This window comes from Eleutherodactylus coqui, chromosome 13 (genome assembly GCF_035609145.1).
Source record: "Eleutherodactylus coqui strain aEleCoq1 chromosome 13, aEleCoq1.hap1, whole genome shotgun sequence".
NCBI classification, from domain to species: Eukaryota; Metazoa; Chordata; class Amphibia; order Anura; family Eleutherodactylidae; genus Eleutherodactylus; species Eleutherodactylus coqui.
This window is the reverse complement of record NC_089849.1, coordinates 3397469-3468261: the sequence shown is the minus strand read 5'-3', so window position 1 is coordinate 3468261 and position 70793 is coordinate 3397469. Positions and strand designations below refer to the sequence as shown.

Here is a 70793-nt window from a genome sequence, read left to right as displayed (position 1 = left end):
ACACAGTGACTCCACCAGCAGAATAGTGAGTGCAGCTCTGCAGTATAATACAGGATGTAACTCAGGAGCAGTACAGGATAAGTAATGTATGTACACAGTGACTCCACCAGCAGAATAGTGAGTGCAGCTCTGCAGTATAATACAGGATGTAACTCAGGAGCAGTACAGGATAAGTAATGTATGTACACAGTGACTCCACCAGCAGAATAGTGAGTGCAGCTCTGGAGTATAATACAGCATGTAACTCAGGATCAGTACAGGATAAGTAATGTATGTACACAGTGACTCCAGCAGCAGAATAGTGAGTGCAGCTCTGGAGTATAATACAGGATGTAACTCAGGAGCAGTACAGGATAAGTAATGTATGTACACAGTGACTCCACCAGCAGAATAGTGAGTGCAGCTCTGGGGTATAATACATGATGTAACTCAGGATCAGTACAGGATAAGTAATGTATGTACACAGTGACTCCACCAGCAGAATAGTGAGTGCAGCTCTGGAGTATAATACAGGATGTAACTGAGGAGCAGTACAGGATAAGTAATGTATGTACACAGTGACTCCACCAGCAGAATAGTGAGTGCAGCTCTGGGGTATAATACAGGATGTAACTGAGGAGCAGTACAGGATAAGTAATGTATGTACACAGTGACTCCACCAGCAGAATAGTGAGTGCAGCTCTGGGGCATAATACAGGATGTAACTCAGGAGCAGTACAGGATAAGTAATGTATGTACACAGTGACTCCACCAGCAGAATAGTGAGTGCAGCTCTGGGGTATAATACAGGATGTAACTCAGGAGCAGTACAGGATAAGTAATGTATGTACACAGTGACTCCACCAGCAGAATAGTGAGTGCAGCTCTGCAGTATAATACAGGATGTAACTCAGGAGCAGTACAGGATAAGTAATGTATGTACACAGTGACTCCACCAGCAGAATAGTGAGTGCAGCTCTGGAGTATAATACAGGATGTAACTCAGGAGCAGTACAGGATAAGTAATGTATGTACACAGTGACTCCACCAGCAGAATAGTGAGTGCAGCTCTGGGGTATAATACAGGATGTAACTCAGGGTCAGTACTGGGTAACTAATGTATGTACACAGCGACTCCACCAGCAGAATAGTGAGTGCAGCTCTGGAGTATAATACAGGATGTAACTCAGGATTGGTACAGGATAAGTAATGTATGTACACAGTGACTGCACCAGCAGAATAGTGAGTGCAGCTCTGGAGTATAATACAGGATGTAAAGTCCCTTTTATACGGGCCGACAGTCTTTTCAGCGACTGCACAAGCGTTGACGTCAGTCATGCGCAGTACAGTTTTTTTTTCTCAATGATTGTAATTCTTACGCTGTCGCTAATGATGACGCAGGTAGCCGCCAGCCAAAACGCAATGTTAATTGCGTACGGGCCGTGGGTCAGACGGCCTCCACTGACTTCAATAGAGGCTGTCAGCAGCAAAATAGAGCATGCTGTGGTTTTTCCTTTGCTCACAGAATCGCAATTCATATCCGTGTTTGAGCAAAAAACGAAAGTAAATGCCTTTCAATATGTGCAATTAGTCTCAGATCCTCCGCGCAGATACCGATCGCAGACTCCACAGTGTGAAGCCGGCCTTATGGAAGACGACTACACAATGCACACCTTATTCAAGGTCTGTGAAAGAGGAGGCGACAGTAACGGGGGCCACGAGCGGCCGTCGCTCCGGACAGTAACGGAGGCCACGAGCGGCCGTCGCTCCGGACAGTAACGGAGGCCACGAGCGGCCGTCGCTCCGGACAGTAACGGAGGCCACGAGCGGCCGTCGCTCCGGACAGTAACGGAGGCCACGAGCGGCCGTCGCTCCGGACAGTAACGGAGGCCACGAGCGGCCGTCGCTCCGGACAGTAACGGAGGCCACGAGCGGCCGTCGCTCCGGACAGTAACGGAGGCCACGAGCGGCCGTCGCTCCGGACAGTAACGGAGGCCACGAGCGGTCGTCGCTCTGGTACCACAGGTCCTCACCTTAATACTCTTGTACTCTTTTTTCCAGGGGTAGAGGAAGAGGTTAATGCCGATTGTTTCCAGCATAGCTGCTGCATTGTGAAGGGAGCGCAGACTGGACATCCGCAGGGACTTCAGGGAGTTCTCACAGACTTCGTAGAACCGGATCAGCCGGAATCTATAAATGGGATCAATTTTGGGCAGACTGAGTAAGGCCGAGGCCGCGGTGCGGAGGTACTCATCGCTGATGGCGCGCTGCTTACTATCGGAAGCTTCCAGTTTGGATTCATGGAACTGTACATATTTTCTGAAGAGATCTTCCTTGTACTTTGTATCCATTGAAATGTGGTTCTGTTGGCGGTCCGCAGTTACCTCATCCCATCCATGGCTTCTCTGTGGCGTGCGGATTGTTGCGGTGATGATCAATCATTCCGCTGAACGCGAGGTCTCTGCAACGGGAGCAGCAAATATTAGTGTCAGTAATGGCGGTCGTTACAAGCTTTCTGTCCGGGACAGAAGACGCTTCAGATGCATCCTGCAATGTGCAAAAACACAAAAGCCATGGCGTAAATAAACCCAACCGATTGTCTACAGCCCATTCACAGAGCCGCACGTTAACCCCTAACATTACGTTAAAATCAGAAACCGCCTCCCAGGAATGTCATTTTTTATAGTAGATTTGGAATTTATGTATCATGTAAGCAGATACAGAATGGGAGGAATTGGGCTAAGCAGCAGCACATGTGAAAAAGACTTGGGTATACTAATAGATCATAGACTGAACATGAGTCAACAATGTGATGCAGCAGCCAAAAAGGCAAACACAATTCTGGGATGTATTAGAGAAGCACAGAGTCTGGATCACGTGAGGTCATTATCCCCTCTACTCTTCCTTAGTCAGACCTCATCTGGAATACTGGGTCCAGTTCTGGGCGCCCCACTTTATAACAGACATAGACAAACTGGAGCAAGTTCAGAGAAGAGTTACCAAGATGGTGAGCAGTCTGCAAATCATGTCCTATGAGGAACGGGTAAAGGATCTGGGAATGTTTAGCAGAAGAGAAGGCTGAGAGGAGACTTAATAGCGGTCTACAAATATCTGAAGGGCTGTCACAGTGCAGAGGGATCAGCCCTATTCTCATCTGCACAAGGAAAGACTAGAAACAATGCGATGAAACTGAAAGGGAGGAGACACAGATTAGATATTAGACAGTGAGGGGGATCAATGAGTGGAACAGGTTGCCACAGGAGGTGGGGAGTTCTCCTTCAATGGAAGTCTTCAGAGGCCGGACAGACATCTGACTGGGATGATTTAGTGATCCTGCACTGAGCTCGGAGGACCCGATGACCCCCGGAGGACCCGATGACCCCCGGAGGACCCGATGACCCTTCCATCCACCATTCTAGGATTCTACATTTGGCACAGAACAGTCACTAAAAGTACATTTTTAAGCCTTCATTAACTAATTTCAGCCTTAAGAACCAGTAGATAACAATAACTTTGTGCGCTCTATTTTACCGTGGATTCCGCGTGTATGGGCGCCATTGATCTCCATGGATACGTTTGATCCGCAGTGCATACACAATAACTTTGTGCGCACGTTGCTGGGAGACCAGATACAAATGGAATAGAGAAAGCAGGAGTTTGTGGGCAGACGATGCAGGACGGAGTCCGGGGAGCAACAACCCATCCGACTGTCTGCGGCCGCCGCTTGTTCTTCTGGGCTCCTCCACAAGAAGTATAAAGCCAGCCGAGAGCAGCATCCTGTCCTGAAGGCCCCCAGAGCAGCGCTCACCACGGCAGCACAAGAGAATGTCGCCAGGGTGATAGAAGGGGGTGGGGCTACTTTCTGATGTCATTCCCTGCTTCCGCGCAGACAACTGTCCTTAAATGTACATCCGCGTGGAAAACCGCACAAATGCGCCACCATACGCAATCCACGATCAAAGGCAGGTCTTCCGCTGCGGATCTCCGACCTGCTCATATGAGGTCGGCATAAAGGGAAAAAGGGGTTTTAAACTTTCTGTCAAACTTTTTAGATTCCACGGTCAGTAATGACTGCAATATCTGCAAGGTTAACCCTTTCCAGTCCAAATTTGTATCCTGGTTTTCCTGGGGGGGGGGGCTTACTCTTTTTCTGCCATTATACAACAGCGCTATCTGCTGGCTAAAGCCAGTACTGCATGAGGTGACACGTTGGATAGACTGACAGCAGAGAGAACCCCAACGGACGTCTTCCAACATCGGAGCTGTACAGCCTTAAATCATAATGTCTTCAGAGGTCAGACAGTGGATTTGAAAGGGTTAATGGGGTAGAGGAGCACGTTCTCCCCTCTTCACTCCATAAGTGACAGATGGGAAAGATGTTCTCCGATTGATGGGGAGAGAACATGAAAAAGCATGTCACCTACTCCTCGGACAGAGACAGACAAGAGAATCACACATCTTCTCTGCTGCCCTTGGTCTCACCCCCCTCTCAGCTCTGAACACACTGACTGATAAGTGACAGCTATAAAGTCAGTATTCCCAGCCCCACTTCAAACGGCTGTAGCTCTAGTTAGTAAAGACCTACCAACCTTCATGGGAAGAATCTTCACTATAAAAGGACACTAAAAGCATGTTGGGAGCACTGAAAAACGGAGCTACAGCTGTTTAACCCCTTCCTGCTATAGGCTTGACAGTTATTTTCCGCAGCGTCAGGGTTTGTATCGAGGGGGATCGCATGGTGATCACCCTCCATACCATGCAGGTTACAGCTGTTTCTTACAGCCGACACCTGCCCGCAACAGCTCCGATAAGCCGTGCAGCTCATTGGAGCTGTTAACTCTTTAAATGCCGCTTTCAATTCTCACAGCAGCATTTAAATCCCCCAACCAATGTTCAGGGTCCCGTACAGCCCCCCGCGACTAGATCGCAGGTTGGCATCTGGTTGTCGTGGGCCTTCTGAAAGGCCCCAGCAGAATGCCCATCAAGCCGCTACCGTGGGGAGTAATACTGTGGCATTACATCATACTGCAGGAGCGATCAAAGCATCACAAGTTGTCCTCTTTTTTTTTTTTAAGGGGACAACAAAAGGAGTGGAAGGGGTAAACTGAAAATGGGGGGGAAAAAAAGGGGGGGGGGCGCGTCCTTCAGGGGTTGAAGTAGAACAAGTTCTGTTCTTCCAAAATCGTAATGTCCATTTCCTCCAGAGCGGACAGAGCTCCCCCTAAACAGTAGGGGCCATAATAGGTACACCGGCCCTGAGGTCCCTCTCCTCCACCTGTCGCTACTTCTTCCAACTATAAGTAACCAAGAAGTAAGCAACAGCTTAAAGGGAGTCCGGCGCCCGACACGTCAGATGCACTGCGGCTGGCAGGTCCTGTCCATTGTCCAAGGGCGGCTTGACGAGGACAACCATCAACCTAATAGTCACTAAAGGCAATGAGGGGGGAAAGGATTGCCAGGCAATACCTTGTGATTCTACATCAACCAGCAACGACTAGTAAGTGAACCCCCGGCCGTCCCCATGGAGGAGGTCTTCACATGGAACCAGCGTTGGCACTTGCTCCTTTGAGCGATTTGGACGGTTGTCTGGTGTAGAACCATCTTCATGTGTATGAGGGCCTCCGGGCAGATAAGGATCTGATAGTTGGGGCCCCTTTACCAGGGACCGCCGTCCCAGCGACCATCACACAGCGGCAATACTCTGCCGGATACCGGCGGCCGGAGACCCTTCCAGCGGCCGCGTTCGGAGGTTTACACGGAAAGAAAAGCCGCCCAGCAGTCGTTTCTTTTCAGTGAGCGACTAGTGACAACCAGGCGACTTGTGGCGCAGCACCCCATCGGGGACCCCGTGTGCTCGGGCCGGCAGTCACCACTAACCCCTTGTTTTAGGCCAATATTCGGGTGACTATGTAGAGGTACCTTTGGATTGCACAAGGCCTGATCCTTCCTACAGAATCAACCTACTCAGCGGGTGTAGTCTAGAACCATTGAAAGACCGGCCTGCATAGGAGCTGCAGACGAAAAACGGCAGATTCATAATGCCAGATGATTTGCAGAATTGCTTTATTCTCTTCAGACTGGACGGATCTGTAAGTCTGGGGATTGGATGCCCGGCGCAATGCCAGGGATCTCCGGCGCAACGACTGCAGCACCAGGCGGGACCCCCAACATGCAGCGTGTAGACCCTGAGCTCTCCGTAAAGACCCTGCGATTCACACCCATATCTCTAAGCACAAACCACGAACAATCGCCATTCCCCATTCCCACGCCTGTGTGAGAACCACCTGAAAATCCCCACCAGCGACTCTAAGAGGTCTGAGACCTACGAGACAGCGGCCGCATTCTAGGAGGATCCAGCTGCACTTTCCTACTATTCTGCCCCAGGAGCAGCAATCGTCTAGTCTTTAAGCCATATCACTTACTGCCCCGTGACTTCAGCGGTACGCTGCCTGCTTGACGCCAACATCCAGCATGGGCCCCAAAACATGAGAGCGCCGGGCGCTGCAAACCAACACAGACCAGCATGTATGAGCGCCTGCGCCCCGACACTATGTCCAACCCGCTGGATCATATACATGGGAAACCATCTAACACGTGCAGGTTAATAAGTCTGATATGAAGACGTCTCTCTGACGCCCCCTACAGCTGCGACTCTGAATCCACATACGACAATTACAATCCAAAGAGAAGCTGCACAATTATACAAACTAGGGGGCATGGAGGCTCTAGTACCCTGTTGTACCGCCTCCAGCTTGGATACAAGATGTGATACAGGCAGGCATGGAGGCTCTAATACCCTGTTGTACCGCCTCCAGCTTGGATACAAAATGTGATATGGGTGGGCATGGAGGCTCTAGTACCCTGTTGTACCGCCTCCAGCTTGGATACAAAATGTGATATGGGTGGGCATGGAGGCTCTAGTACCCTGTTGTACCGCCTCCAGCTTGGATACAAGATGTGATACAGGCAGGCATGGAGGCTCTAGTACCCTGTTGTATCACCTCTAGCTTGGATACAAGATGTGATACGTGTGGGCATGGAGGCTCTAGTACCCTGTTGTACCGCCTCTAGCTTGGATACCAGATGTGATACAGGCAGGCATGGAGGCTCTAGTACCCTGTTGTACCGCCTCTAGCTTGGTTACAAGATGTGATACGGGCGGGCATGGAGGCTCTAGTACGCTGTTGTACCGCCTCTAGCTTGGATACAAGATGTGATACGGGGGGCATGGAGGCTCTAGTACGCTGTTGTACCGCCTCTAGCTTGGATACAAGATGTGATACGTGTGGGCATGGAAGCTCTAGTACCCTGTTGTACCGCCTCTAGCTTGGATACAAGATGTGATATGGGTGGGCATGGAGGCTCTAGTACCCTGTTGTACCGCCTCTAGCTTGGATACAAGATGTGATATGGGCAGGCATGGAGGCTCTAGTACCCTGTTGTACCGCCTCTAGCTTGGATACAAGATGTGATACGGGCGGGCATGGAGGCTCTAGTACCCTGTTGTACCGCCTCTAGCTTGGATACAAGATGTAATACAGGAGGGCATGGAGGCTCTAGTACCCTGTTGTACCGCCTCTAGCTTGGATACAAGATGTGATACAGGCGGGCATGGAGGCTCTAGTGCCCTGTGGTACCGCTTCTAGCTTGGATACAAGATGTGATACAGGCAGGCATGGAGGCTCTAGTACCCTGTTGTACCGCCTCTAGCTTGGATACAAGATGTGATACGGGCGGGCATGGAGGCTCTAGTACTCTGTTGTACCGCCTCTAGCTTGGATACAAGATGTGATACAGGCGGGCATGGAGGCTCTAGTGCCCTGTGGTACCGCTTCTAGCTTGGATACAAGATGTGATACAGGCGGGCATGGAGGCTCTAGTGCCCTGTGGTACTGCCTCTAACTCAGATACAAGATGTGATACGGGCAGGCATGGAGGTATATAGATATTTGCTATAACTGAGCTGTGGAAGTTGATGTCCCAGATGGTATCCTACAGGTCCTATTGGTGATACGTCTTGTTACCTGGCGGCCACAGAAGTGTGACAATGTTGTGGGGGCTCCTGTGGCCCCCTTGTGTGTGCGGCTGAGCATTATCCTGCTGGGAGCCGCCATGAGAGGAACACATGTGGCTGCAGGATGTCCTGAACACATCGCTGAGCTGTCATTGTCCCTCGTACCACTACTAGGGGTGACCGACAGTCGTATGTGATGGGCCCCCAGACCATCACACCAGCAGGGGGCAGGATTGAGGCGCTCACCCCGAGGTCTGCAGACACGAACACGGCTATCGTACGCCCTTTGACCCCCACGGCTGTACTGGGGGCCAGGAGACCAAATGTCCTTCAGCCAAGCACCTGAAATGGTTCGAATAGACAGTGGGGTGTAACGATAGCGCCCCCTGTCTCTGGATGTAGGACAAAAAAAACAGTTGGAGCTGCTGGTGCTTGTTGGGCCATCAGACGCTCCTCTCCACTGGTGGCCTGCAGGGGGCATCCTGAGCCCGGTCACCTTGTGTGCCCCCATCCACTGGTCCCAACACCCCCTAACAGTCTGGTCAGACGCTCCTCTCTACTGGTGGTCTGTAGGGGGTCCTGAGCCCGGTCACCCTGTGTGCCCCATCCATTGGTCCCAACACCTCCTAACAGTCTGTACAGAACGGCCGGTGGGGGACAATTCATGGATATGACCATCCAGCTTCTCACATCCCAATAATGCGCCCCCCTCTGGTAACGGGGTGAAATCTCTTCTCTGCGTCATAGAGGCGTCTAGTGGCCAACAAGCTCTACAAGCAGAAGAAGAAGAGGTCACTACACACAAGGAGCCTCCGAGAGCCTCTTATAGGCCGGGGGGGGGGGGGGGGGGGCGACTGCTTTTAGGGCCTCCGGTGACAAGACCGTCCATCTAATCACCACAACTCATCATTACAGATCTGCCTGAGATGGGACCGCAGGACGGGGTCTGCAGCAGAACGACCACTTCTTCTGGGGCGCAGGAGGGTTACTGACAGAAGTGTTTTGCCCCTATATACCACAGCCGGGTCTTCAGGCTATATGGATTATGATTACTTATATGCCAGAGAATAGATCTACTCATATCACCTATATACAGCAGGGGGAGCTATAGAGTACAATGTACAGTACTGGAGTGTAATCATATATAGTACAGCAGGAAGATAAGCTGGATGATGTCTATAGGGTATCTAGTACTGCAGCATCATCCATATAACTCATATAGGGTACAGCATGTAGTGTCATCCCCCGGCCGGTCTATAGGGTACAACGTACAGCGCTGCAGTATCCATATATCATTATATATAGGGTCCAGTATACAAGGTGGAGCCCGGGAGTATAATCATCCATATCTCAGTATAAACTCCAACAGCTCTATGGGGTGTGATGTACAGTCCGAGAGTATAGTCATCACTACATATCAGGTGCAATATAGGACCATCCCCCCTCCACTGCGCGGTCCGGCGCGGGACGATCCCCCCTCCACTGCGCGGTCCGGCGCGGGACGATCCCCCCTCCACTGCGCGGTCCGGCGCGGGACGATCCCCCCTCCACTGCGCGGTCCGGCGCGGGACGATCCCCACAGCGGGATCCGGCGCGAGGACGACCCCCCCCCCCCCTCCACTGCGGGGTCCGGCACGAGGACGATCCCCCCCTCCACTGCGGGGTCCGGCGCGAGGACGATCCCCCCCTCCACTGCGGGGTCCGGCGCGAGGACGATCCCCCCCTCCACTGCGGGGACCGGCGCGGGGACGATCCCCCCCCCCCTCCACTGCGGGGTCCGGCGCGGGGACGATCCCCCCCCCCACTCCACTGCGGGGTCCGGCACGAGGACGATCCCCCCCTCCACTGCGGGGTCCGGCGCGGGGACGATCCCCCCCTCCACTGCGGGGTCCGGCGCGGGGACGACCCCCCCCTCCACTGCGGGGTCCGGCGCGGGGACGACCCCCCCCTCCACTGCGGGGTCCGGCGCGGGGACGATCCCCCCCTCCACTGCGGGGTCCGGCGCGGGGACGATCCCCCCCCCCTCCACTGCGGGGACAATCCCCCCCCCCCTCCACTGCGGGGACAATCCCCCCCCCCCTCCACTGCGGGGACAATCCCCCCCCCCCCCTCCACTGCGGGGACAATCCCCCCCCCCCCTCCACTGCGGGGACAATCCCCCCCCCCCTCCACTGCGGGGACAATCCCCCCCCCCCTCCACTGCGGGGACAATCCCCCCCCCCCTCCACTGCGGGGACAATCCCCCCCCCCCTCCACTGCGGGGACAATCCCCCCCCCCCTCCACTGCGGGGACAATTTCCCCCCCCCTCCACTGCGGGGACAATCCCCCCCCCCCCTCCACTGCGGGGACAATCCCCCCCCCCCTCCACTGCGGGGACAATCCCCCCCCCCCCTCCACTGCGGGGACAATCCCCCCCCCCTCCACTGCGGGGACAATCCCCCCCTCCACTGCGGGGACAATCCCCCCCCCCCCTCCACTGCGGGGTCTGGCGCGGGGACGACCCCCCTCCACTGCGTGGTCCGGCGCGGGACGATCCCCCCCTCCACTGAGGGGTCCGGCGCGGGACGATCCCCCCCTCCACTGAGGGGTCCGGCGCGGGACGATCCCCCCCTCCACTGCGGGGTCCGGCGCGGGACGATCCCCCCCTCCACTGCGGGGTCCGGCGCGGGACGATCCCCCCCTCCACTGCGGGGTCCGGCGCGGGACGATCCCCCCCTCCACTGCGGGGTCCGGCGCGGGACGATCCCCCCCTCCACTGCGGGGTCCGGCGCGGGACGATCCCCCCCTCCACTGCGGGGTCCGGCGCGGGACGATCCCCCCCTCCACTGCGGGGTCCGGCGCGGGACGATCCCCCCCTCCACTGCGGGGTCCGGCGCGGGACGATCCCCCCCCTACTACGGGGTCCGGCGCGGGACGATCCCCCCCTCTACTACGGGGTCCGGCGCGGGACGATCCCCCCCTCTACTACGGGGTCCGGCGCGGGACGATCCCCCCCTCTACTACGGGGTCCGGCGCGGGACGATCCCCCCCCTCTACTACGGGGTCCGGCGCGGAATGATTCCCCCCTCTACTACGGGGTCCGGCGTGGGATGATCCCCCCTCTACTACGGGTTCCGGCGTGGGACGATCCCCCCCTCTACTACGGGGTCCGGCACATGATGATCCCCCCCTCCACTACGGGGTCCAGCGTGGGATGATCCCCCCTCCACTACGGGGTCCGGCGCGGGACGATCCCCCCCTCCACTACGGGGTCCGGCGCGGGACGATCCCCCCCCTACTACGGGGTCCGGCGCGGGACGATCCCCCCCTCTACTACGGGGTCCGGCGCGGGACGATCCCCCCCTCTACTACGGGGTCCGGCGCGGGACGATCCCCCCCCCTCTACTACGGGGTCCGGCGCGGGACGATCCCCCCCCCTCTACTACGGGGTCCGGCGCGGAATGATTCCCCACTCTACTACGGGGTCCGGCGCGGGACGATCCCCCCCTCTACTACGGGGTCCGGCGCGGGACGATCCCCCCCTCTACTACGGGGTCCGGCGCGGAATGATTCCCCACTCTACTACGGGGTCCGGCGTGGGATGATCCCCCCCTCCACTACGGGGTCCGGCACATGATGATCCCCCCTACATTAGCACTATGGGGTATAATCGCAGGTTCATGTCTCCGGGTTCAGTCCTCACCTCCCGGGCAGGTGGAGGGTCTGGGGGAGAGGTGCTGCCCCCTGCCCGACCCATCACACACCCACAGGCGGCCTACGGGCGGGCCGCGCTCCAACACCCGCCTTAGCCCAGGCTGCGCGCCCCACAGCGCCCGTCATACACACCCGGACCGGGGAGAAGGGGCGCAGTGCGGGCGGCGCTCCTGTCACATCTCCAGCCGCGACTTCTCCCTCACCTCCGCCATTATGGAAGAACGCTTCACTTCCTCCTTCTTGTGACGTCAGCGCGTAGGCGGCCGTGTGCGCGCCCGGCCCTGCTGTCAGTAAGCACGCGCCCGAGAAGCCCCGAGTGCGCCTGCGCGGTGCTGCCAGCAGGAAGAGCGGGAATGTGGAGCTGTGGTGACCTGTGTGGACAACAGGGGCGCTGTGGAGGCGGCTAGCCCGTCAGGCTGACACGTGTCACAACAAGCTGCCATATATAAGGGACCATTCACACCGGCGCGGTTCTGTCATATACGGATTTAATAAAAGCTGCCCCCTTTAGGCCTCACAGGGCGTCTGCAAGAACGCTGCACATTCAATGGGAGACGCAGCTGGAAACGCCCGACAGTAGAACACGCAGCGTTGTGTGAGCGGGCCCACTGAAATGAATGGGAGCCTCGTACAGCACTGTGTGAGGCCTAAGGCTGCATTGGCACTGGCCACCATGTGGGGGCCCCGCGGGCGTGAGGGGCCTTCATGTGAGAAGAGCTGCAGGGACCCTCCGTCATGGCTGCCGGTCGCAGGGTTCTCCGGCACTGCAAGATCTCGCCGTAGATAGGACATGCCGTGATTTGCTCCGTGCCCCGTGGACGCCCCCGCTCATGGGCGTGGCTCCGCTCACACGTATCGGGGTCATATTTGAGCGTCTCACAAAAGACAAATGTGGCACGATTTTCACGCCAGCGTCCGTCGTTCTGCATTAAGGAATCGTCTCATGTCCTGTTTTGGCCTCTTTTCACATAAAAAAGCCCTTGGGGGTGTAATAACACGACCGCCGCACGCTCAGATGTGTCGCGCGAATACGCTGGGGTTTTAATGCTTCTTGCAAGGCAACAGTGAAAACCAAAACTGATTCCAATTGGGACTTCATGTGCGAAAACGGATATTGTGTGGACCCAAAATCAGCGCATTCGTGTGAGAGGAGCTGTAATGTCCCCCATCCTCCATCGTGTTCTCCATATCGCGGTCCTACAGGTATTCGGATACTTTGGTGCATGGCTGGAAAGCATCGCAGGTTTGTGCGTCCGTTTTCAGAGGTCTGATGAGAGACGTCCAGCCTCTGGCAGCCGTCACCGCGCCGAGCGCTCGTACCCGGTGATGATGAGCAGCAGTAAGCCGTCTCCAGCCTCGCTCTCAATGTCTAAAGCCTGATGAATATTCTGCTCGTTAACAAATAAAGCAGAATCGGTGGTGATTTACACAAAGTGCTGTGATTGCACGAACTGCTTGTACGTAACCTACAAGGCTGTACCTGCAGCTTACAAACTTGGCGCTCAACGTGGGGCGGATTGTATTTTTACCGCCTGCAGATCTCAGTGGTGAAGTTTTTGTCTCCAGAACTGACAGATTAATGGAGTTCCAATAAGGTAAACGTATTCTTACAATGGTGTCTGTTCCTGGGATGAGCGCTCTGCATCCGCTGCCGGGGAGAAGCTGAGTCCGCACCCAAGAACCGGTCACAGGCATAGTCTTGCTGTTATTTGTGTAAATACGCCCTGTGATGTCAGGCGGTGGAGGCTCGGCCCCGCTTGGTTTGCAGTACGATATTATCACGAAGGGGAAATAAGGCAACTGGAGGTGGAAATCGCAGTCAGAGTAATATTATCCATCCTGGTTGTTGCTTTTATCGTTTGCTTATTGTGGAAAGTTGTGACTGACTAAAGAAAAGAGTTCCCGGCCGGCCACCTCCTCTGAGACACGATATACGGGGCGCTGACCCAGACAGTTTCTGGGTTGCAGAGCAGCAACGCCTAGACCCATATAGTTTTATATAAGTAGTGTGGGGCACTTTATTTCACCCTCCCGGTCACAACCCAAATAGACACCCAAATGTACAGGATGCAGAGCAGCAATGCCCAGACCCATGTAGTTTAACCCCTTAGTGACGGCCCCAGTGCCTTTTATGTCCAAGCTAAGTGGGCTTTAATCCTCAGGGACGTAAAAACATGCTTCCCCATGAGGGAGGATGAAATGACATACCTAACGGCCCCGGATTTATCTGCGGACCTTACCCCGGGTTCAGATTGCCCGGGTAATTGAATTCGATGAAAATAATTTTATCTATTGTGTTACCATGCAGCGTGGCACGGGGTCCCGCGGTCGGCGCGCGTCGCTCTGGCGGCGGCTCCGGCGGCCTGGAGCCCTGTGTCGAGGTTATCCCAGCGGCTTGGGGCGGCCGGTGGGTGGCGGCGTGGGCGTGTCCGCCCGTAGGGTGCCGCCCGCACTCCTCCGTTCTTATACAGCAGTGGGTGAAGTTGCCTCCTCCCACTCTCCGCCCCTGGGCGGAACCTTGTGGTTAAAAGACTGGCAGTGAATTGAGCTCACTGCCAGTTATTGGTTCTGCTTGCACCTAGCCAGTCTGTCTGCAGTTATCTTCAGCCAGTCCCTAGTTGTCGGTCAGCTCCTATTTATCTATTGTCCAGTCTTTGTCTTGTTTGTTCTGTTAGCCTCTAGTCTAGTCTGTCCAGTCAGCACTAGTTGCTATCCAGTATCCTTCCAGTTTGCCTGTGAGCTCCATCTCCAGCCTGGTAGTTTTGTTGGTCGGTTCCATCTGCCTCCCCTGTCGGCACTCTGTTCCCCCCATTAGGTAGCTTTCTTCTTGTCAGTCGCCAGGTCCCTAGCCAGGGCAGGGACCGCCGTCCAGTTGTCCGCCTGGGGTTAGCCAGGGCCGCAGCAAGTAGGCAGGGACAGTGGGGTGCGGGAAGATCAGGGCACCCCATCTGGCGCTCGGGGGGCAGAGTGCTGTAACATAATAACTGGCCCTTAAAATACTGTTTTTCCTCCATGGCAGCGATCAGCGCCCTTGCAAACCAGCTGCAAGACCTGGTGCCGGTGATCAGGGATTTGTCAGCTCGCATGGTGGCCCAGGAGCAGTGGGCGTTGTCGCAGGGGCAGGACGCCTTTACCAGTCCCGAACCCAAGTGCCCTCTTCCCGAGGTGTTCTCTGGGGAGAGGAACAAGTTTTTCGTTTTTCAACAGGCGTGTAGCCTGTTTTTTCGGATGCGTCCCCGTTCTTCCGGCTCGGAGGCCCAGAGGGTCGGGCTTATAATGTCCCTGCTGCGGGGCTCTGCCCAGACTTGGGTCTTTTCCATTCCCGAGGGTTCCCCCTCCCTGCAGTCGGTGGACTCCTTTTTTCAGGAACTCGGGGTATCTTCGATGAACCAGACCGTGTGGGGTTGGCGGTTTCGCGGTTGTTGGCGCTGCATCAGGGGTCGCTTTGTGTGGAGGATTATTGCGCCAATTTCAGACGCTATGCGGGTGACACTGCATGGAACGATAGTGCCCTGAAGGACGTTTTTCTGCAAGGTCTCTCGGACGCGGTCAAAGAACTGTTGATCTCCCATCCCGTTCCCGGGTCCTTAAAGGAGGCTATGGAGCTAGCGGTGAAGGCAGATAGGAGGCTCAGGGCTGGGAAGCAGGACAGGCAGACCCGTAGAGTCAGGGAGGTCGTTTGTCCCGTTCCCTCCTCTTCCGTACCAGTCTCTGTTCCCGAACTTATGGAACTGGACCCGCTGGACCCCAAGGAGCAACGCCGAGTTCGGTTATTGCATCATCTCTGCCTCTACTGCGGGAAAGCTGGACATCGGGTGATAACCTGCCCCCTGAGGCCGCAGCGTCTGCAGTCTGAATCTGCAGAAAGACTCCAAGTCCTAGGCGATTGCAGGGAGGGTCGCCTAGGACCTCAGGTACGTCCTAGACTTCTGATACCCTGCCAGGTTAGATTCCGGAACTTCTCCTGCCCAGGGGAGGCGTTTATTGATTCCGGAGCAGCCGCTAACCTGATAAGCATGCGTCTCGTTGAGCCCCTGAGGGCTGAATTTGTGGCGCTGAAGACGCCAGTTCGTTTTGCTAGCATTGATGCTACTCCTCTTGCTTCGGGCTTGGTACGATGGAGGACCCCAGTGTTACAACTCACGGTGGGGGGTCGCCACTCGGAAGGTCTATCATTCCTGGTGATGGAGAAAATGTTGGTAGACATGGTACTAGGGATGCCGTGGCTGGCGTTGCACAACCCCCAATTCGATTGGACCACTGGGGAGCTAACTCAGTGGGGGCCGTCCTGCCATAGCCATCGTGCTCCCCCTCCTCCCTGCTCAGTCGATACCGCACTCAGTCCCCGAGGTCTCGCTTCCCTTCACACCCCGTCCGCCTGTCCTGTGGCTGATGTCGCCACCGATGCACTGCAGGGGGGATGCAAGAAAGTGGTGGGGTCTTGTATGCAGTTGCGTAGTGGGGAGAGTCTGTCGGTATCTGAGCCGTACAGGGTGGGACAGAAGGGGTACCGGTCCTCTGGAAATCGCAAAAGGAGGGGTCGCAGGGGGTTCCATAAGTCTTTGTTGAAACCTGCTGTCCCTTCGGTGAAGTAGATAGGAGAGCCCCTGAAGGAAAGGGGGCAGCCACAGGCTACCGAAGACATGGACCTGAGGATCAGTCCTGGGTGGCCGCTCGGGAGGGCCACACTCTCGGGTTGGTACAGTGTGTTCACAGCCGCTTTCTGGATAAGCCTGGTCGAGTTTCCGGGGGCCCGGAGGTCCCCCGTCAGAGGGGCGGTAATGTTACCATGCAGCGCGGCACGGGGTCCCGCGGTCGGCGCGTGTCGCTCCGGCGTCGGCTCCGGCGGCCTGGAGCCCTGTGTCGGGGTTATCCCAGCGGCTTGGGGCGGCCGGTGGGCGGCGGCGTGGGCGTGTCCGCCCGTAGGGTGCCGCCCGCACTCCTCCGTTCTTATACAGCAGTGGGTGGAGTTGCCTCCTCCCACTTTCCGCCCCTGGGCGGAACCTTGTGGTTAAAAGACTGGCAGTGAATTGAGCTCACTGCCAGTTATTGGTTCTGCTTGCACCTAGCCAGTCTGGCTGCAGTTATCTTCAGCCTGTCGCTAGTTGTCGGTCAGCTCCTTCTATTTATCTATTGTCCAGTCTTTGTCTTGTTTGTTCTGTTAGCCTCTAGTCTAGTCTGTCCAGTCAGCACTAGTTGCTATCCAGTATCCTTCCAGTTTGCCTGTGAGCTCCATCTCCAGCCTTGTAGTTTTGTTGGTCGGTTCCATCTGCCTCCCCTGTCGGCACTCTGTTCCCCCCATTAGGTAGCTTGCTTCTTGTCAGTCGCCAGGGCAGGGACCGCCGTCCAGTTGTCCGCCTGGGGTTAGCCAGGGCCGCAGCAAGTAGGCAGGGACAGTGGGGTGCGGGAAGATCAGGGCACCCCATCTGGCACTCGGGGGGCAGAGTGCCGTAACATATTGTCTTCGTTAAAAAGAAGGACTCTGCTCCTCAGCCGTGCATTGATTACTGGGAGCTAAACAAGATTACTGTAAGAATCGCTATCCTCTCCCGTCAATCCCAGAACTGCTGGAGAGGCTTCAGGCAGCCAAGGTGTTAAGGTGTTTACTAAACTGGACCTCAGAGGAGCAAATCATCTGGTAGGGATCCACCCTGGAGATTAATGGAACAAGATATAGACACTTTGAATCTCTAGTGATGCCGTTCGGTCTTTGCAACGCTCCCGCTACCTTCCAGCACTTCAATTGGATCAATTGGTAGTGGCATAGCTCAACGACATCCTCATTTTCTCTGATAACTTGAAGGAACATCGCAAGCACGTTCGGGTCGTCCTGGAGCAACTCCAAAGGAATAACCTGTACTTCAAGTTAGAGAAATGTGAGTTCAAACAGACCCAAATACAATTTCTGGGATACATTATCTCCCCACAGGGCTCAAGTATGGATTCCAGCTAGATTAAAGGTGTCCCAGATTGGCCCGTTCCAAATAATTTAAAGAAGTACAGCGCCTACATTCGCGAATTTCTACAGAAAATTTATCAAGGACTTCTTCATTAAGTCTTCTCTTCCATCCCCTCTCTAACAAAGAAACCACACACGTTTTCCTGGTCCCTGGAGGCACAAGCCACTTTGGAGAAACTAAAGACTCTGTTTACTTCAGCACCAATACTGATCCACCCAAACCCAGAGTTGCCTTTTGTCGTGGAGGTGGATGCCTCTGACTCCACGGTGGGAGCTATCCTGTCACAGCGAATGGGAGATAAGATGCAACTACATTCTTGTGCATTTCTATCCTGCACGTTATCACCCGCAGAGACAAACTACAATGTTGGGAGCAAGGAGCTTCTGGCCATCAAAGTGGATTTCACCGAGTGGAGACACCTCTTGGAAGGAGCCCACCATCCAGTGACGGTACTTACCATAAAAATTTAGAGTTCCTCCGCACTGCCAAGATGTTATCTGCGAGAAAAGCACGATGCGCCCTGTTTTTCTCCAGGTTTAATTTCATTGTGTCCTACCGCCCCAGTTCCCAAAATAGCAAGGCAGATGGATTGTCCAGGATAGATGCAGAGTCTGAAGAGAGGGCAAATACAAACGACACAATTCTGTCCCCCCAAATTTTTGGAGGCATCCTACTCTCTGAAGAACTCCAAAGCTTAAGGGAGGATACGAAAAAGACCCGATCTTCAGTAGTCATTCTAAGGATATGAAGCTTTTCTTTACAGAGGGGCTTTGGAGGCAAGAACACCAACTGTATGTTCCCTAGAATGGTCAACTCAGAGTCCTTAAATTAGTCCATGATTCCAAGCTGGCCGGTCACCTGGGGGTCACAAAGACTTCAGAACTTCTACTTCGTTCCTTCTGGTGGCCTGACTGCAGGAGGGATGTGAAGAAGTATGTCATCTCTTGCGAGGTATGTGCTCGGAACAAGACACCACGAGCTCGCCGACTGGGGTTGCTACAGCCCCATCCAGACCATGGGCATCTATATCCTTGGATTTAATAGTAGATCTGCTCCCATCTAAAGGGATGACTACTGTCCTTGTGATCGGGGATTGACTTACGAAGATGACCCACCTTATCCCCATAGAGAAGATTCCCATCACTGAGCACACTGCTACAGGATGACCAAGTGGATTATTTGTTAAGAGTTTAACTACAACAATGCTTAACACAGTTCAACCGCCCAGAGCGCGTTCTATTTTAATTACGATACACATCCTGTCTTTATTCCTGGCCTCCATATCAACACTCTGGTCCCAACGGTTAACCATAGACTGAAAGCGTTAGCAGAAACGCAGAAGCAGCTAAAAGAAACCTTACAGGAAGCCCAGAATACCTATAAGAAGGTGCCCGACCGTCATCGCCAAGCAGCTCCTACCTTCCAGGTTGGAGAAAAGGGGGGTTAGCCTCCAAGAACCTGAAGGCACACGTACCCTCTCCCAAGCTTGGGCAAAGATTCTTAGGACCTTTTTCAATTGCAGCAAGGGTCAGCCAGGTGGCATTCCGACTGAAGCTCCCAGGCAGTCTGAGGATTCACGGTGTCTTTCACGTTTCCTTACTACAGCCATTTCATGAAAATACTTTTGTGGAAAGACATCAACCGCCTTCCCCTCCTGTGAAAGTTCTAGGCCAGGACAAGTTAATGGTAGAGAAGATTCTAGACTCCAGACTTCAGAGAGGTAAAATATAGTACCTTGTGAAGTGGCAAGGGTATGGGCCAGAGGAGAATCCCTGGGAGCCAGAGAAAAATGTGCATACTCCGAGGCTCACAAAAGTTTCACAGGAGATACCTAGGGAAACCGGCACCTGGGATGTCAGGCGGCCATCCTCAAAGAGGGGGGCTACTGTCAGGGCTCAAACCCACAACCTCTTGTCTTCCAGTTGGCAGTTCTCTCCTCTAGGCTATCCAGGATTTGGACAGTTTACTGAAACCCAGCCTTGCTCTACTGTTCCTTATTCCTGCTAAATCCACTTCCTGTCTCCCTGTTCTGGCTCTGCCCCCTGCTACTAATTAGAACTTCCTATATAAGCCTAGCCCTGCCACTCCTTCAATGTGTGATTATTGTGTTCACCACCTTGATCAAGCTCCTCTTCCTCCGGCTCTTCTACAAGCATACCGATACCTCCTGCTGCTGACCTTTGGCTTCCATTGAGTACGCTTCCGTCTCATCCATTTGTACCACATACCTTGACTTCCCAATAACGACTCCCGGCTATTCTGACTACTCTCCAGTGACCGGCTCAGCTACTACACCTGTGGCTCCAATCCAGCATTGGTAAGACCCGACAATAATAGATCAGAAGGACTGTAGCACGTTGTATAGTAGATCAGAGGGGCTGTAGCACGTTGTATAGTAGATCAGAGGGGCTGTAGCACGTTGTATAGTAGATCAGAGGGGCTGTAGCACGTTGTATAGTAGATCAGAGGGGCTGTAGCACGTTGTATAGTAGATCAGAGGGGCTGTAGCACGTTGTATAGTAGATCAGAGGGGCTGTAGCAAGTTGTATAGTAGATCAGAGGGGCTGTAGCAAGTTGTATAGTAGATCAGAGGGGCTGTAGCACGTTGTATAGTAGATCAGAGGGGCTGTAGCACGTTGTATAGTAGATCAGAGGGGCTGTAGCACGTTGTATAGTAGATCAGAGGGGCTGTAGCACGTTGTATAGTAGATCAGAGGGGCTGTAGCACGTTGTATAGTAGATCAGAGGGGCTGTAGCACGTTGTGTAGTAGATCAGAGGGGCTGTAGCACGTTGTGTAGTAGATCAGAGGGGCTGTAGCACGTTGTGTAGTAGATCAGAGGGGCTGTAGCACGTTGTGTAGTAGATCAGAGGGGCTGTAGCACGTTGTGTAGTAGATCAGAGGGGCTGTAGCACGTTGTGTAGTAGATCAGAGGGGCTGTAGCACGTTGTATAGTAGATCAGAGGGGCTGTAGCACGTTGTATAGTAGATCAGAGGGGCTGTGGCACGTTGTATAGTAGATCAGAGGGGCTGTGGCACGTTGTATAGTAGATCAGAGGGACTGTGGCACGTTGTATAGTAGATCAGAGGGACTGTGGCACGTTGTATAGTAGATCAGAGGAACTGTAGCACGTTGTATAGTAGATCAGAGGGACTGTAGCACGTTGTATAGTAGATCAGAGGAGCTGTAGCACATTGTGTAGGTGGATTGAGACTGGATAGCAGATCGTGATGATAAGTGAATTGAAGTGTCGCAACAAGTGTATGCTGAAAGTTTCAAAGAAGTAGAATCAAAAGGATGTTTATGTACAGTAATTTAAAGTCTGTGCAAAATATGTTAATTAAAAATGTGTGATATTTGCTGCACAAGAGAATTAGGATTTAATACTTGTTGGTTCTGATCCTGAATAATATGGATCTGTTATATTTGTGTGTGAGTGTGAAGGGCCCGTGTATGTGTGATATATGGTATGTGTACTGTCGGATCACTTGACCTGAGGTGTGAGAGTGATTCTCTAACAGTGAGCCAGACTACAAGGGGTGATGAAAGGAAGGCACCGAAGAAGAGGATGAAAAGGTTTTGCTCCTCCTCAGCACAGACCAGCCTAGCAGAGAAGTGTATCTCCATTTGAGTGGAATGTGTATCCCGGGTCATTTCTTTAAATCCCTCTCCCCAGATTTGATCCAAGCACAGCTAACTCTCCATTCTCTATCTACCTAAATCTCAGGGAGGGATGGATTTATCTGATCTAGAGCGCTACTATTAGGTATCAATGTTACAACGAGTCCTGGACTAATGCGGACATGTCAACATTGAAGGTACCTTTGCCCCAACTCCTTTACATCTACTTCCATGGGTACCTTTTCCCATTCCCCTTACACTATGAACACACCCCTTGATCTGACCTACGCTTTCCCTTTGTTACCTGGGAAGGTTTCCTCACCGCTTTCCCTATCCTATTTCCTGCAGGTCTCTCCTCTGGCCCGTTGCAAACATTGGGCCCGCCAGCAAATACTGAGCAGTACATTTTCTATCTGCTTCGGCGTGGTTTTGTAGAACGGATCTGTTATCAGCCTCGGACCCCGTCCCCCTGGGCATTTGGAGAACCATACAGATTGCACATTTTCTGAGCTCCCTCACTTCGGCAAGAGACTTTTGCAGACCACTCATGGTATTTAAAAAGGCCTGTATGGCGCCTGACCTCATTCATGGCTCTCTTCCCTTTTATCCCTCTCCTGGTTGTTCTACTCTAGAAGTATTGTGTTTACATGTCTTTTCCGCCTGTTCACGTTTGCGTTGTCTGATTCGGGGCACACTCCACAGCTTGGATTCTTATCTAAAGTTATGCAAACTTGTCTTTCCTTTTCCTTATATCACAAATGTAAATCTGAATGTTTCTTCGTTGAGAGGATTGCACCAACTCTCATGGAGGTCAGTGTGCAACAATCTGCATTTATTTGTTTATACTACTAAACTATTGGTAATTCTGTTGATCCCCTAGCGAGACCGCTGCTTTAAGAGAAATAAAAAAAGAAAAAGCTTTACCCCCTTAACGCTCCAGAATGTACAGTTACGTCCTGAAGGTTCGGGGCATGTATGGAGGGGGATCGCAGGGCGATCCCACGTCTCACAATGCGGGTGCTGGCTGTTTCTTATAGCCGACACGCGCCCTCAACAACTCAGAAAAACTGTTAACCCTTTAAATGCCGCCATCAATTCTGACAACAGCAATTAAATGCCACCACTGATGTTTGGGGGTCCCGTACAACCCATGGAGTGGCTTAATAGAATGCCTGTCAGATCGTGGTATGATGTAATGCTATGGTATTACATCATACTGCAGGAGCGAACAAAGCATCTCAAGGACTAAAAAAAGTTGAAATAAGTTTAAAAAAGTTTTACTAATTATTTTAAAAAGTATAAAAAAAAACACCTTTTTGACAAATTTATAATAAAAGAATTTAAGTAGTAAAAAAAAACATATTTGGTATCGCTGCGTCCGTAAAAGTCCCATCTATCAAAGTAACGCATTACTTACCCCGCATGGTGAACGTCGCCAGAAAATAAAAAAAAAAGAATGCCAGAATTGCGCTTTTTCGGTCACTCCATCTCCAAGAAATAAGTGTAATAAAAAGCTACCTTAAAGTCGTATGTACTCCAAAATGGTGCTGATAAAAACTACAGGACGTCCTGCAATAAATGAGCCCTCGCACATCTACGGCGATGGAAAAATAAAAAACTTCTGGCTGTCAGAAGATGGCGGCAGGAAATAATTTAACAAATTAAATACTAAAAGTAGTACTGCGAAAAACAAACCGCTATGTGTGGTATTGCAGTAATCATACTGACCCGTAGAATAAAGGTATGATGTTATTTGTGTAGCAGTTTGTGCGCCGTAGAAGCAAGACGCACCCATAGAAGGTGGAATCTCCCCCCCCCCCCCCCCCCCCATTTTACAGCACTTAGAATTTTTTAACATTGTTCAGTACTTTATACGGTACATTAAGTAGTATCACTGAGAAGTACAAGTCGTCCCGCAAAAAGCAAGTCTTTATATAGCTGCCTCCAATAAAAGAGTTCTGTTTTTTTAAAAGGGGGGGGGGGGGACGAAAATGGGGAAAAAAGGGTTGCGTCCTTCAGGAGTTAAATAAAGAAATTTTAAAAAAAGAAGAAAAGCCAGAGCAATATACATTCGGGATGTGTATGAATGGAAGGGTAAAAGGTGGTGACTTGGGAGGTCCCAAACTGGAGTCACTGATGACTGGAAGCTTCTCACCAGTCTGACTTCAGTCCAGACTTTCTTCTCTCAGTATTTGGGGGATCATCCGGTGACACAATGTGATCCCTCGTCTGCAGGAGAGGCGATAACTAACTGATTGGTGGGGGTCCGTCTGCTAAGACCCCTAACAATTATCTGGACAGGATTGCCGTGTCCCTTGTGAGACTGTCAGAATGAACGGAGCGGCATCGGACATGGCCGGCCACCACTGTTCATTTCAGTAGGAGCACCGAGAATAGATGTGTTCAAGCGACCGGCGATCTCCAGTGCTCTCATTAATATGAATGGAGTGACAGCTGAGCATGTCCATTGCTGCTCCAGTCATTTGGCGAGTCAGGGGACATGGGACCCCTGTTCTGGCAATCAGTGGGGCTCCCAGCAGCTTGACTCCAATCAGCTAGTTACCACCTATCCTTTTAAAGGACTGTCCATGTTACGGTATACTACCCTTAATACACCAGCCCGGGTGCCCTAGACCTCACCCACAACCCTTGTCCCTGCCTACTTGGCTCCACTCCGGGCTAACCCCTGGCGGGCAACTGGGCGACGGTCCCTACTCTCACTAGTGACCGAAAAAGGGACGCTGGCGTACCTGATGGAAGGGTAGAATACTGACAGAAAAGGCAGATGTAAATAACCAACACGAACAAAACTAAGCAGAACTGAGGCGGATGGGAGGGACAAAAGGCTTCAATAATGACTTATGAAAAACCCTGTGAACCCTCCATGTAGCTGGCAAATCAAGTTCATAAGCAAGCAGATTTACTACCCGCGTGATGACAAAGGGACCGATGTAATGTGGCGCCAGTTTTAAAGACGGAACCTTCAATTTGAGATTTCTAGAAGACAAATATACCTTCTGTCCCATCCTGTAAGGTTCAGATACTGACAGACTCCTCCCACTACGCAAATGCATACGAGCCCCCGGTGCTTCCAGGTTCTTCTGTACTTCTTTCCATACTCCCTGCAGCGCATCTGTGGTGACATCAGCTGCAGGACAGGCAGACGGCGCAGAAATAGCTGTAAGGAAGTGAGGATGCTGACCATATCCGCAAAGGAATGAAGATACCCCAGTGGAGGAACAAGTGCGGTTGTTTAGTGCGAACTCTGCCAACGGCAGGAACTCTGCCCACTGATGAGCCTTTGCGCCAGCAAACAACCATAAATATTGCACTAAATCCTGGTTCTTCCGCTCAGTCTGACCATTAGTCTGCGGGTGGAATGCTGACGAGAAGGAAAGCGACGTTCCCAGGTTTCTACAGAAGGCTCGCCAAAATTGCGCCACAAACTGAACCCCGCGATCAGATACAATGTTCTCGGGAACCCCATGTAGGCGAATGATTTCTTTTACAAAAATCTTAGAAAACTCTATCGCAGAAGGAAGCTTCTTTAACGTCACGAAATGTGCCATCTTTGAGAAACAGTCTACAACAACTAGGACAGTGGTGATGTTACCATGCTGCGGCTGCGGGTCCTCCCAAGGCGGCAGTGTGCAGGGTCCCACGGTCGGGGCGCGTCCCCCCGGCTTGTTGTCCGGCTGACAGGGTCGTGGGTGCCTGGCCAGCGTGGTGCTGGTGGTGCGCGGCGCCGTGCGCACTTGTAAGTGCAGCTGCCATGCACGAGCTCCCTTTTGTTGTGTTTTGTTGGGAGTTGGCTGTCTCCCTCTCTCCGCCCCTGGGCGGAGGCTTTTGTTTAAAGCAACTGGGCGGCGGTCCCTACTCACTAGGAACCGAAAAGGCAGAAAAGGCAGATGAAAATAACCAACACGAACAATACTAAGCTGAACTGAGGCAGATGGAAAAACCTGGCGGATAATAGCAAAGCATAGCAGACAAGATGACAGAAGCAGGAGACCAACAGAGGCAGACTAGCTAGCTCACTGAGGGAAACCAATAACTGGCAGTGTTTGCCCATCTCTGCCCGACCTTTAAACAAAAGCCTCCGCCCAGGGGCAGAGAGAGGGGGACAGCCAACTACCAACAGAAAACAACAGGGAGCTCATGCATGGCAGCTGCACTCACAGCGCCACCAGCACCACGCTGGCCAGGCACCCGCGCCGGGGGGCGCGCCCCAACCGGGGAATCCCGCACTCCGCTGCCCCGGGAGGACCAGCAACTACCGCATGGCAACAGTCCAGTTGTAAACTACTGATGGCCTATCGTTAGGATAGGCTATCCGTAGTAGATCAACGGGGATCTGACATCCAGGATCACCACTAATCAGCTGTTCGCTTGGTAGCTCATGCGCCGAGCTTATTACTGCAGGAAGTGAACTGCTCTGTTTCCACTTCAGTAGTCAGGTTTGGTATTGCAGGCAAAATTCCCATGGAGGTGAGTGGCTGGCAATACCAAGCCTAGCCACTGTAATGGGTACAGAGCTGTTTGATTCCTGCAGAAATCAGCAGTGCATGGGTGCATCAGCCCAGCAAACAGCTGACCAAAAGGTCTCCCAAGCAGCAGGCCCCCCCAATATACAGCGGCATGCACTGCCATTTGGCCTTTATGGCTTTCAATAATTATGCTGCCCATCTGAATTTTAAGCATTTGTTTGGCTCCTGTGGACAAGCCCAGGTCGGGAGGGCTTTATGCTGGGGCTATATATACTCATGTATTCAGAGCAGAACCAGATGCTATTTTGAACAGTCAGTCCACCATCAGGACTGACGGCGCTGTTTGTTATTGTCTCTTGTTTGTCTGAAGCCGTGTTAAGATCTCCTTTTCTGGGAATTTTCAGCTCTTTTTGCTGCTTTGGGGGTTGTCCTTTAAGGGCTCTATCTACTGGGAATTCTCAGCTTCCTTTGGTTGAGTACCCAAGAAGTTTAGACCTTCCTATCATCTTGAGTCTGCACCCTCTCTTGGCTGCAGCGATCTGTGGGGTTATTAGGTACTTTAGTAACTCCGCAGTCACTCTTATATTATTTTTGTGTGACTGGGAACATTACGGGTGAAATCTTTCTTGATACATTTTTAGTAGAGATGAGCGAACGTGCTCGGCCCCGCCCCTTTTTCGCCCGAATACCGCGATTTTCGAGTACTTCACTACTCGGGTGAAAAGTACTCGGGTGCGCCGGGGGGCGGGGAGAGGCGTGGCGGCGTGGGGGGTAGCAGCGGGGAACAGGGGGGAGCCCTCTCTCTCTCCCCCCCACTCCCCGCTGCAACCCCCCGCGCCGCCACGGCGACCCCCGAATTTTTTTCGCCCGAGTACGGAAGTACTCGAAAATCGCGGTATTCAGGCGAAAAAGGGGCGTGGCCGAGCACGTTCGCTCATCTCTAATTTTTAGTCATCAGGTTCCTGAGGAATTAGAATCCGTCTCAGGAAACGCTGGAGCCCCGTTTTCCCGGTGGTTTCTTTCCCTATTTATCTAAGCACTGAATGTGTTTTGCGTTTTCTCTAAATATCCGAGACTCGGGTCGCTGCACACGGATGGATTTGATTGCGAAATCCAGAGCGGGCGTCCGCAGCAAATACCGCCCATATCATGCTGCGGAAAAGCGCTTTTTCCTGCACACGAGCGGATATCAATTGCAATTTTCTGCTTGCGAAGGAAAAATCACAGCACGCTTCCGTGCAGAAAGCTTCCATTGAAGTCAGGGGAAGCTGTCCTACTCACGGCCCTTTTGCAATTGACATTGCGGAAAGGTTGCGGATTCCACGTCATCGCTTAGGCGATGCAGGGGTCTAATAAACAAATCTGTACCGCACATGTTCATACACAGCGCAGATGAAGAAAACAGGCACGTGGGGTCACCGGCTGGGTACGTGGGGTCACCGGCTGGGCACGTGGGGTCGCCGGCTGGGCACGTGGGGTCATCGGCTGGGTACGTGGGGTCACCGGCTGGGTACATGGCGTCGCCGGCTGGGCACGTGGGGTCACCGGCTGGGTACGTGGGGTCACCGGCTGGGCACATAGCGTCGCTGGCTGGGTACGTGGGGTCACCAGCTGGGTACATGGGGTCACCGGCTGGGTACGTGGGGTCATCGGCCTCTGTTGTTATCTTGACCGCAAGTATTATATTTGCAGTCCTGTTGATACAAAGGTCAGTGCGTTGTCATAAACATCCTTTGCCATATCCCACATGACCTTACTTGGCCATAATCTGGGTCATGCACTAATAGATTCCTGCTTGAAGCTTACCTGTCCACCTACCTGGGATCACCTGTCCGTATTAGTGTGATTGCCTGGTATGGCGGACGGGTCCCGGCTTATCCAGAGGGTTGGACTGCTGTTTGTTTTAGAGGCGTCTCCATAATATCCAGCAGTTGATATTGGCTCTTGCTCCACCCTACAGTTGATGAAACTCAGGAGGGGACACGGATGCCCGTAGGCTTCATTGTTCCCTTTTTACCTGGGTTTATGGTCAATCTTATTGGGTATCCTCAGTTCTTTGTGTTCTGTAGCTTATTGTATTACTATACAAATACAATCTAGTGTTAGGGAGTTGTCTTATTCTGTGAAGGGCTCTCTAGGGGACTCGAACTTGTGATCATTTGATCACTCATATCGTATAATGCAATACCATAGTACTGCAATATACTGCGTTCTGACTATGGCAACATGGAGGCCTTCAGAAGGCAACTAAACGGCATCTCTCAATCTCATTATGGGGGCCGTTTGGGACCCCCAAATACTGATTGGAGCATTTGAAGCAGTGTTTCCCACCTCCAGTCCTCAGGGACCCCCAACAGGTCATGTTTTCAGGATCTCCTCAGTATTACACAGGTGATGTCATTATTGTCAGTCCTCACACATTGCCACAGCTGTTCTTACTATAGGAGATCCTGAAAACATGACCCGTTGGGGTCCGGAGGACTGAAGTTGGGGAACACTGATTTAGGGGGTTAACAGCTGTGTGAACACTGACCGCCGGTATCGTTAAAGACAGCCGGCCCCAGGATTAGCTGCTGATCCCATGCCGTACAACCCTCGCCTGCCCCGACGTAACTGTATGCCCTGAGGTGTGAAGGGGTTAAACCCGTCAGGCTGCGATCGGGTCCAGAGAAGGGATTCCCCACCGCTGTGTCCAGCTGCTTCATTATGTCTGTAGATTCATCCTACTGCGCTCCACAATGGCGGCTGGACAGCGACGTGCCTGTGATTGTACATGGTCCATCATGACAGGCCTGGCCGTGGCTGTACAGGCGGCAGGTGAGATACCTCCGGGCTCAAGAAGCAATCCTTTTACATGACCCGTCAGAGGGAGGGGCTTCTCCTGCCCGCGGTGATACTACGGGCCGCGGTTCGGTCACATGACAGCCTGGGCCTTGTGAAGGCTGGCTTCCTATACGTATTTACACAGGCAAGGGCAATATGCGGGAAACGTGGACCACATGGCAGTCTTACACGCGGGCGCAGAGTCACACGCTAATTCAATAGGACAAATAACAAAAACCTCCCCTGAGGATCACGTCTGCCCGCGGGGGCGTATGTTCACATACTAAAAACACGTGTGTGGTCCGATGGGAGCGCAGAAAATAATGGCCGATACCAGCCAAAAAAACAGCACCTGCTGAGAGGAAAATCACCCACATAGGTCTTGTTTTTGTGTCTTGCTCAAAAATGTCTGTATGAACGCCCCCTTAAAGGGGTTGTGCAAGTTAAGGCAAGCACTGGCATTAAATAATAAATCAGCGGGTCCTCCTCTCTCCCCGCCGCCGGCTACGCTGTCTGTTTATAGGCAACACTGGCGTCCCGTAAACCTGCTGTAGCAGCCAATGACAGCGCCCGGCCATGATCTCTGAGCGCTGTCATTGGCTGCTGAGGCTTGTTTGTAGACATCACAGGGGGATCGGAGCCGGCGGTGGGGGACGAGCGGGGGAGCGGAGAGAGATGAGGAACTGCAGATTTTTAATGTTAATGCGCGGGGGACCCAGAGCAGGGGCCAGGGGTCTCCACAACTCGGACATCTGCTTGAAGCCCTGCCTGTGGGATGCCTAGAGTATTGCGGTGTACTGTAAATGGCTGCTCAGCTCAGTCCCCCGGGGGGCTAAAACAAAGACAAATCACATTAATAAAGTTGTTTTTTTAAAATAATAAGTAAATCGAAATAATATTGAACATTTAAAAACGTCCCTTTTCCAATTTGTTGCACCAAAAAAAAACCGGTATTAGAGCATCACGGTGATCGGCATCAGTCAGCGGCGGGGCACCGCTCTGCAAGGGAAGGGGCAAGAGAGCCAGCAAAGCATTTAGTGTGCCACTACATGGAAGCGTCGCCCCGGCCCTCACCCAGCGCCACCGAGGGGCACGTAAGATGGTGGCAGCAAGCAGTTTAACCCCTTAGTGATGCGGCCTATTTTGATTCTGAGGACACAATGGTTTTTGGGGGATTTTCAACTCCACTTTTCAAGAGCCATAACTTTTTTCATCATTCAGTCCCGGCGGCGGTACGAGGGGGTTTCCTGCGCGGCGGTCTGTAGTTTATATTTCATCCTTCAGTCCCGGCGGAGGTACGAGGGGTTTCCTGCGCCGCGGTCTGTAGTTTACATTTCATCCTTCAGCCCCGGCGGCGGTATGAGGGGTTTCCTGCGCGGCGGTCTGTAGTCTATATTTCATCCTTCAGTCCCGGCGGCGGTACAGGGGGGGGGGGTTTACTGCGCGGCGGTCTGTAGTCTATATTTCATCATTCAGTCCCGGCGGCGGTACGAGGGGGTTTCCTGCGCGGCGGTCTGTAGTTTATATTTGATCCTTCAGCCCCGGCGGCGGTACGAGGGGTTTCCTGCGCGGCGGTCTGTAGTCTATATTTCATCATTCAGTCCCGGCGGCGGTACGAGGGGGTTTCCTGCGCGGCGGTCTGTAGTTTATATTTGATCCTTCAGTCCCGGCGGCGGTACGAGGGGGTTTCCTGCGCGGCGGTCTGTAGTTTATATTTCATCCTTCAGTCCCGGCGGCGGTACGAGGGGGTTTCCTGCGCCGCGGTCTGTAGTTTATAGTTCATCCTTCAGTCCCGGCGGCGGTACGAGGGGTTTCCTGTGCGGCGGTCCGTAGTTTATATTTCATCCTTCAGCCCCTGCGGCGGTACGAGGGGGTTTCCTGCGCGGCGGTCTGTAATTTATGTCATCATTCAGTCCCGGCGGCGGTAAGAGGTTGTTTCCTGCGCGGCGGTCCATAGTTTATATTTGATCCTTCAGCCCCGGCGGTGGTACGAGGTTGTTTCCTGCGCGGCGGTCTGTAGTTTATATTTCATCCTTCAGCCCCGGCGGCGGTACGAGGGGGTTTCCTGCACTACGGTCTGTAGTTTATATTTCATCCTTCAGTCCCGGCGGCGGTACGAGGGGGTTTCCTGCGCGGCGGTCTGTAGTTTATATTTCATCCTTCAGCCCCGGCGGCGGTACGAGGGGGTTTCCTGCACTACGGTCTGTAATTTATATTTCATCCTTCAGCCCCGGCGGTAGGAGGGGTTTCCTACGCCGCGGTCTGTAGTTTATATTTGATCCTTCAGCCCCGGCAGCGGTACGAGGGGGTTTCCTGCGCGGCGGTCTGTAGTTTATATTTCATCCTTCAGCCCCGGCAGCGGTACGAGGGGTTTCCTGCGCGGCGGTCCGTAGTTTATATTTCATCCTTCAGTCCCGGCGGCGGTACGAGGTTGTTTCCTGCGCGGCGGTCTGTAGTTTATATTTCATCCTTCAGTCCCGGCGGCGGTACGAGGGACTTTCCTGCGCGGCGGTCTGTAGTTTATATTTCATCCTTCAGCCCAGGCGGTGGTACGAGGGGGTTTCCTGCGCCGCGGTCTGTAGTTTATATTTCATCCTTCAGCCCCAGCGGTGGTACGAGGGGGTTTCCTGCGCGGCGGTCTGTAGTTTATATTTCATCCTTCAGCCCAGGCGGTGGTACGAGGGGGTTTCCTGCGCCGCGGTCTGTAGTTTATATTTCATCCTTCAGCCCAGGCGGTGGTACGAGGGGGTTTCCTGCGCGGCGGTCTGTAGTTTATAGTTCATCCTTCAGTCCCGGCGGCGGTACGAGGGGGTTTCCTGCGCGGCGGTCTGTAGTTTATATTTCATCCTTCAGTTCCGGCGGCGGTACGAGGGGGTTTCCTACGCCGCGGTCTGTAGTTTATATTTGATCCTTCAGTCCCAGCGGCGGTAAGAGGTTGTTTCCTGCGCGGCGGTCTGTAGTTTATATTTCATCCTTCAGCCCCGGCGGCGGTACGAGGGGGTTTTCTGCGCCGCGGTCTGTAGTTTATATTTGATCCTTCAGTCCCGGCGGCGGTACGAGGGGGTTTCCTGCGCGGCGGTCAGTAGTTTATAGTTCATCCTTCAGTCCCGGCGGCGGTACGAGGGGGTTTCCTACGCCGCGGTCTGTAGTTTATATTTGATCCTTCAGTCCCGGCGGCGGTACGAGGGGGTTTCCTGCGCGGCGGTCAGTAGTTTATAGTTCATCCTTCAGTCCCGGCGGCGGTACGAGGGGGTTTCCTACGCCGCGGTCTGTAGTTTATATTTGATCCTTCAGTCCCAGCGGCGGTAAGAGGTTGTTTCCTGCGCGGCGGTCTGTAGTTTATATTTCATCCTTCAGCCCCGGCGGCGGTACGAGGGGGTTTTCTGCGCCGCGGTCTGTAGTTTATATTTGATCCTTCAGTCCCGGCGGCGGTACGAGGGGTTTCCTGCGCGGCGGTCTGTAGTTTATATTTCATCCTTCAGCCCAGGCGGTGGTACGAGGGGGTTTCCTGCGCAGCGGTCTGTAGTTTATATTTCATCCTTCAGTCCCGGCGGCGGTACGAGGGGGTTTCCTGCGCGGCGGTCCGTAGTTTATATTTCATCCTTCAGTCCCGGCGGCGGTACGAGGGGTTTCCTGCGCGGCGGTCTGTAGTTTATATTTCATCCTTCAGTCCCGGCGGCGGTACGAGGGGTTTCCTGCGCCGGTCTGTAGTTTGTATTTCATCATTCAGTCCCGGCGGCGGTACGAGGGGTTTCCTGCGCGGCGGTCTGTAGTTTATAGTTCATCCTTCCGTCCCGGCGGCGGTACGAGGGGGTTTCCTGCGCGGCGGTCTGTAGTTTATATTTCATCCTTCAGTCCCGGCGGCGGTAAGAGGGGGTTTCCTGCGCGGCGGTCTGTAGTTTATATTTCATCCTTCAGTCCCGGCGGCGGTAAGAGGGGGTTTCCTGCGCGGCGGTCTGTAGTTTATATTTCATCCTTCAGTCCCGGCGGCAGTACGAGGGGTTTCCTGCGCCGGTCTGTAGTTTATATTTCATCATTCAGTCCCGGCGGTGGTACGAGGGGGTTTCCTGCGCGGCGGTCTGTAGTTTATAGTTCATCCTTCAGTCCCGGCAGCGGTACGAGGGGGTTTCCTGCGCCGGTCTGTAGTTTATAGTTCATCCTTCAGTCCCGGCGGCGGTACGAGGGGTTTCCTGCGCGACGGTCTGTAGTTTATATTTCATCCTTCCGTCCCGGTGGTGGTACGAGGGGTTTTCCTGCGTGGCGGTCTGTAGTCTATATTTCATCCTTCCGTCCCGGCGGTGGTACGAGGGGTTTTCCTGCGTGGCGGTCTGTAGTCTATATGTCATCCTTCAGCCCCGGCGGTGGTACGAGGGGTTTCCTGCGCGGCGGTCTGTAGTTTATATTTCATCCTTCAGCCCCGGCGGTGGTACGAGGGGTTTCCTGCGCGGCGGTCTGTAGTTTATATTTTGGGTTCATATAACGCATTGTAGAACTTTTATACGTTCAAACCCCCCCATCATTTCCGCCATTGTTTTTTGGGGTCTTTCTTACAGTTTATATTTTTTTAGGTTTTTCCACAATAAACCCCTTTTTTAAAAAAATGTTTTTCTTTCGCAGCCCGATGAGGTTGTTTTCCGTGGGCGGGGCTCTGAGGGGGCTGCAGGTTTATGGCCACCATATCGGGGTGATACGGCATTTCTCATCCCTTTTCATGCATTTTTTGGGAGGTGAGATGATCAGAAAGCATTATGGCTCCATTTTTTACCTTTTTTTAAGGCCGGCGTCACCCGGGTATTTCTGCCGTGTATTTGCGCGCCGTGTGTACTGTAAAGTAGAGCATGCTGGGTATTACCAAATGGGAACGCAAAATACGCTGTGAAGGAACGCATTGAAATCAGGAAGCGGGAAGTGTGCGGAGAACGTCTTGTTTAGGTTTTCCTCACCTGTAGGCCCTGAACCTGCGGAGTCTGCATCGCTCTGATATTACACTGCAGTACTTTTGTACTGCGATGCATTATCAGTTATCGTGGCAATCGCAGGCCATGGCAGACCTGGACACTATAGACTGGTGTCTGCTGGAACCTACATAGCAGAGGGTCGATGACGTCACAGAGGGAGCGCGCCCTGTCTGTGAACATACTGATTGTAGCATGTGAGGGGCTAACAGCGGGGATCGGTGGTCTGCAGTGGAAGGCCGTCCGTCAGTCACAGCTTCTGAGCCCACGGCATGGATGTAACCCCTACGCACCCAGAGCGCACACACACGTCCCGGGGCCGGAGGGGTTATACAGATTTGGTATCACCGAGGTCGTACTGACCGATCGAATAACCGTCACGTGTATCGCCATAAGAACACTCCCCCTCCCAAAATGGCGCAGTTGTGTCTTTTTTTCCATTTTGCTCCACTTTAAAAGTAGTTTAAAGGGACTCGTCCCGTCCGCGCAGCATTATAAGGGGAGGTGATGGAGCTGGGGGAGGGATTTTTTTACTCCCCCGCAATCCAGTGGTTTCCCCTCTGAAGTTGGAGCACGGAAAGTGTAGACTTGTAGAGGAGAGAACGCACAAGAGAGACGGGGTTTGTGCTGCGGATGAGTATAAAAGAAGCCCCCTCGGCTGCCGCGGACGGGACAACAGGTTTTACGACATTATATGGTGTTAAAGATAAATACAAGTAGTCTTGTAGACAACAAGGAGGAGCCTCAGACAAGGAGGAGCCGCCTGCATACAACAAGGAGGAGCCTTAGACAAGGAGGAGCTGCCTGCAGACAACAAGGAGGAGCCTCAGACAAGGAGGAGCTGCCTGCAGACAACAAGGAGCCTCAGACGAGGAGCTGCCTGCAGACAACAAGGAGGAGCCTCAGACAAGGAGGAGATGCCTGCTGACAACAAAGAGGAGATTCAGACAAGGAGGAGCTGCTTGCTGACAACAAGGAGGAGCCTCAGACAAGAAGGAGCTGCCTGCTGACAACAAGGAGGAGCCTCAGACAAGAAGGAGCTGCCTGCTGACAACAAGGAGGAGCCTCAGACAAGGAGGAGCTGCCAGCAGACAACAAGAAGGAGCCACAGACAAGGAGGAGCCGCCTGCAGAAAACAAGGAGGATCCTCTGCAGACAACAAAAAGGAGCTGCAGACAAGGAGGAGCCGCCTGCAGACAAGGAGGAGCCACAGACAAGGAGGAGCCGCCTGCAGAAAACAAGGAGGATCCTCTGCAGACAACAAGAAGGAGCCTCTTGCAGATAACAAGAAGGAGCCGCCTGCAGACAAGAAGGAGCCTCTTGCAGATAACAAGAAGGAGCCGCCTGCAGACAAGAAGGAGCCTCTTGCAGATAACAAGGAGGAGGAGCCGCAGACAACAAGAAGGAGCTGCAGACAACAAGGAGGAGCTGCCTGCATACAAAAAAGGAGGAGCCGCAGACAAGAAGGAGGAGCCGCAGACAAGAAGGAGGGGCCGCAGACAAGAAGGAGGGGCCGCAGACAAGAAGGAGGGGCCGCAGACAAGGAGGGGCCGCAGACAAGGAGGGGCCGCAGACAAGAAGGAGGAGCCGCAGACAAGAAGGAGGGGCCGCGGACAACAAGGAGGAGCCGCGGACAACAAGGAGGAACTGAAAAAAACAAGGAGGAGCTGCAGAAAAGGAGGTGCCGCGGACAACAAGGAGGAGCCGCAGACAACAAGGAGGAGCCGCGGACAGCAAGGAGGAGCCGCAGACAGCAAGGAGGGGCCGCAGACAGCAAGGAGGGGCCGCAGACAACAAGGAGGGGCCGCAGACAACAAGGAGGAGCCGTAGACAACGAGGAGCCTTAGACAACAAGGAGGAGCCTCAGACAACAAGGAGCTGCAGACGAGGGGCCTCAGACAGCAAGGAGGAGCCGCAGACAGCAAGGAGGAGCCGCAGACAACAAGGAGGAGCCGCAGACAGCAAGGAGGAGCCGCCTGCAGACAACAAGGAGGAGCCGCCTGCATGACGTCACCAGCAACATGATAGAGTCGCGTTTTTTGAGAGTGGAGGGGAACAGGGAAGAGCTGGAAAAGGCAGTGAAGGGTTAACGTGACGTCGCTGCGGCTCCTCCTCCACCTTCAGGACGCTTACAGGAGCGGCGTGACGTCAGCTCGGGGGTGTCATGTGACCCGGCGCCGGCGTGACGTCAGAGGGTGTACGCGGAAGTGATGGCGGGGGAGCAGCGGTGGCCGAGGAGCTCCGGGGCGGCCCGGGATGTGGACCCCATGGAGCGCTTCATGTGCCCCATCTGCCTGGAGGTGTACCAGGACCCGGTGCGGGTCACCTGCGGACACACGTGAGTGCCGGGCATGCTGGGACTTGTAGTTCTCTTCACATGGACGGACTCTGCATTGACTTGGGTTGGTGCGTTCAGACAGCTGGATGATGTCATCAGGCCGCGAGATCCGCGTTCGCTGCATGTTCGCCGTGTCCGTGAATAGCCTGCGCCGCCCCGCAGGACACGCCCCTCGTTCGCACGCCGGCAGTTGCGTTTATGCGCTGCGCATTTACGCCGTGAGGAATCGCATTTGCCCGTGGGTTTTGTGGCGCAGACTGAATACCCAGCAGGCCGTGGGTCGCGCACATGCTCAGTACGGGGGCGTAACGCACAGCCATGTCAGCCGCGCCGATCCCGTGGGCCGGCCTCCGTGTGATACAAGTTACGCTCGAGCGTCTCGCTGCAGCTCGCTATTGGCTGAGGCACAAAGGCAAGAAAGCTGCGCGCAGCGCCCAGAGCTGCGCGGGACCCGTGGTTTCCTTGGGCAGATCCACACGGGCGGCTTCACTCGCCGCGACACGAAATAACGGAAGCGGATCCTGTTTTTGGACTACTTGAGCTTGAAAATGGCCGCACATTCTCCGCAGAGGCCATGAATGGCGCGGCGCTCGGCTGTCCGCCTGGTTTAATGTGGTTTTCAATTTCTTCCTATTGGAGCGCACAGTTTTCTTTGCGTCCGTGATAATCGCCCGAACCGCGAGGCGCCGCACTGGTGTAAAAGAGGAGGGGCCTAGGAGTGCGATGGGACTGGTTTCTGGGACCCGTGTGACTGCGGCCGGACGCGGTACTTACACAAGCGAGTGCGGCCCATGGGGGGCGACCTGCGGATGTCGCGCGGCCCGCGGGGGGGGAGCGAGCTGCGAGTGTCGCGCGGGGGGGGGGGGGGGGGGGGGGCGAGCTGCGAGTGTCGCGCGGCCCGCGGGGGGGGGGGGGGCGAGCTGCGGGTGTCGCGCGGCCCGCGGGGGGGGGGGCGAGCTGCGGATGTCGGCCGCTTACACCCCGGTTTTGCCTGCGACACTTTGTGCGAGAAGAGACGGATGTTACTGCAGTAGGAATATGTATAAACGCGTGGCGCCGCGTGAAGCCTCTCCGTAGCGCAGCGCCAATCTTATGTACTTGGGAAGCAATGGGTGAATTTTCTGTAGAATCGCAGAAAGATCAAGAAATGGCGCATCTCGCCATCGCTGCGAGGGGATGGATGCCAACTGCTGCGTGTCTCAATGCACTAAACTCGCGGTAAGAGAATCGCCGCTGCGGTCGCACCCCGGGCCCTGCAGTAAGCGGGATGACCGCCATCATCTGCACCCGGGGACCGCAGTGCGGTGTGCTAATGATCACACGCGTCTCGCCTGCGTTGTAACGCCTACGTCGCTGCTGTAACGGTCACCATGTAGCGGACGCTGCGGACAGGCGGTTGCGGTGTAACGGGAGCGTCCAGGGATGGAGCCTCAGCGACGGACAGAGGCCGGACGGATAGAGTCCTCATGTTTTGGCGCAGTCCTGCGCTGGAAACGGAATGTGGGGGTCTGAAAGGTTGGTACACGAGCGATGTCGTATGGCGGCGGCGGCGTTGGTCACACGGTGCGATCGCTAATCCACAAGTGACTGTAACATGAGGGTCACCGACCAGAGCATCGTGAACCCTCCTGTTGTGCCGCCTGGCAGGGCCTCAGGTTGTGCCCCCTGCTGGTCGGACATCGGCGCCCAGAGTAAAGGGCTTTTCACTTGTAAACAGATGCCAGTTGACAAGAAGAATGATTGGCGCTCGCGTGCTGCTGTGTGCTGCCGTTAGTGAGGCCGGCCCTCATCTTCCTCTTCACGCTGGGAAACATAGAGTTTTATGTTTGAAGATACGCAGGCAGCCAGTGAAGGAGCTTTGGCGCGCTCGTCGCCGTGCAGTCGCCCCTTCGGTGTGGACGGAGGCTCGCACCCGATAGTCTGCAAAAGGCCTTTAGAAGACACCATCAAGAAGTTCTTGGAGCTATTCTCCCGCTTCCGTCCTGAGGGGGGCGCAGGATCTGGGCTGTGACTATAAGGAAGAGGGACGGGCCCTGAGGGGCCACAGCTGCCAGCAGCCTTGGGGTTCGGCACAAACCGTCATGCCTGAAGACACTGGAGCCCCGATCCTCCTGCTGCCCTTCCTTTCTCTTTAGTCGGTGACTAGTCCTCCATTCCGGCTCCTTCTGCGGGTCTCCTTCAACTTTTCTTGACCGCTGACGGGTCGTCCTCTCTGCTTTATGGCAGCCATGTTGGTTTCATCCATGACTGGGTGCAGAGTGTAAGCTCCTGTGTCCGAGCTATTAGTGGTCCGCAGCATGCTGGGAGTTGTAGTCTCACCGCTCTTGTTTCCCCCGCAGGTTCTGCTCCGGCTGCCTCCAGCAGTGCATGAAGCAGAAGAGCCCCATCTGCGCCGTGTGCCGCTCCGCGCTGAGCCCCAGCAGGAAGGCCTCCGACCTGGAGAGGCAGATGCGGGACGTCCAGGCCTCCTGCAAAGGTTGTCATTTACAGGTGAGTGAAGGTTCCAGAGACGAGCGGATCCTCACCACCAGCGGGGGCTTCTGTCTGTGGCGTGATGGTGGTGTCCGTGTCTCAGGTGTAGGGGGTCGGCTCGGCAGCCCCCTGCGGTGGCCACCATGTGGGTTGCTGCTGCACTCTCTCCCAGCCGGCGGTCAGCTCTGCCCTGGTAAATGTTCATCTCCACTTGGTCCCTATTCCAGATTGCTGTGGAGCGTCGCTCATTCTAGTTACACCCCGGCCTCCAGTTCCCTCCGGAGCAGCACTCCCAATTCTGTTAGTTTATTGGCGGCTCTCGGACTTCAGGCCTCGGTTTTGGTTCTTCGGTCTCTGGCGCGGCTCGCTGGGATGTAGGGCAGGTGTTATATTGTTTGAGCGGACAAGTTGTGTTCTACTCCAATCACACCCAGAGCTGCATTATCCAATGTACACATGTGCTGCGCAAAAGACAGTTGGTCTCCTGGCAGCCGTCACTGAACCGCCTGGCTTAAGAGTGACTGCCATGTGAGTTCCCACAATGCACTGAACTCCGGGTACAGAGAACCAACGGGCATTGCTAACAAGACTCGGATCACCAACCCCGCCGGTCACCTAATGTCTATATCAGGTAATATCACAGAAAGACATCCAGTCCCTCTTACACTCCTCTATGGATCCTGCCATCACCACGTCCTCAGGCAGAGAGTTCCACAGTCTCACTGCTCTTACAGTAAAGAATCCCTTTCTGTGTTGGTGATGAAACCTGCTTTCTTCTAGACGTAGCGGATCCCCTCTCGTTACCGCCGCAGTCCTGGGTATAAACAGATCCTGGCAGAGATCCTTGTATTGTCCCCTCATGGATTTATACATGGTTATTTGGTCGCCCCTTAGCCGTCTGTTTTCCGGGGTGAATAATCCCAGTTTTGGTGCCTCTCTGGGTATTCCAATCCCCTCATTCCATGTATTAGTTTAGTTGCCCTTCTTTGATCCCCCTCCAGCACTGTAACATCTTTCCTGAGCCCCGGTGACCAGAACTGTGCGCAGTATTCCATGTGAGGCCTGACTAGTGCCTTATATAGTGGGAGGATAATGTTCTCGGCCCTCCCCCCTATACCTCTTTTAATGCACCCCAAGACTTTATTAGCTTTTGCAGCAGCTGACTGGCATTGGTTGCTCCAGTTTAGTCTACAGCCCACTAGTACCCCAGGTCTTTTCCCTAGCAGTGCCCCATTTAGTGTATATTGGTGACATCCGTTTCTCCTGCCCATGTGCAGAAACTTACATTTATCAACATTGACCTTCATTTCCCATTCCCCCCCTCCCCCCCCCGATCCCCCGGCTTATCTCGGCCCGTTTGTAGCCGCACATTGTCCTCTGTTGCTTTGCTTTACCCACTTACACACGTTTTCACCCAATCCGAGCTTCTCATTTTATATATCAGCCTATTATGCGGCACGGTGTCAAAGGCTTTAGAGAAGTCCAGATATACGAGATCAATAGACTCTCCCAGGTCCAGCCTAGAGCTTACTTCATCGTAGAAGCTGATCAGATTGGTCTGACATGATCGACCCTTCATGAATCCATGCTGGTGAGGAGTTATTCCGTTGTTCTCCTTGAGGTATTCTTCGATGGCGTCTCTCAGAGACCCCTCCAATATTTCTCCAGTTACTGAAGTGAGACTTACCGGCCTGTAGTTACCAGGCTCACTTTTGGTCCCCTTTTTGTATATTGGAACCACATTGGCAATAAACCAATCCAATGGTACAACCCCTGTCTTGATAGTATCCACAAATATTAGATATAGCGGCCTAGCTATAACATCACTTAGTTCCCTTAGTTCCCTTGGGTGTATTCCATCTGGGACTGGCGATTTATTGATTTTAATCCTCTGTAACCGACTCTGCACTTCCTTCTGTGTTAGGTATGCTATATGTAACGGGGGATTCGTTTTACATTTTTCTCGTTTGTGAATACACTAGAAAAGAAACTATTTAATAGATTTGCCCCCCCCCCCCCCCCCATCGTCTTCTATGGTTTCTCCTGCATTATTTGTTAAAGGGCCGGCGCCCTCGCTGCAGATCCTGTTACTGTTTATATAGGTGAAGAATAGTTTGGGGTTATCTTTGCTCTCTGTTTCTCTGCTTCCTCCTTGGCAGTTTTTATCTTTTCCCTGTATGTTTGTTTCCCTTATTGCCCCCCTTATCGTCTTGTCGAGCCACATTGGTTTCCTTCTACTTGTAGTTCTCTTATTTTTGAAGGGTACGCACTGCTCACATGAGGTGATTAGGAGGCTTTTATTCCTCTTCTCCCATTTGTCGTCTGCACTGTTATTTTTGAGGAGGCAGACATGGTGCGGCGTCTCGTGTCGGTGCAGGCAGACATGGTGCGGCGTCTCGTGTCGGTGCAGGTAGACATGGTGCGGCGTCTCGTGTCGGTGCAGGTAGACATGGTGCGGCGTCTCGTGTCGGTGCAGGTAGACATGGTGCGGCGTCTCGTGTCGGTGCAGGCAGATATGGTGCGGCGTCTCGTGTCGGTGCAGGTAGACATGGTGCGGCGTCTCGTGTCGGTGCAGGCAGATATGGTGCGGCGTCTCGTGTCGGTGCAGGTAGACATGGTGCGGCGTCTCGTGTCGGTGCAGGCAGATATGGTGCGGCGTCTCGTGTCGGTGCAGGTAGACATGGTGCGGCGTCTCATGTCGGTGCAGGTAGACATGGTGCGGCGTCTCGTGTCGGTGCAGGTAGACATGGTGCGGCGTCTCGTGTCGGTGCAGGTAGACATGGTGCGGCGTCTCGTGTCGGTGCAGGTAGACATGGTGCGGCGTCTCGTGTCGGTGCAGGTAGACATGGTGCGGCGTCTCGTGTCGGTGCAGGTAGACATGGTGCGGCGTCTCGTGTCGGTGCAGGTAGACATGGTGCAGCGTCTCGTGTCGGTGCAGGTAGACATGGTGCGGCGTCTCGTGTCGGTGCAGGTAGACATGGTGCGGCGTCTCGTGTCGGTGCAGGTAGACATGGTGCGGCGTCTCGTGTCGGCGCAGGCAGACTTTCCGCTTGAGGCTGCGCTCATTCAGATCCGGAGTTTTGAGAACGTTCCGGACTTTCCTCTTTCTGCGGGTTTTGTGGGGATTTCCAGCCGGACAGATTTTCTGACTCACGTGATCCTTTTCTTCACAGATGGCCTTAGCAAATATGCGCAGCCACTCCGCCACGTGTACCAAGTACGAGAGCTACGTCATGGAGGGGATCAAGTCGGTGAAGAAGGAGCAGCCGCAGGTTGTCAGGTAAGTGTCCTGTACTTCAGGTAGATCCTTTCTAAGGGGACTTGTTGGCTACTACATGGTGCGGCCAGCGGAGGGAGTCTGACTGCCTACATGCCAGACACGTGTGGCGCCGGCGGCGAGCCCATGCCTACTCGGGCTCCAGACGGCGACTAAAATGGCTGCCAATACTCAACCGCTGCAAATGGTGACAGGATTAGTCGGTCATTTTCACAAACCTCCCCTGCATCTAGTTTGTACACTTCAGATCATGCCACCTGACACTCGCTGCCCCCCCAGGAGATGGAGAGGCTCATCAGCGCTGCACGTCTTCCTGCCGACAAGACCCCCGCAGGGCTGGCTGCATGGGGAACTACATTGTGGGATATGAACCCTACCGCCAGTGGCTTCTGTAGGTGTGATGACTGCTGGCGGAGGATGAACTGGCCGTGACTGCCATCGCTACCAGGAGAGGAGGGTGTGGCCTGGGAGGGCGGCGGCGAGGCCCGAGGGGAGGCGGGGCCCGGGAGGGGGGAGGCGGGGCCCGGGAGGGCGGCGGCGGGGCCCGGGAGGGCGGCGGCGGGGCCCGGGAGGGCGGCGGCGGGGCCCGAGGGGAGGCGGGGCCCGGGGGGGCGGCGGCGGGGCCCGGGAGGGCGGAGGCGGGGCCCGGGAGGGAGGCGAGGCCCGGGAGGGCGGAGGCGGGGCCCGGGAGGGCGGAGGCGGGGCCCGGGAGGCGAGGCCCGGGAGGGCGGAGGCGGGGCCCGGGAGGGCGGAGGCGGGGCCCGGGAGGGAGGCGAGGCCCGGGAGGGCGGAGGCGAGGCCCAGGAGGGCGGAGGCGGGGCCCGGGAGGGCGGAGGCGGGGCCCGGGAGGGCGGAGGCGGGGCCCGGGAGGGCGGAGGCGGGGCCCGAGGGGAGGCGGGACCCGGGAGGGAGGCGAGGCCCGAGGGGAGGCGGGGCCCGGTAGGGCGGCTGCGGGGCCCGGTAGGGCGGCTGCGGGGCCCGAGGGGAGGCGAGGCCCGAGGGGAGGCTGCGAGGCCCGAGGGGAGGCTGCGAGGCCCGAGGGGAGGCTGCGAGGCCCGAGGGGAGGCTGCGAGGCCCGAGGGGAGGCGGGGCCCTGGGGGGGAGGCTGCGGGGCCCGAGGGGAGGCGGGGCCCGGGAGGGCGGCTGCGGGGCCCGAGGGGAGGCGGGCCCCGGGAGGGCGGCTGCGGGGCCCGAGGGGAGGCGGGCCCCGGGAGGGCGGCTGCGGGGCCCTGGGGGGGAGGCTGCGGGGCCCTGGGGGGAGGCTGCGGGGCCCGAGGGGAGGCGGGGCCCGGGGGGAGGCGCGGCCCGGGGGGGTTTGGATGTAATTTATAGCGCAGCAAGTCTTTTATAACATTATATACAGGATTATTCACAAGGAGCAGATTTGGGGATTTAATTCCAATCTACAGGAGGGGGACGTAATCCGACATCGCTGAGAAGAGGCAGGTTCCAAGCGTTGTATGCAGTACCAGTAGGTTCGGTTTTCTGCCGCAGCGCTGGGTGTCGCCTTTAGTTTTATGGCCCCTGAGCCGCTCGTGACTTTCCTTCCAGCGCGGCGGCTGTTCTTGACGCCAGAATCTACTTTGCACTTGAATAGATTCACACTCCGGCGAACAGAACGGTTTCTCCCGCCGTGTCGCCATTTTCCTACTAACCGAACACTGGACCTTCCTCTTCTCAGTGACGTCTTTGTACGTTTAAGTTGGGCAACTAAACTTCCGGCTTCTACACTTCTAAGTTTACAAGTCAATGACTTCTAGCTAATCTTAGTCTGGAGAACAGCTGCATATGAGGAACCCGTCCGGGGGCTGCGGGCTGCGCGGGGGGCCGAGGGGTGGGGGCGCTCGTCTGGGGGCAGCGTGCTGCGGGGAGCCCATGTGATGACCCTTATGCCTGCAGACTGCCTGGCAGCGTTGCGCCCCGAGCGTACGGAGTGTTGCTATTGATTGTTCCTCTTGTTTCTCGCAGCGACGTCCCGAACCGCTTCACCTTCGTGTGCCCGTACTGCCGGCAGCAGAACCTGGACCAGGAGGGTTTGGTGGAGCACTGCAATAAATTCCATTTCTCTGACCCCACCCCGGTGGTAAGGCCGCTCGCTGCTGGTGCCATGTGTATTGCTGCTTGCTTCCCGCCTCCTCACCTGTATTGTCTTTATTAGGTGTGCCCAATCTGTGCCTCCATGCCATGGGGAGACCCCGGCTACAGGAGCGCCAATTTCATGGAGCACATCCACCGCCGCCACAGATTCTCATACGACACGTTTGTGGTGAGTAAAGCAGGTTATATAATATATTTACCCGTACGAACTGAGCGGGATGGGCGGGGCCGCGGCGGATTTATGGCCAAGCGATTGGCTGCAGCACTGTGAGGGGCGTGGTTTCATGGTACGAATCGCTGCTGTGTATCTGAAGACCATTTAATTCGCTCTTCATCTGCGGTGTCTTCGCAGCGTACGTAAAGTGAGATATAAATGCCTGTCCGCCATCTTTGTAAGGCCGTATTTACACAGGCGAGTGCAGATATCACGCCGGGTTTATTGCACGTGCGAACGTGATTTTTTTTTTTTGCCCTGCAATTGAGATGCGTTTTACGGGAAAATCGCGTCTCATTGCGGTGCGTCACCAACACGAAAACCGCATGTTATTCCCGTAAGATGAATGATGATGTCATCACACTCGCGGGAAAGTACAAGTACGGTGAGGCCATTTTTCTCTCTCAAGGTCCCATAGAAAAAATAATGGCTGCGCCTGCTCAGAGGACACGCGGCCGCGGGGGGTAGTGCCAGTGATCGCAGCCATAACGGGTTCTATTTCCGTGAGTCTCACAAGGCAAAAACCTCGTGATAAAACAAATGTGGGTCCCGTGTTTTCCCTATTGCGCCCGTGTGAAGGAGTCCTTAATATGGCCGCGGACCGCCTGTTTATTACTCCGTAATGCATGCGTTAAGACGTTAATGCCACTTCGCTGCCCCCTAGTGGAATTACTGGTGAATTACACCAGATCCCTCCTCCCATGATGCATTCTGGGTAGTGAGTGCAGGGTGGAGCTTCTACAGTGTTTCTGCTGCTCTGCCCCTAGTGGTGTTCTCAGGAATTACAGGCCGTTTACATTTCCGCTTCTTTCCGCTGGTGCAGGATTACAGCGCTGATGAGGACGCCATGATGCGTGAAGCTCTGGTCCGATCCCTATTGGACAACTGAGGATAGCGGCACCGGAAGATTCCACGCACGTCGTCTGGGTGTTCTGCTCCGTTCCATCTGATGTGATCGCTGCCCACGAGCTGAAAGCGACTGTTTAGATCTGGGCGCCTCTTCCGCGTGTCTGGGTGATAGATGTCTGTGTGTCGTTTTCTGTCCATCATGAGGACCGTGGTTTCCGCGATCGCTATAGTTAGCCCCCACAATAACTGCAGTGCATCCATCCACCTTGTAGGCCGAGGATGGCGACGTCTTTGTTACGTAAACGCTGGATTTTATATCGGATTTCCTATCGCTTTCACTTAATCTTATTTTTGGCGTCTTATTCGGTCAGCGAGTTTTTACATTTTCCTTTTTGCCCCCTTGGACGCCATCTCCCGCCGGAGTTCATTGGACGGGATCCGGCCACGGCTTTTCTTCTCTGCTCCCCTGTTCTGGGTTCCCACTGCACAACGTGTGACCTGCCAGGGCCTGCGGCGCCCCCTCTGTTCGTCTGGAGACATTTTATTGTTATGGTCACCCTCTCACTTGATTGGTCGGGTATATAAATGTTCTTCTCCTGCCGCCTCCCTCTTCCAGAGCCCACCACAGGCGAGGACTGCAGTGATTATTGGGGTCCCGGCGGGGGCATGGAATCTGTTGAAGATGTCTGAAATAACCGGTGGCAGACAGGAGGCCCAGACCGATGCCACATCCCGCCCGCTGCTGCATCCCGCCCGCTGCCACATCCCGCCCGCTGCTGCATCCCGCCCACTGCTGCCCCCTTTAAATTTCAGTTTGAACTTTACTGTAATAATTGCGCCCCTTCCAGTATCACGAAAATGTTTCTAAATTGGCGCAGCCAATCGGAAGCGCTGGGGTTGCCCCACGGACCGGGGGGGTAGTACTTGTGATGTCAGGCATGTTGTTTTATAATAAGGGGGGAGCTGTTCTTCCTGTCGGGTCCAACACGATCGGAGGGTCCCTAAAGCAATACCCGGCCGGCATCGTCTGCTCTGTGGGGGATCGGGGTTCCTTATTTGTACTTGTAGCATCTTAACTGTTTTTTGCAATAAACTTCTCTTCCAGGAAAGGCTCAGCATTGCCGACAGGGGAAGGGGGGCGGCCGTGAGCGCCGGCGGGGGAAGGGGGGCGGCCGTGAGCGCCGGCGAGGGAAGGGGGGGCGGCCGTGAGCGCCGGCGGGGGAAGGGGGGCGGCCGTGAGCGCTGTATGCGCCGGCGGGGGGCAGCTTTCTCTGTACTGTTTTGCACTGGGCCTTATTTCTTGCTTTTTTGTTTCCTACAGTCACTCGAGGTTCGGGGTCAGTATCCTGATCACAATGCCTCTGCAGCGCCCCCTATTGGAAGGAGCATTCCTGCAAGTCAACGTCTGACCTTTCCATAGGCCTTGTAATGGTGACGGAATATGAGCTGAAGTCGGAGTTCTCCGGAAGGAAGGGATAACCAGGTACAGACAGACGCGGTTCACATTCAGTCACGGTTACAAGGCCTGTGAAAGGGTCAGACATTGACTTGCAGGAATGCCTCTTCCAATAGGGGGCGCTGCAGAGGCATTCTTCCATCTCCTTGCCCTCACGGCCCTGTGTCTCCTCACCAGACCCTTCCTTATCATCTGAGGATGAAACGCGTCGGGTTTGTTTATTGGGCAGGTGCACCTCCTACGTGTCATCGGACTGAGCGCGTTGTCTTCCCCGTATCGTCGGGCCGCTGTCCCTGTTTGGCGCCTGGAGGTGGCGTCCTTGTGCATATTCTGAGAACAGCAGATACCACCGAACCCCTGCAGGACTGGTCGCAGATTGCGGATCCCCTCTTGTTTCTGGGAGGTCTTGGTTACAAGTAAAGGGGTTTCCTGACTAGGTGGTGACAGCGGGGGTGCAGAGTAACCAGTGCCCCCTGCTGCGTTCTTCTGTGGCGGCGGTCGTGGTTACCCATGTGACCACTACAGCCAATAGAAGGCCTGACAGGAACGTCACTGATGACGTCACGTAAACCTGGCGAGAGCTTGCCGAGTTTATGGGACGACGCTGGGTGTTCTCACCTGGTGGAGTGGCGGCGCCGTTCTATAACATCACTGGGACACCCCCCGGGCTTTAGGGCGCCTCCGCACGGACCACAGGAGCTGCAATGTCTCTGCCCCTTAAGCAGACCTCCCGCGGTTTCCGTGCTGAATTTCTTTTTGCTCTCTTCTTTAAATCTCGTCTGCGTGAGACGGTCTGCGGGGTCTCTGCGCCATTCATAGCCGCTGTGAAGGCGCCCTAAAATTTCGCTCCAGCATTTACGAATAAAACGGATCGTATGATCAGCAGTCCTGCAACTTTCTAATAGACTGTTTCAGTTCCTCTTCAATTTTAAGCATCTCTGCTTGCTGTCGGTGAAATGGAACATTTGTTGCTTTTTCCCAAGGCTGTTTGTTACAGTGTATCAGTGCAGCTGCTGGGAAATCTGGCCATACTTTACCGTCACAAGCCGCACGTCTGGGTTTTCACTATAATAATTTGAATAAAAAGGACGTCGGTAAAAGTCAGTTCTGACCCTCCCTCCTGTCCTGCATCACTACCACTGCTACCTGTGGAGGTAGAGGGTTCCTGCATCACTACCACTGCTACCTGTGGAGGTTTCTGATCTCCCTGAAAGTCTTTCCAGGATTCTGAACACATTTCAGTGTATCGCAGTCACCTTTGGCGCGGCCGTCTGCTTCTTGCGCTGTTGGCGGTCGTGCCTACGTGGGACTGGCGGGTTCCTCATAGAAGGCCATATACAAGAATAGTAACAAATCTGCGCCGATAAACATGAAGCTGTTCTCTGAAGGCCGGCTCGCCACGTTGGGGCTTTGTCCATTGCTGATTTCTTGCACTGCCCCCCCCCCCCGTAAACTCCTCCCTGTTGTCACTTTATAATTTATGCAGATCCTTGCCTCTCGCTGTGTCGGGTGACTTACACAAACAATTTGTAATTCTGAGCAGCAATAAAGCACTTAGAAGAATCGCTGCGTTGTGTCCGTTCCTTGTCTGTGCACCAGGGGGCGCCACGTTCCATACAACACGGCCATGACCAAGGAAACGTGTTCAGGTTGTTGTGCTCTTCAGTCACTGATTATGAAGATGACGCCATTGCTGCTCCCTGCCTTATTGACATGGCAGACTTTCGGCACGGAGTCCGAGCGCAAATGGCTGCAAAATGCTTGTTTTCCCCAGTCGTCTCCAGGACAGCACCACCTGAGATCGCCTCCTCCTGGTTGGACAGGAACACGCCCAGAGGTTAAAAAGCTCCCCCTCTCCCACCTTCCTCAGTGTCTTTCTGTCCTGCCAGGAGGCGCAGGATCACCGAGAGGGGCTGGTGGAAACGCCAGCATGAACATACTTACAGCGGATCGGAGGGCAGTGGGTCAGCCTGTCCTCCCTTCCAAACGAGCGGCTCCCAGGACGCCACATGGGGTGGTTCCCCCGGGCCAGGTTCCTCCCGCGGCGGCCCATGGGGGGTGCAAAGCGGGGGCCTCAGCTCTCCTCCTCCGTCGGCTGTACATAGGACCGTGTGCGGCGCTCTCGGAGTCCCTTTGACACGCATCGGATGGGGCGGGGCGCCGCGTTACGTGACTGACACGATGACGTCATCGCGTAGGCGTCAATGGATGCGAGGAGGGGGCGGGACCAAATTTGAAAAGATTTATAAAAGGAACCTGAGAGAAGATCAACTCGAACAGGGAAGCCATTGCTATTAGGCTGTCTTGTATTGCTCCAAGGTGTCTGCAGCACTGGTTGACAGATGAGTCCTCCAGCACTGGACATCGCTGAGTCTTCAGCCACAGCGGGGGCCGTAAGTAGCCAGTGCGCAAAAAAAGTTGATGCAAAATCCGCTGTATAATGTTTGGAATGTTGCATTCTTATCCGCAAAAAACTGTCTGAGGGGGATAAAAAGGACGCCCCTCCCAGAACGAAACCCAAAATCTGCGCAGAGTGCGGATTGAGACTGCCAGCTACGTAGAAGAGGCCTCTATGCAAGGCATGCTTAGCCAAACTGGTTAAAGAGGAATCCGGGGGATTCCTGGAAGATGTCAAGGAGGAAGTCCTCGCAAATAGCGCCACCAGCGGGGGCATCCAGGGCTAAGTGCCGGAGAAGGGCGTATAGCCCGGAAGAGTATTCAGACTCCGAGAGAAGCTCGATTGGGATGGAGCTGGAAGAACCAGCGCCCGAAGAGTCCTCAGATGAAGATTATAAAAAAATATCTATTTCATCAAGAAGACTTAGCAGAGCTCATTACGTCGGTCAGGGCTACACTCAAAATGGAGGAACCCAGAGAGCCACGTACTATACAGGACGAGATTTCTGGGGGACTAGGGGAAAGACGCAGACATAACTTCCCAGCCCATAATAACATTTCCAAGATGATTCAGAAGGAATGGAAAAAGCCCGATGCGGGATCCTTCTCCTCTAGGGGGGTTAAAAGACGATACCCGTTCGAAGAAGTGTGCGTGAGCTGGGAAGAAGTACCCAAGGTGGATGTCCCGGTGACCAAGGTGGCTAAAAGAACAACTCTGCCCTTCGAGGACGTCACGCAATTAAGAGATCCAATGGATCGGAAGGCTGAGGGCCTCCTGAGAAGATCTTGGGAGGTAGCAGCTAGTATACTCAGACCAGAGATTGCAGCCACATGCGTGGCCAGGACCCTAGGAGTGTGGCTGGAGCAGCTGGAGCTTCATATAACTAACCAAACACCAAGGGAGCAGATTATAAACTCTCTCCCTATCCTAAAGATGGCCACAAACTTTTTGGCGGACGCATCGGCGGAGACGGTAAAGCTCTCAGCAAAGGTGACAGCCCTGTCCAATTTAGCCAGAAGAGTCTTATAGCCAAAGTCCTGGTCGGGCGATTTAGCCTCAAAGAACAAATTGTGCTCACTTCCATTCCATAGCCAGATTCTCTTCGGCCCAGATCTCAACAAAATTCTCGAGAAGGCGTCCGACAGGAAGAAGGGGTTCCCAGAGGAGAAGCAACAGAAGGGGAAGACCTTTTTTCGGGCCCTAGCGCAACAGCCCAAATCATATAGGGGCAAGGGCAAGACAGGCCGCGGGGGGTTACCCCAAGGGGGGTAGAGGGAGAAATTTCCTCTTCAACCCCCACGAGGGGGACCCAACAAAACCAAAACCCTGACGCCATCCCAGTGGGGGCGAGGCTGGGGAGCTTTGCGGATCGATGGGCCGCGATTTGCGAAGGCACATGGATCCCAGAGGTCCTACAGCAGATCTAAAGGACGCGTACTTCCATGTGCCGATCCACAAGGATTCTCAGAAATACCTGAGGTTCGCACTAGATATGGGCAGAAGAACAAGTCACCTTCAGCTCAGATGCCTTTCCTTCGGGATTTCCAGCGCCAAAAATTTTTGAAAAAATCATGGCAGAGGTAGCAGCCTACCTAAGGTAAAGATCAATCCAAATAATACCTCATCTGGACGACATCCTGATTGTAGCAAAGTCCAGAGAGCTCCTAGTAGAACACCTGGTGACGGTCCTCGATCTGCTCCAATTCCTAGGATGGCTAGTGAACTGGGAGACGTCCAGCTTAGATCTCAGCAGAGAAAAGGTATTCCTGGGCATAACGCTCAACTCGGAGACTCAATGCTCCTTTCTTCCCAAGATAAAGATACAGAAGGAGATCCGTCAGCTAGTCAAGACCTTTCTGTGGAGGCAGTCATGTACAGTGCGGGAGGCCATGTCCCTCCTAGGAAGCCTAACATCGTGCATCCCTGGGGTAGCATGGGCCCAAGCGCATACCAGAGCCCTGCAGATCGCAATTCTTTCAGCCTGGGACAGAAGACAGTCCTCATTAGGAACAAAGATGGGCATCAAAAACTCAGTGAAAATATCTCTGCGTTGGTGGACATCCCCAGCGAACCTGCGAAGGGGAGTCCACTGGATACAGAATCCAGCCACACACATCACGACAGACGCAAGTGCCTGGGGGTGGGGGCGCACGTGGGAGACCAACTTCTACAGGGTCCCTGGCCGCAGGAGATAAGAGGTCAGTCCTCAAACTACAGAGAACTCCAGGCGGTTTGGAAGGCCCTCCAACAGCTGGGGGACTTGGAAAGAAATCAGCACATAAAAATCTTGTGCGACAACACCACGGCGGTTGCCCACATTCGGCGCCAAGGGGGCACAAGGTCACCAGCCCTACAGAGCATCTTGCAAAAAATCTTCCGCTGGCCAGAGGGCCGTGTCCTCTCAATTTCAGCAACACATCCAAAAGGAGCGCTGAACCAGAGGGCAGATTTCCTCAGCAGAAGACGTATAGACCCAGGAGCATGGTCTCTATCTCAGGAGGCGTTCAGAATCCTGACGGACAGGTGGGGACCCCCACAACTAGGTCTATTTGCAACCAGGGAGAACGCCAAGGTGAAGAACTTCTTCTCCCTCAGACCAGGGGACCAGCCAACAGCGGTAGACGCCCTGAGCCAGAATTGGGGGAAAAAAGCTTGTGTATGCCTTTCCTCCAATACCACTGATTCCAAGAGTGTTGCAATACTTCAGATCACAGATATGCACACTGATTCTGGTGGCCCCCTTCTGGCCAAAGAGAAGTTGGTTCGGTCTTCTAAAAACTCTGAGCATCCAGGACCCAGTCGTCTTCCCTGCCCAGGCAGATCTACTGACACAGGGGCCTCGGAGCTACCCGAATATAGACAAACTCCACCTAACAGCCTGGATCTTGAGGAATCCACACTGAGAGGAAGAGGGTTCTCTGAGAAAGTAATCGGGACCCTAATGTCAAGTAGGAAAAAAAACAACCAACCTTCTCTATCAAAAAGTCTGGAAGAAGTTTATCTCATGGAGGCAGGGAAGAAATTCCCCGGGCTCCTTTCTGGGCATCTCCTTAATCCTGGAGTTCTTGCAGGAGGGCCTGGATTTGGGCCTCTCCCAGAGCACCCTAAGAGTTCAGGTCGCAGCCCTTAGTGCTCTATTTGACACCAAGTTATCAGAGAGCAGGTGGATTAGTAGATTCCTGACAGCAGCAGATAGGTTACGGCCTAGGCCCACAAATATATTTCCGGACTGAAATCTAAATTGGGTCCTGAAGGCGATGTTAGCAGAACCCTTTGAACCGATCGACGCGCTTTCAATAAGAATGCTCACAATCAAAACGGTCTTCCTGGTAGCCATTACCTCAGCCAGACAGGTTAGTGAACTATGGGCCCTGTCTATTCGCCACCCGTTCCTTTAAATCACCGACACAAAGTGTTCAAAACAGACTCAGCCTTTATGCCGAAGGTGGTGTCACCCTTCCATAGAGCTCAGAAGGTAGTGATCCTCTCGTTCTTCAATAGACCTAAAGACGAGGGAGAAAAAACCCTAAACTGCCTGCATGTCAGGAGAGCGGTCCTGAGCTATATTAACACAAGTCACTGGAGACGAGATGACAACCTGTTCGTCCAGTTCTTCGGCCCAAACAAAGAGAACAAAGTGGCAAAAAGCTCCATAGCCAGGTGGATCCGCCTGGCCATTACAGAATCTTATGGTGCCCTGGGGAAAGAAGTCTCCTCGGTTCTTAAAACCCGCTCCACAAGGGCAGTAGCGTCTTCATGGGCCGAGCATAGTTCAGCTTGTGGTGAAGTTGTGGCTTTTGTGCGCCAGGAACCTGGTATATAATATCCGTACCCCATTGTACTGGAAGATATAGGTGACTACCATTAGGACTCCCTAACGCTCCTCTGATTGGGCACCTTGCGGCTCGTCCCTATGATTCCCATCAGCCCAGCGCTACACCTGTATACACACCGGGGCCCCTCCCTCCTGACACCCTCATTGTTCCCCCACTTATAACCTCCAGGGAGTCTGCAGGGATAATCCGGGGGTGGGGGGGCTGTGCACCTCATCAGTAAATCTGTTGGCCTTGTATGAGGCTGGGGCAAAAGTGACAAGACTTAATTTGGTTTCTTAAAGGAGCATGAACATGGAAGAAAGTCCGTCAGTGGCAGGAGAGTGTATTGTTATAGGACACGGGGCCGAACACAACACATTTTGGGGAAAACCTGCTACTCTCGTGATCAGCAGATATTGGACAGTTGGGCCAAAAATTCCAAGACTGGCTCATATTTTGGTTTTCAAAGTTTTCTGCTTCAGCGTTTTCAGTAATTTTAGTCGGTTGTTTCTACGGTTCCTGAAGTACAATTGGAAGCATTTCAGATGTTTTTACACTTTTATTGACATCCTGGTTACAGGCCTCAGTATATGTACACGATGTTGACCAAAGTATTGCCCCCCCCAACAGTCCGGTGATGTGTGGGCATTAGGTATAAAGGAGAGGATCACACAGGAGACCCCAGCAACCATCAGATGCCACAGGTGTAGAGCTGCCAATGGGGTCTGGTGGGGGGGATGTTGCCAGGTGTAGAGCTGCCAACGGGGTCTGGTGGGGGGATGTCACCAGGTGTAGAGCTGCCAATGGGGTCTGGTGGGGGGGATGTCGCCAGGTGTAGAGCTGCCAATGGGGTCTGGTGGGGGGGATGTCACCAGGTGTAGAGCTGCCAATGGGGTCTGGTGGGGGATGTCACCAGGTGTAGAGCTGCCAATGGGGTCTGGTGGTGGTGGGGAAGGGGAGGTCGCCAGGTGTAGAGCTGCCAACGGAGTCTGGTGGGGGGATGTCACCAGGTGTAGAGCTGTCAATGGGGTCTGGCCGGGAGGGGGGGGGGGGGGGTCGCCAGGTGTAGAGCTGCCAACGGGGTCTGATGGGAGGATGCCCCCAGGTGTAGAGCTGACAACGGGGTCTGGTGGGGGAATGTTGCCAACCAACAGTATGGGACATCGTAACTTCTGGACCTTCCACTGTTGGCCATGTTATTGGCGGATGGAAGCCATCCGGTGTTTGTAGTGCCATCATGTTCAGGGAAACCTCGTAAACTGACAGACCGTGGACAATGAAGCCTTGTAGGAGCTGTGAAGGGATCACACATGTTGTCTGCCCTTGCTCAGGGGGTCTCGCAGGCCATTGGAACATCCTTTAGCACCAGAACCCTCCGTAGGGAGCGGCATGTGAAGGGTTACCATGGACGAGCGGCTGCACCCAACATCACAGCGGCGCCTGCGATGGGGCTCGGAGCGACGGACTGTAAGTGAGTGGAAGCAAGTGTTGTCGATGAATCACAGTACACCATCTTCCGATCGGATGGCGGCACTTGGGTGTGGCCGTTGTCTGTAGAGCGGTTTCTATGTGACGCATCGTCCCAACAGTGAGGTTTGGAGGGGGTTCTGTTAGGGTGAGGGGTGTTAGGGCCATTGGTTATAGTGAAGTCCATCCTCACCACCAATGGGTACAGAGACATCCCGGACAATGTGGCATCACCTCCCCTGTGGTAATACTCTGGTACAGCTCCGTGTCTCCACCAACATGACCGAGCGCCATGTCATACGGCACGCAGTGTGGAGGAGCAGAACGCCTGCAGACTTCCATCGGCCCAAAGTCCAGATCTCAATCTCATCGAGCGGGACGAACTTGACCGCCGTATCCGTGCGCCCAACACACCCATCATCCCCCATCACTATCTGAAGATCCTGCAAGAATGGCAGTAAATCCCTGCACACATCTATGGGGATCTGGTGGAAGCGGCCGCGGAGGAGGACTGCAGTCATTGGGGCCAGAGGCGGCCAACACTGGGGGAAAATGGGAATAACCTCGAATTCCCTCCCCTTCTATGTGTCCCAATACTTGTGTCAGTGTTGTGTAAATCATTCTACTGATCTCTGCACTTTCCATCGTCTATTAGTACATCTGTACCTTCATAACCCCAGATGTAGTAATCTTGGTTCTGCAATCTCCCAGTCCCCCTGGTTGCCCTCGCCTGCACCCACTCTCCTTCAGCTCCATCCCTATACATAGGGGCCCAGGGTTGTACGCAGTTCTCCATGTGTGGTCAGACTACTTATCATGAACATCCATCTGGACCTCTATTGATGCAACCCTTGGATTGTATCTGCCCTGGCAGCAGCTGCCTGGCGCTGGTTGATAAGCTATAAAAGAAAAATGTAAAACATCTGCAAATGTTAGAAAACAAAAACAAAATCAAGTACTCCACTCTTCTTCTCCCCGGGGATCCATCAGATGCTTCACTAGTTCTCCTGGTCTTTGGATGCAGGGGACACATGTTATCCACATGTAAACAACCAGAGGCTGTAGCAATCTTCTGCTGCCCTACTGGCATCATTGGTCCCATCCCTGAGCGCCGATGCCAGTAGTGCTGCTTGTGACTATTGTGGTCACTGATTGGCTACTTGTTCACTATCTGGTAGGACCGCCTGAGCGTCTGTTGTGGATCGCTGGGAGAAAGCGATAAGGTGTACTCTTGGGGTTTTTTAAGGACTTTTGCAGGTGTCATAAGAAAACACTTGGGGAACCCCTTTAGGTTTACAGTCCATCAGTGCTCTGAAGTCTTTTCAGTGGCAGTTTTACCAGCATTTTGCTATTTAACATATAATTGTGCATTTGTTTCCTCACCCCAAGTACATCACCTTATACTTATCCATGTTAAACTTCATTTTCCACTTCTCCTCCAGCATCCCCAACGCCCTCTGTAATATATGATCCCCCAGCATCCCCAACGCCCTCTGTAATATATGATCCCCCAGCATCCCCAACGCCCTCTGTAATATATGATCCCCCAGCATCCCCAACGCCCTCTGTAATATATGATCCCCCAGCATCCCCAACGCCCTCTGTAATATATGATCCCCCAGCATCCCCAGCGCCCTCTGTAAAATATGATCCCCCCCCAGCATCCCCAGCATCCCCAACGCCCTCTGTAATATATGATCCCCCAGCATCCCCAGCGCCCTCTGTAAAATATGATCCCCCAGCATCCCCAGCGTCCTCTGTAATATATGATCCCCCAGCATCCCCAGTGCCGTCTGTAATATTGATCCCCCAGCATCCCCAGTGCCGTCTGTAATATTGATCCTCCAGCATCCCCAACGCCCTCTGTAATATATGATCCCCCAGCATCCCCAACGCCCTCTGTAATATATGATCCCCCAGCGCCCTCTGTAATATATGATCCCCCAGCATCCCCAGCGCCCTCTGTAATATATGATCCTCCAGCATCCCCAGCGCCCTCTGTAATATTGATCCTCCAGCATCCCCAACGCCTTCTGTAATATATGATCCCCCAGCATCCCCAACGCCCTCTGTAATATCCCCCAGCATCCCCAACGCCCTCTGTAATATATGATCCCCCAGCATCCCCAACGCCCTCTGTAATATATGATCCCCCAGCATCCCCAACGCCCTCTGTAATATGATATGATCCCTCAGCATCCCCAACGCCCTCTGTAATATGATATGATCCCTCAGCATCCCCAACGCCCTCTGTAATATATGATCCTCCAGTATCCCCAATGCTCTCTGTAATATATCATCCCCTAGCATCCCCAACATCCTCTGTAATATGATATGATCCTCCAGCATCCCCAACGCCCTTTGTGGTATGATATAATCCTCTAGCATCCCCAACGCCCTCTGTGATATGATCCCCCAGCTTCCCCAACATCCTCTGTAATATATGATCCTCCAGCATCCCCAACGCCGTCTGTAATATATGATCTCCCAGCATCCCCAACGCTCTCCGTAATATATGATCCTCCAGCATCCCCAACGCCCTCTGTAATATATGATCCTCCAGCATCCCCAACGCCGTCTGTAATATATGATCTCCCAGCATCCCCAACGCTCTCCGTAATATATGATCCTCCAGCATCCCCAACGCCGTCTGTAATATATGATCTCCCAGCATCCCCAACGCTCTCCGTAATATATGATCCTCCAGCATCCCCAACGCCGTCTGTAATATATGATCTCCCAGCATCCCCAACGCTCTCCGTAATATATGATCTCCCAGCATCCCCAACGCTCTCCGTAATATATGATCCTCCAGCATCCCCAACGCCCTCTGTAATATATGATCCTCCAGCATCCCCAACGCCGTCTGTAATATATGATCTCCCAGCATCCCCAACGCTCTCCGTAATATATGATCCTCCAGCATCCCCAACGCTCTCCGTAATATATGATCCTCCAGCATCCCCAACGCCCTCTGTAATATATGATCCTCCAGCATCCCATACGCTCTCTGTAATATATGATTCCCCAGCATCCCCAACGCCCTCTGTGATATGATATGATCCTCCAGCATTTCCAACGCTCTCTGTAATATGATATGATCCCCCAGCATTCCCAACGCCCTCTGTAAAATGATATGATCCCCCAGCATCCCCAACGCCCTCTGTAAAATGATATGATCCCCCAGCATCCCCAACGCCATCTGTGATATGATATGATCCCCCAGCATCCCCAACGCCATCTGTGATATGATATGATCCCCCAGCATCCCCAACGCCATCTGTGATATGATATGATCCCCCAGCTTCCCCAACATCCTCTGTAATATATGATCCTCCAGCATCCCCAACCCCCTCTGTAATATATGATCCTCCAGCATCCCCAGCGCCCTCTGTAATATATGATCCCCCAGCATCCCCAGCGCCCTCTGTAATATATGATCCCCCAGCATCCCCAGCGCCCTCTGTAATATATGATCCCCCAGCATCCCCAGCGCCCTCTGTAATATATGATCCCCCAGCATCCCCAGCGCCCTCTGTAATATATGATCCCCCAGCATCCCCAGCGTCCTCTGTAATATATGATCCCCCAGCATCCCCAACATCCTCTGTAATATGATATGATCCTTCAGCATCCCATACGCTCTCTGTAAAATGATATGATCCTCCAGCATCCCCAGCGCCTTTTGTAATATATGATCCTCCGGCATCCCCAACGCCATCTGTGATATGATATGATCCCCCAGCATCCCCAACGCCGTCTTTGGTATGATATGATCCCCCAGCATCCCCAACGCCCTCTGTGGTATGATATGATCCCCCAGCATCCCCAACGCCCTCTGTGATATGATATGTTCCCCCAGCATCCCCAACGCCCTCTGTGATATGATATGAGCCCCCAGCATCCCCAACGCCGTCTTTGGTATGATATGATCCCCCAGCATCCCCAACATCCTCTGTAATATGATATGATCCCCCAGCATCCCCAACGCCCTCTGTGGTATGATATGTTCCCCCAGCATCCCCAACGCCCTCTGTGATATGATATGTTCCCCCAGCATCCCCAACGCCCTCTGTGGTATGATATGATCCCCCAGCTTCCCCAACATCCTCTGTAATATATGATCCTCCAGCATCCCCAATGCCCTCTGTAATATATGATCCTCCAGCATCCCCAGCGCCCTCTGTAATATATGATCCTCCAGCATCCCCAGCGCCCTCTGTAATATATGATCCTCCAGCATCCCCAGCGCCCTCTGTAATATATGATCCTCCAGCGCCCTCTGTAATATATGATCCCCCAGCATCCCCAACATCCTCTGTAATATGATATGATCCCCCAGCATCCCATACGCTCTCTGTAATATATGATCCCCCTGCATCCCCAGCGCCCTCTGTAATATATGATCCCCCAGCATCCCCAACGCCCTCTGTAATATGATATGATCCTCCAGCATCCCCAGCGCCCTCTGTAATATATGATCCCCCTGCATCCCCAATGCCCTCTGTAATATGATATGATCCCCCAGCATCCCCAACGCCCTCTGTAATATATGATCCCCCTGCATCCCCAATGCCCTCTGTAATATGATATGATCCCCCAGCATCCCCAATGCCCTCTGTAATATGATATGATCCCCCAGCATCCCCAATGCCCTCTGTAATATGATATGATCCCCCAGCATCCCCAATGCCCTCTGTAATATGATATGATCCCCCTGCATCCCCAATGCCCTCTGTAATATGATATGATCCCCCAGCATCCCCAACGCCCTCTGTAATATATGATCCCCCTGCATCCCCAACGCCCTCTGTAATATGATATGATCCCCCAGCATCCCCAATGCCCTCTGTAATATGATCCTCCTTTGTGTCAATTACTTTAGCGATTTTAGTATCATTGCAAGCATTGAGATTCTACTCTGTAAGACCCCTACAATGTCATCAATAAATACATTACTGACCGCTATGCTACCCCACTGATAACAATGACCCATCCAATACTAACCGCGGTGCTACCCCACTAGTAACAGTGACCCCTCCAATACTGCCGCCTGTGGAACTCCAATGGTAACAATGACCCCTCTAATACTGCCCCCTGTGGTACCCCACTACGATAACCCTCCAATACTGCCCCCCATGATACTCCACTAGTAATGATGACCCCTCCAATACTGCCCCCTGTGGAACCCCACTAGTAATGGTAACTCCTCCAATAGTGATCCCTGTAGTACTAATCCCTGGTAACTGTGATCTTTCCAATATTAACTGTTGTGATACTGTAATGTGTTAAATGCCTGTGACTGTGTATGTATGTGTAATATATATATATATATATATGTGTGTGTGTATATGTAGATATAGCTAGATATATGTATGTGGATAGCGGGGAGAGACTCAGCTAGTGGAAGCTGCAGCAGAGAGACTGAGCTAGTAGGAGCTGCAGCAGAGTTACCTGCAGCTGGACTCGTGTACCATAGAGAGGGAGAGGGAGACTTGGATAATTGAGTTCAGGTCCCAGATACAGGTTCAGCTGCTGCCAGAAGAGGCCTCTGTCACGGTTACGGACAGCAGGCTCTGCGACTTCAGTGGGATTAAGGGTGATGCAGAGATAGATGGCAACTATCTACGCAGTTGTGAGTACCAGCGCCCCACATCATCTCGGATAGTCTGGATCGTGTTGGACTCATCAGTGTAGGGTCTCCCCAAAGGTCCTGTGCTAATCCGTTGCCCAGTGGACGGTGACTGTAAATACTCATCCGCCGGATTCCATTAGTTGCTGTGGAAGGGCTCTCGCCTCCATATAGTAGCGGGGTAGCTACTTACTCCTGGCTGGGGTAAACTGGAAACTGTAAGATTCCAATACTGGGCACACAGCTTTAAGGGCATCTCATTCATAGACTGAGTTATAATGGTAATTGATCGTTAGTAACCAGTTCCAATGTGTCCAGATCATACTGTTGCTTCCTAAAGTCTTGCTGGTTTACCTGAAATGTGTAGAGCCTCTTATAAACAGTCATATTTCACACCTGTTGCAGGTAACTGTGACCCCTCCAATATTGCCCCTTGTACCCCGCTGGTAACGATGGCTCTGAGGCTGTGCTGCTTCCAATGCACCGTCAGCATCTTGTACATTGCCGGCAGGCGGGGGGTCTGCAGCGATGCTTCCTGTGAAGCTGCTATTAGCAGAACGCCATATTCCATAGAGCAATACAGTAAGTGACAGCAGTGAATGAGTCCTCGGATCTATCGGAATGTCCCTGTGTAATCGCTGCCTTCCCCCACCAGAGGGCAGTGTTCTCTGATGCATATTTTGGGAACTTCCTCTTACAAGTCAAATGTCAGGATGGGGTTTTCAAGCGATGGAAGTTCTATCAGTTTAGGTTGAATATTCCAAATCCATAAGAAATGTAACCATGAAAGGTTTCTGCGCTGCCGGGCCAGAACCGCAGCCGTCTTGTGTAATCTGATACAGAACGGACCTCCTCGTGTCCCCGGCCGGGTTCACAGCTGCGTTCCGGCACAAAAGACCAGAAGAAATACCGCTGCATGCAGCACTTTTACTTCCGGCTAAAAGCTGGACAGCTGCGCAGAAACGGAAGGGCGCTCATTATAGTCAATGTGGTCAGTTCTGCGCTGTTCGGTTCCACCATAAGAAACCCTGCCGCAGATGTGAAGGCATCCTAAGGGCTACTCCCATCTGATAAAGGGATAGCCTTCATTATGTAATCAGTGGGGGTCTGACCTAGGGGACCCTCACCCATCCTGAGAATGAAGGAGTGCCACATAAATGGAGCCATGCTGTAGTTCCCCTGCGCAGTGAATGAGCGGGGGGGCGCAGCGCTGCAGCCTCTTCATACTCAGAGTTAGTAAGGGTCCCAGAAGTTGGACCCCCACTGATCATAAAGAGCTGGCGTATCCTAGCATGGCACCGTCACAGAGCTCGCCCGTTCGGGTGTGTTCACACATCGATGATTTGCTACAGATTTTGACTCGGATTTTAGTGCCGATGCGCAACAGGTTCCCCCCTTTAAACTGAATGCACCAAAACCTGCAGTGAACCAGCGCTGTGTGAGCGCCCCCTTAGGAGTCACATGGGCATTTCGGTGGCGTAAATACGTTGTGTATTTGCACATGCAAAAAAGAGCGTATAAATTGCATTGATTTTGTGCGTAAATACGCAGCGAACGGGTAGGTTTCATGGGCATTTTGTGAGTAATTACCAATGCCCATTCATTTCAATCGGCTTAAGCAGAGCATAAATACGTACCAAGATGGGTCGGGCTGCGTATTTTTTCACGCAATGTGCGATACACTCGTTTGAAAGAACTCGTTGGAATCTATGGGTTCTATTCACTGCAGATCAAGCGTGCAAAAATAGTGCGCGTAATACTCGGCGCAGATATGTTCCTGTAAACCATCCCTGAGTGTATTTTCCCAGGGGGCGTTGTACCACAGTTCCACCAGCAGGTGGCAGCATCGCTGTGTTTTGCTGTAAATGTATATGTAGCAGAGTCCGTCTTGCGCACAGACAGACCTCGCGTTGGTCGGCACACGGACACGCAGTTTGTTTGCTGTCTGATGTTCTGTTCCCCGATAACTGGACAAGGAAAGGAAATGCGATGCTTTTTTTAAACTTGGGCTATTCAGGTACCAAAAGCCCATGAGCGTACAACCATCAGATGAATGGCGGCTGCTTTTGTGCAAGCAGCCTTAACGCAATTGTTGATGACCCGAATATTGATGGCGTATCCTTAGAATGGATCATCAGCGTCACATGAGCGGGGGTCTGACCCCCACACTTGTGCGGTGCTCGGTCATGGCCTCTGCTCTGGCCCGTGACGTTCCATGGTCACATGGTCTTTGTGTAGCTCTAGCGCATTCACGTTGATAGGGGAGAGGTGCAGTACAACACAGGGGGCCGGGATTAGGATATACACGTCAGGGGTGCTGCGACTCAGCCCCCATAATGACTTATCCTAAGGGTAGGCCATCAATAGTTTATAACTGGACAGCCCCTTTAAATCTGCGCGTGACTCTGGTCATAGTTTGGGCTGTATGTGGGGTTAATTCCGTACAGTCTGCGTCCCCTTAGGTGCTGGCCCTCTCCTCTGTGGGTGGTGATAACCTGCGCTCCCACACAACAGACACATCAACATAAGAACGGGGTGGCAGCGTCCATCCCTCCTACCAGCAAGCTGCAGGGTTTGGGTACTGCAGTGTATTATATCATGAATCGCTTTGGCGCTCTTCCTCCGGATCTGCATCACTTTTGCAGTTGTTACTTTGTATCTTGGAGGCTTGTGTATAATATATATTCTACCCCACTTGGTAATCTGACTAAACCTCAGTCTGTTGGGCTCCGTCCTGGGACTTGTGCTGCCTCTGACTGTATATGCAGTCCATTCCCAGCCACCCATGGACAACATGAGAGACTCTGCAGGAGTCGGGATCCCTCTGGGTCTGCTGTCACCTGTCCATACTTGTGGTGTCAGAGGAATGCCCGAGGGGTCAGGTGGCATCTGGCCGACACATGTGGGCCTGTCTGAACAAGTGGGACAACTTTCCCTAATACCCCAGCACCAGGCAGGGGTGGGGGGCCCAGATTAAGGAGCAGCCCCCAGACCAAACACAACTGCAGATCTGTGGAAATATCCCTGAAAGCCGCAGATGTTCCCACAGGATCGCGTGTCAATAATCAGATCCTGGGGGGCTGGAGGACAATGCCGCCTGCCGGTATGTAAGGTGTGACCTGTGCAGCTAATAGGCGACCGGCCTGAGCTTCCTCTACAGACAGGACAGACTTTGCGATTTGGACCCAAAAACCTGTTGTTGCTGTGTGTTTCCCCCATTGTGCAGCCCAGCAGGCGCCGCCTCGTTCCCCAATACCCCAGTGTAAATAAGGGGCAGATCCTGCAAAGAGGGGCCGGGACTGTTTGGAGAGAGCGTGTTCCTGCATTGTCCCCTGTGAGGAGCTGCCACAATGGGGTTTTGTGATGGTGACAATGTGGGATAATTCGCTGAGAGACCCCATGTGTGCCCCCCCCCCCTCCCCGGACCCCGCACAGTTACAAGGGATATTATTCATAGCAGTTGGTCAGGTACTACCTCAATACTGCAGCGTGCAGTTATCATTAGTGTTGGCTGTCCAGGTATTCTCAGTGCTCAGGTGCTATTAGTGTTAGCTGCCCAGGTATTCTCAGTGCTCAGGTGCTATTAGTGTTAGCTGCCCAGGTATTCTCAGTGCTCAGGTACTATTAGTGTTAGCTGTCCAGGTATTCTCAGTGCTCAGGTGCTATTAGTGTTGGCTGTCCAGGTACTCTCAGTGCTATTAGTGTTGGCTGTCCAGGTACTCTCAGTGCTATTAGTGTTGGCTGTCTGGCTATTCTCAGTGCTATTAGTGTTGACTGTCCGGCTATTCTCGATGCTATAAGTGTTGGCTGTCCGGCTTATTCTCAGTGCTATTAGTGTTGGCTGTCCAGGTATTCTCAGTGCTCTTAGTGTTGACTGTCCAGATACTCTCAGTGCTATTAGTGTTGACTGTCCAGATACTCTCAGTGCTATTAGTGTTGGCTGTCCAGGTACTCTCAGTGCTCTTAGTGTTGACTGTCCAGGTACTCTCAGTGCTATTAGTGTTGACTGTCCAGGTACTCTCAGTGCTATTAGTGTTGACTGTCCAGGTACTCTCAGTGCTATTAGTGTTGACTGTCCAGGTACTCTCAGTGCTATTAGTGTTGGCTGTCCAGGTACTCTCAGTGCTATTAGTGTTGGCTGTCCAGGTACTCTCAGTGCTATTAGTGTTGGCTGTCCAGGTACTCTCAGAGCTCTTAGTGTTGGCTGTCCAGGTACTCTCAGTGCTATTAGTGTTGACTGTCCAGGTACTCTCAGAGCTCTTAGTGTTGGCTGTCCAGGTACTCTCAGTGCTATTAGTGTTGGCTGTCCAGGTATTCTCAGTGCTCTTAGTGTTGGCTGTCCAGGTACTCTCAGTGCTATTAGTGTTGGCTGTCCAGGTACTCTCAGTGCTATTAGTGTTGGCTGTCCAGGTACTCTCAGTGCTGACTGTCCAGGTACTCTCAGTGCTATTAGTGTTGGCTGTCCAGGTACTCTCAGTGCTATTAGTGTTGGCTGTCCAGGTACTCTCAGGGCTATTAGTGTTGGCTGTCCAGGTACTCTCAGTGCTATTAGTGTTGGCTGTCCAGGTACTCTCAGTGCTATTAGTGTTGGCTGTCCAGGTACTCTCAGGGCTATTAGTGTTGGCTGTCCAGGTACTCTCAGTGCTATTAGTGTTGACTGTCCTGGTACTCTCAGTGCTATTAGTGTTGGCTGTCCAGGTACTCTCAGTGCTATTAGTGTTGACTGTCCTGGTACTCTCAGTGCTATTAGTGTTGACTGTCCTGGTACTCTCAGTGCTATTAGTGTTGACTGTCCTGGTACTCTCAGTGCTATTAGTGTTGACTGTCCTGGTATTCTCAGTGCTCTTAGTGTTGGCTGTCCAGGTACTCTCAGTGCTATTAGTGTTGGCTGTCCAGGTACTCTCAGTGCTATTAGTGTTGGCTGTCCAGGTACTCTCAGTGCTGACTGTCCAGGTACTCTCAGTGCTCTTAGTGTTGGCTGTCCAGGTACTCTCAGTGCTATTAGTGTTGGCTGTCCAGGTACTCTCAGTGCTATTAGTGTTGGCTGTCCAGGTACTCTCAGGGCTATTAGTGTTGGCTGTCCAGGTACTCTCAGTGCTATTAGTGTTGACTGTCCTGGTACTCTCAGTGCTATTAGTGTTGGCTGTCCAGGTACTCTCAGTGCTATTAGTGTTGACTGTCCTGGTACTCTCAGTGCTATTAGTGTTGGCTGTCCAGGTACTCTCAGTGCTATTAGTGTTGACTGTCCTGGTACTCTCAGTGCTATTAGTGTTGACTGTCCTGGTACTCTCAGTGCTATTAGTGTTGACTGTCCTGGTACTCTCAGTGCTATTAGTGTTGACTGTCCTGGTACTCTCAGTGCTATTAGTGTTGACTGTCCTGGTACTCTCAGTGCTCTTAGTGTTGGCTGTCCAGGTACTCTCCGTGCTCGGTGACGGGGTTGTGTCATTTCTTGCAGCCTCCGGCTACCTTCTTCAGTTTCTCATCTTTCTCAGGGTAGAAGTTCGCAGCTCGGGGCACCTGCTGAAGGGGGCGGGGCCGGCACTCCCCGGCTCGCTGATTGGCTGGGAGCTGACAATGCTCATTTACATGGGAGGTCCCGGGGCCGGAGGCTGCATATTAGGCAGCGCGGCCGGGAGGAGGACAGTGCCTTCCCCGCTGCCGAGCCGCCACCATGCCGCGGTCATTCCTGGTCAAGAAGCATTTCTCCGCCACCAAGAAGCCCAACTACAGCGAGCTGGAGAGCCAGACAGGTAAGAAGCACAAGTCCCAGCAAGCCCTGGAGAGCATGCATGCTGGTGCGCTGCAGCCGCTGATGGCCGTGTCTTCTCTCCGCAGTCTACATCTCCCCCTTCCTGTATGACATCCCTGTGATCCCCCAGCCGGAGGTCCTGAGCCCCGGAGCTTACTTCCCCCCTCTGGTCTGGGACACCGGCTTACTGACGAGCTTCTTCTCCGCGGAGTCTCCGATCTCCAATGCCAGCGACGACTCCAAGCCTCTGGACCTCACCTCGTTCTCCAGCGAGGATGATGAGGGGAAGACCTCGGAGCCCCCCAGCCCGGCCTCCTCGGCCACCGAAGCCGACAAGTTCCACTGCAGCCAATGCAGCAAGTCTTACTCCACCTTTGCTGGACTTTCCAAGCACAAGCAGCTGCACTGCGACCCCCAGAGCAGAAAGTCCTTCAGCTGCAAGTACTGTGAGAAGGAATATGTCAGCTTAGGGGCCCTAAAGATGCACATCAGGAGCCACACGCTGCCCTGCGTCTGCAAGATCTGTGGCAAGGCGTTCTCCAGACCCTGGCTGCTGCAAGGACACATCCGGACGCACACAGGTAAGATGCTGGGCGCTGCAGTCCTCGGCTGGTGCCCATGTGGCGCATTGTCTGATACATGCTGGGTACTGGCTGCTATTGGGGCAGGGTCTTGTTTTGCACCTGTTGGTACAGTTGTGGCGAGGCCGGGGTGCCCCCTCCTACCCCTCAGCTGCCACACTGGCTCACATTCCAAGCAGATCGCATTCACCATACACCTTCACCCCGCTCGGATTGTTGTGCCTTGTATGGCTTTGATTTCACACCCTCCAAGTGCTGAAGACCTTTGCAAAGCATTAATTGTGTCTTCTAAATGACTCCCTGCGTTTTATACAAAGGGTGATGGACAATTTAATTAAGCAGTGCCTATATAAATCTCACACGCCTGCAAACGCTCACTGCTGCCACCAACCAGTGTGTGGACGTTCACATACGACAACTGAATTTTGCTAATTTTCTCGATCGTTAATTTGATTTGCTTTTTCCAACAGGTGAGAAGCCATTTTCCTGCACGCATTGTAACCGGGCCTTCGCTGACCGCTCTAATCTCCGCGCTCACCTGCAGACCCATTCTGACGTCAAGAAATACCAGTGCAGAAGCTGCTCCAGGACTTTCTCCCGCATGTCTCTCCTTCACAAGCACGAGGAGTCCGGCTGCTCGGGGAACCACTGATCGCTACTTGTGCACAAGTGACTGTAAAGACGTTACAAAAAGTTATGGGAGCCCCCCAAATCCAAGTATCTGGGCTGAGTGCAGCAGGCACACTCCTGCGGTGACGGGGGGATCTGTGCCCTATAATGCTCTTAGGTGCTGAAATCCGCTCGCTGTGTTCAAGAGCCTTATTGCGACATCACAGGACAGCGGCTCCATGCGTGGACGCAGCAATACTCCACTGTGACTGCTGATAGTCCAGAAATGCTGGAAACCTTGTGATTTGCAAACATTTGAAGCCAGCAGGTTATAAAATCCAAAGTCCTCCTTTTTTATGGAAGCAGAAAAAAAAGGGCTATTTCCTCTATTTTTATGAAGGATGGAGTCAAAGTGTTAAAATGCATTTGTGTTTTTGTGATTGTTGCCAGATTAATGTATGCCAAGAAGGTGTTACTATGCAATGGCGATGCGCCACTTACAGGGCAGCTGTCGGCCGCGGCACAATGACTGCAGCGTTAACAATGATCAGGACCGAGCGAGCCGCTTGCGGTTCCCAAACAATTGTGTTTACAGACTCCTGAGCACCTGTTAATGCACTTAAACAACTGCCTTTATGCGATCTCACACTAATAGCGGGCAGTTGTCAGCCGCTACAATGGCTGCTTGTGCGGCCCGCCGACAGGTGGACACCAAAACCCTCCTATTAATGTGCCGGGAAAAAGGTGTCTTTTCACTCCCTCTTCTCGCTCCATATCTCGCCTACATAATCCTACAGATGAATGTTTACATTTCGATGGTACACTGGTATTTATATAGTTTTTTTATCTTCCACATTTTGTACTGATAAAACTTTTTATAGTTAAACACAATTTATTTGATATTAAATAAAAAAAAAAACAAACAAACAAAACTTTAATTTATAAAACTTGGTTTTGCTCTTTCCTTGGTGCTGGCGTGTTGTGAAAGGTTGGGGTCTTTCCATCAAATCCCAAGAATCTCTTGTTGCTTTTTGTTACAATCTATTTCCTGTGGCTTGCAGCATTGCCACATGTAACACGACCAGGAACTGTTAACTCCCTGCGTCTAGTGGAAGTAACAAGGGCATGCTGTGATTTTTAGTCCCACAGCAGCTGCAGGGGGTTGCCTCTACCTTCCTAGCAGTGTAGTATTTGACTATGGGGAAGGCATGTTTGTGTACTTGATGCCAGTAGGTAACACCTGCTCCCCCGGCTCTTGTGTCTCATGTGCAGCGACCGAGCTCTTATCTGAAAGTAACACGAGATAATAAAGAATCCCAGTAGTTGCTGGTCTGTAGGGGACGGGCCCACGTGTGCCTTCCTCTAGAATGGCGCTTACAAGTTCCGCAGTGCTGGAAGTGATGACAATCCGTTTTATATCCTCTGAAGTCTCTCATTGTAACTGTGTGATGCCTCATAGACTTCTTTTCGGTCCTGCTGCTGGTTTCAGCGACTCCATGGACAAGAGACCCCAGAGGTGGTAAAACCAGGACAATTGCCCGTGTCTGTTTGCTGTGTAGCCTTTTATTTGGCTAAAGCGTTAACACAGGGAGCGCTGACCCGGGGGTCATTAGCTGCTGGGCAGGTTTCTTTAAATGGACTTCTGCAGTGAATAGATGTAGCTGGCAGCTATTGTACGGCCGAATCTGTCGCCCAACCTCTCCAGAAAGGATGTGTTAATAACGGGAAGATGTTCTGCAGCAACTTAGAATCTTTAGTTTCTGCTGCAATAAAAGCGCCAGTCTCTTCATCCTTGGATGATACGGATGATCTTGGCCTGATGAGCCCTCATATTAAGAGTCCTGCTGGTCTTGAGATGATTAGGGCTCAGCCCTCTGTACACGGCCTTAGGCCTTGCAGGTTCTTGTATTCTCCTTGGCGGTTAACAGCAAGTGTTGAAAAGTTAATTGGCCACTAAAATAACTTGCTTGTCGCCTCCAGGTGGAGTTCAAGAAATTCCCCAAATGGATAAAGGTTTTATAGAAGGTGATCCTAGAAGGTGTTTTTTTTATCACTACCAAAAAAGAAATCCCCCCACAATCTGAAGGTCCTTCCTTATAGACAGGCAGAAAATGGCCAATAGCGAGTGCTGACTCGGTAAAGAAAGTCTATCGGCGCTCGTTTACTTCCACTTTCATGCGGCAATTATTGTGAGGGGTTCATGTGATCCATATCATAGGCCTTCCTCTGATAATGCAGGGAGATGCACAGTCTACGAGCCCTCGTTATTATGGCCACGATCTCATACGCATACAAGCCTTTCACAGTGGTAATCAATTGCTGGACGTGTTTACAGCGGGCGATGGCCAGCGACAAACGGTCGTGATTGCTGTGCAAAAGCCACAGATTCCGTGAGTAAATAACGCGACAACCAAACCTAGAAAGAACCACAAATATAAACTATGTCATATAATGGGGAGAGGATAATCACACTTGGGGGACGGGATAATGACACGCCGACAGTTGGGGGACGGGATAATGACACGCCGACACTGAGGGGACAGGATAATGACACGCTGACACTTGGGGGACAGGATAATGACACGCTGACACTTGGGGGACGGGATAATGACACACTGACACTTGGGGGACGGGATAATGACACGCTGACACTTGGGGGACGGGATAATGACACGCTGATTTTTGGGGAGACGGGATAATGACACGCTGACACTGGGGGGGATGGGATAATGACACGCTGATACTTGGGGGACGGGATAATGACACACTGACACTTGGGGGACGGGATAATGACAGGCTGACACTTGGGGAACGGGATAATGACACGCTGATACTGGGGGGATGGGATAATGACACGCTGATACTGGGGGGACGGGATAATGACACGCTGATACTGGGGGGATGCGATAATGACACGCTGATACTGGGGGGATGGGATAATGACACGCTGATACTTGGGGGACGGGATAATGACACGCTGATACTTGGGGGACGGGATAATGACACGCTGATACTGGGGGGATGGGATAATGACACGCTGACACTTGGGGGACAGGATAATGACACGCTGACACTTGGGGTACAGGATAATGACACGCTGATACTTGGGGGGACGGGATAATGACACGCTGATACTTGGGGGGACGGGATAATGACACGCTGATTTTTGGGGAGACGGGATAATGACACGCTGACACTTGGGGGACAGGATAATGACACGCTGATACTTGGGGGGACGGGATAATGACACGCTGATTTTTGGGGAGACAGGATAATGACACGCTGATACTTGGGGGGATGGGATAATGACAGGCTGACACTTGGGGGACGGGATAATGACACGCTGACACTTGGGGGACGGGATAATGACACGCTGACACTTGGGGGACGGGATAATGACATGCTGATACTTGGAAGACAGGATAATGACACGCTTACACTTGGGGGAAGGGATAATGACAGGCTGACACTTGGGGGATGGGATAATGACACGCTGACACTTGGGGGACGGGATAATGACACGCTGATACTTGGGGGACGGGATAATGACACTCTGATACTTGGGGGACGGGATAATGACACGCTGATACTTGGGGGACAGGATAATGACACGCTGATACTTGGGGAACAGGATAATGACACGCTGATACTTGGGGGACGGGATAATGACACGCTGATATTAGGGGGGCGGGATAATGACACGCTGACACTGGGGGGACGGGATAATGACACGCTGACACTTGGGGGACGGGATAATGACACGCTGATACTTGTGGGACGGGATAATGACACGCTGATACTTGGGGAACAGGATAATGACACGCTGATACTTGGGGGACGGGATAACGACACGCTGATACTTTGGGGACAGGATAATGACACGCTGACACTTGGGGTACAGGAAAATGACACGCTGATACTTGGGGTACAGGAAAATGACACGCTGACACTTGGGGGGCGGGATAATGACACGCTGACACTTGGGGGACGGGATAATGACACGCTGACACTTGGGGGGGACGGGATAATGACACGCTGACACTTGGGGAACGGGATAATGACACGCTGACACTTGGGGGGGACGGGATAATGACACGCTGACACTTGGGGGACGGGATAATGACACGCTGACACTTGGGGGGGACGGGATAATGACACGCTGACACTTGGGGGACGGGATAATGACACAACTGGTTTGCACTCGTCAGTGTTCAAAGGACTGTCCCATGAACGCAGATTCTCCGCTTCTGGGCGGCCTTGCAGATCTGTAGCGGTTCGACCACCAATTCCCAGCCTGGGCTCC

At 53.4% G+C, this 70793-nt stretch overlaps 3 protein-coding genes across 6 annotated transcripts in view; 2 read left to right on the top strand and 1 right to left on the bottom strand.

Moving 5' to 3' along the window:
• The window catches only part of SPATA2 (spermatogenesis associated 2), a 22166-nt gene extending 10217 nt beyond the window's left edge, over positions 1-11949 (bottom strand). Inside the window, exons 1-2 of one of the 4 annotated variants that reach the window (XM_066587162.1) lie at positions 11891-11949; positions 2013-2440 (exon numbers count right to left, since the gene is read on the bottom strand). In XM_066587162.1, coding sequence (XP_066443259.1) covers positions 2013-2330 — 318 coding nt within the window. In that variant the 5' untranslated portion in view covers positions 2331-2440; positions 11891-11949. The other 3 variants (XM_066587160.1, XM_066587163.1, XM_066587164.1) reach the window with 3 other exon arrangements.
• A 23745-nt stretch (positions 11950-35694) lies between these two features.
• RNF114 (ring finger protein 114) lies at positions 35695-45889 on the top strand. Its single transcript, XM_066586420.1, has 6 exons — positions 35695-35871; positions 38211-38361; positions 41517-41623; positions 43589-43703; positions 43779-43886; positions 44755-45889. Exons 1-6 carry the CDS (start codon positions 35744-35746, stop codon positions 44818-44820), a joined length of 675 nt encoding a protein of 224 aa, XP_066442517.1. The 5' UTR covers positions 35695-35743; the 3' UTR covers positions 44821-45889.
• A 19112-nt stretch (positions 45890-65001) lies between these two features.
• On the top strand, positions 65002-67437 carry SNAI1 (snail family transcriptional repressor 1). Its single transcript, XM_066586453.1, has 3 exons — positions 65002-65301; positions 65387-65881; positions 66352-67437. Exons 1-3 carry the CDS (start codon positions 65223-65225, stop codon positions 66531-66533), a joined length of 756 nt encoding a protein of 251 aa, XP_066442550.1. The 5' UTR covers positions 65002-65222; the 3' UTR covers positions 66534-67437.
• Positions 67438-70793: the final 3356 nt, after the last annotated feature.

Bases quoted from the DNA above. Each gene is read 5' to 3' on its own strand.
- RNF114 (XM_066586420.1), top strand. From the start codon at position 35,744: ATGGCGGGGGAGCAGCGGTGGCCGAGGAGCTCCGGGGCGGCCCGGGAT. The intron at 35,872-38,210 runs GTGAGTGCCGGG...TTTCCCCCGCAG, and splicing joins CGGGTCACCTGCGGACACAC to GTTCTGCTCCGGCTGCCTCC. The intron at 38,362-41,516 runs GTGAGTGAAGGT...TTTTCTTCACAG, and splicing joins GCAAAGGTTGTCATTTACAG to ATGGCCTTAGCAAATATGCG.
- SNAI1 (XM_066586453.1), top strand. From the start codon at position 65,223: ATGCCGCGGTCATTCCTGGTCAAGAAGCATTTCTCCGCCACCAAGAAG. The intron at 65,302-65,386 runs GTAAGAAGCACA...TTCTCTCCGCAG, and splicing joins CGAGCTGGAGAGCCAGACAG to TCTACATCTCCCCCTTCCTG. The intron at 65,882-66,351 runs GTAAGATGCTGG...TTTTTCCAACAG, and splicing joins ACACATCCGGACGCACACAG to GTGAGAAGCCATTTTCCTGC.